This window comes from Lactuca serriola, chromosome 3, assembly GCF_051521515.1.
Source record: "Lactuca serriola cultivar US96UC23 chromosome 3, Lser_US96UC23_V15, whole genome shotgun sequence".
NCBI lineage: Eukaryota > Viridiplantae > Streptophyta > Magnoliopsida > Asterales > Asteraceae > Lactuca > Lactuca serriola.
In genome coordinates, this window is record NC_136410.1 from 255,827,730 (window position 1) to 255,899,818 (window position 72,089).

The window sequence follows — 72,089 nt, forward strand, 5'->3', positions numbered from 1 at the left end:
TGGAAAACCGAACCCGAGCATTCGGTTGGTTTCGGTTTAAGAAAATTTTGAAAAACCGAACCCGAACCTTCGGTAGGTTTCGGTTTTGGAAAATTTTAGAAAACCAAGGAATTTAGGCTTGCAATAAGAAAATACCTTTGACAATAAGAGAAACAACTTTGTACATGAAATATACAACCAAGAAATCTACCTTTGTAGTGATGAGCGAGTCAGATGATTTAACCGAACCTGAACGTTCGGTCAATTTCGCTTCTTACGTTTGAGGTTGAGAGGTAGTTTGAGGTACTGACTCTGATTCCATCATACCTAGACCTTGTAAAATTCTGTTGAATGATGCTTCAGGAAGAGCTTTGGTAAAGACGTCAGCCAGTTGATCAGTGGTTCGAACAAAGTGTACTTCAACGTTTCCATCTTCCACATGATCTTTGATGAAGTGATACCTCATTGCTATGTGTTTGGTTTTAGAGTGTTGCACTGGGTTATGACAGATCCTAATTGCACTTTCAGAGTCACAATATAGTGGGATCTTCTTCATATTGAGTCCATAGTCTCGAAGTTGACTCTGGATCCAAATCACTTGGGAGGTGCAGGATGCAGCGGCTATGTATTCAGCTTCGGCAGTAGACAACGACACGCACGTTTGTTTCTTTGATTGCCAACTAACTAACTTCCCGTCAAGGAATTGACAGCCGCCAGTGGTGCTTTTTCTGTCGAGTCCACATCCTCCAAGGTCTGCATCTGAGTAGGCTTGCACGAAGAAGCCTGAGTTGGAAGGATACCATAGACCTAAGGAGGCAGTTCGCTTGAGATATCGTAGAATGTTCTTCACTGCAAGCATGTGAGGTTCGCGTGGGTTTGCCTGAAATCTAGCACAGTAACACACATAAAACATGATGTCAGGCCTGCTAGCAGTAAGATACATCAGTGAGCCTATCATTTAACGATAGAGCGTAATATCAACAGCCGGTTTGTCTAGGGATGGAGTTAGCTTGGTGCCGAATGCCATTGGGACTTTGACTTTGGAATCTCCCATCATACCAAACTTTGCTAGGAGAGTTTTCGTGTAAGCTTCCTGATTGATAAAGATGCCTTCGGGTCCCTGTCTAATATTTAAACCAAGGAAAAAGTTAATAGGACCCATTGAGCTCATTTCAAATTTAGTCTCCATCAGCTTTCTGAATTCAGCTGTTAGGCTGGGATTCGTTGAGCCAAAGATGATATCATCGACGTAAATTTGAACGATCATAAGGTGGTTACCTTCCTTTTTGCGAAAGAAGGTTGGGTCAACCGAACCTTGTTTGAATTTGGACATCTTTAAGAATTTAGTTAGTGTTTCATACCAGGCTCTCGGAGCTTGTTTGAGTCCATACACAGCTTTATCCAGAATGTAGCAATAATTGGGATACTTTTCGTTCACGAAACCAGGAGGTTGCTCCACGTACACTGTTTCTTCGAGTTCTCCATTAAGAAATGCACACTTGACGTCCATTTGGAAAACTTCAAAGTTTTTGTGGGCAGCATAGGCAAGAAATATTCTTACAGATTCCAGCCTAGCTACAGGAGCGAAAGTCTCTTCATAATCAATCCCTTCCTCCTGACAATATCCTTTTACGACCAGACGAGCTTTGTTTCTTATAACGTTCCCTTCCTTGTCCATTTTATTCCTAAAGACCCATTTGAGACCAACAACCGAGGCATCTGGAGGAGTTGGAATGAGGCGCCAGACTTTGTTCCTTTCAAATTCGTTCAGTTCATCTTGCATCGCTTGAACCCAATCGGAGTGATCGAGAGCAGTGTTAACTGTCTTCGGTTCAACTTTTGATACGAATGAGTTAAACATGCAAAATTCAACTTTGGAAAATAAGGATGTCTGTTTTGCCTTGAGTTGTGATCGGGTTAGAACCTTTTCAGAAACATCGCCAACAACTTGAGAGATAGGATGATCTCTGGTCCATTTGGTAAGAGGAGGGTAGTTTGGATCAAAGGTTGGGTCCAGTTCAGCATTGATCATTTCTTCTGGCTCGGATTGGCTTTCATAGTCGAGTGACATATCAACTTGCTCCCCCTCGATAGATGAGATTTCTGGAATGCTTTGAGAAACTTGAGGATCAGAGGTTTCTTGTGGTGCTGGGCTTTCAGGCGTTGATGCACCTTCAGATGGTGAAGCACTTTCGGTTGAAGAAGTACTTTCGGTAGCAGTTGGAGAGCTTGGCTCCCCCTCAACATGTGAGGTCGGCTGAGTTGATGACGGTTGATCCTCCCCCTCGACTGAAGCATCGTTTGATGGAGGTTCGTCAGAATTCGATCCTCCTTCGTTCATTCTCCTGGCAGCTTCTTCGACAATTTGCTTCATATGGTCTACCTTGTTGTCTGCTGCGCCTGCTTCTGAGAGAGTAGCTTTCTCTAGTTCGTCAAATAGCTCCATAAACTTCTCGAATAGATTAGCGATTGAGACTGTGACTTGGCCAGTTTGAGGAAAGATTTCCCCAGCTGTGTCTTCTTTGGCCTGGATCTTTTTGACATAGCTATCTTCAAAAGTCACGTAATAAGTCTCTTCGATTTTTCTTGAACGCTTGTTTAGAACTCTGTATGCTTTGGAGGTGAGAGAGTAACCCAGAAAGATTCCCTCGTCGGCTTTGACATCAAACTTGTTGCAGTGTTCTTTAGAGTTAAAGATGAAACACTGTGAGCCGAACACGTGGAAAAATTTTACATTGGGCTTCCTATTGTTGAGAATCTCATAAGGTGTGAGCGTGAATCGCTTGTTGAGATATGACCTGTTCTGTGTAAAACAAGCAGCAGAAATAGCATCAGCCCAAAAATAAAGAGGTAAGGAAGTGAAACTTAGCATTGCTCGGGCAGCTTCACACAAAGATCGGTTTCGTCTTTCGACAATTCCGTTCTGTTGAGGTGTGTAGGGAGATGAGAAGTTGTGACTTATTCCCTTTTCTGCCAGAAATTCTTCAAATTCTCTGTTTTTGAATTCCAGACCATTGTCGCTCCTGATGTTGCGAACGACCTTCTTGAGCTGTACTTCAATCTGCTTGATGAACACTTTCAGCTTATGAGTCGCTTCAGATTTGAGCTTTAGAAAGAACACCCATGTAAATCGCGAAAAGTCATCAACAATAACAAGAATATACTTGCTACCACCGATGCTTTCGATAGATGATGGACCACATAAATCAATATGAAGTAATTCGAGTGGTTCAACAACTTTCGTGTTAATTATAGATGGATGACTTTGACGACTCTGCTTCCCCATTTCGCATGCAGCACACAAATGATCTCTGTCGAACTTGAGCAATGGAAGACCTCGAACATGACCTCCAGTGACAAGTTTGTTGATATCTTTAAAGTTGAGATGAGAGAGTCTTCGGTGCCACAACTAGCTTTCATCAGATTGTGCTTTTGATAACAGGCATATAGCTGGGTTTCCTTTGATGGGTTTGAGGTTTAGAGGAAACATTTCACTCTTACGCTCAGATTTGAGAATTACTTTCTTCGTCTTCTTCTCAATAATTTCAGAACCTTCATCGTCGAATAAGACTTTGAGACCTGTACCTCCAACAAGCTGAGATACACTGATGAGGTTGTGTTGTAGTCCTTCCACGTATGCCACCTTCCTTATAGTAAAATCACCATTAGTAATCATTCCGTATCCCTTTATGGTGCCGAAGGAGTTATTTCCAAACTTGACGTTGCCACCATTTGTAAGAGACCTGTATTCCCTGAGCTCTTATTTCCTCCCTGTCATGTGACGCGAGCAGCCACTATCGATGTACCATTCTTCGTCAAACTGTTCGTCACTTATAACCTGCAAAAATTAAGCAGATTTAGGAACCCAAAGTTTCTTGGGTCCTCGTGAGCCTTTCACAGGTACAGGAATAGTAAGAGAGATGTCAACAAGATATGTTCGTTTTATTAATGTTGTTTCATCTTTCTTTTTTATGGTAAAAACTTTGATTTTATTAGGATTAGGTGTGTTCGGTTTAGACTCTGATTTGGATCCAGAAACCTTCTGTTTGCCTTTTTGTTCAGCTGACGAATGAGATTTTTGAGAACGAACAGAGTGAACTTTTGAGTGAGATGGAGATGAATTGGAAGAATTAGAAGAATTAGATGAATTAGATGAGTGAGAAGGAGAGGGCTTAGATGACTTCTTGTCTTGAGACTCTAGGTGACCCTTTTGCTTTTGATCATTGGTGGGACTGACCTTAGAGTTTTGATCTCTTTTGATTTCGGAACCGAACCTTTGCTTTCAGTTGGAATCGATCTCTGAACCGAACCTTTGCTTTCGGTTGGAGTCATCCTGTGAACCGAACCTTTGCTTTCGGTTGGTATTCTTTTCCGAACCGAACCTTGGCTTTCGGTTGTTGTGGCTCTCGTGCTTTTTAACAGGATTATTCTCAAACTTCAGATTCTTGTCTTGATGTGAGAAATATGCATTCTGGGATTGCTAGAATTATTTCCTTTCAGAGAGATTCTTCCTGTATCTCTGGTTCCTTTGACGTTTCTGATTCCTCATCTGCTTCGGTTGATGATGGATATTGGCTTTCATTTTTGGTTTCTCTTTGGCTGGTTCACTTTGAACTGTGGAAGTTTCACTTTGAACTGAGGAACTAGAGGGAACGTCTTCTTTTGCCGAACTTCCTTTTTCTTGAGGAATGTCTTTCGTACCACTGGTACTTGGCACATCGAAATTATCTGGCTTGTTCAAGGGTTCTGGTATGTATCTACCTTTACTTATCCATGAGGTCCTTTCTGATAAGCCTACCGTTTCATCTGCTTTATCGATTGGAGCTGACCAGAAGAACTCATCGCAGCCATCAGCATTGTCTTCGTTTACAATAGCTATGAGTTCAGCAGTCTGATGTTCGGTTACTCCTGTGACCTTGTACACTTGATTTGGAGTGGTCCTGACCTTTTGATATACAACCGCTTTTTCTGCTAAGATCGGGGACTTTTGTTGGGACAATCGAGCGAACTCCACTGAATTTTCTGAAATTAGATTCTTGTGGTTTTCAAGTTCGCTTTTCACAAATTCTAAGCAGTCAACCGTGTCCTCTACATAAATTTGACTCATATTGTCATCCTCATTAAGCTCAGATGCATTTTCAACATCAATTTTGTTTTCTGAGCTCAAGTTGGCGTTTAAAGAGTCAAATTTTTGTATGGTTTCGGTTCTCAGTTTAAGTCTATCATTTTCATCCAAAAGGTTTTTAAGCATGTCCTTATGGTCCTTGGATTTAATGAAAGATTCTATTTTGTCCAGTCCATACATATAGGTCGGATTGACGTCATCAGATGATATCACACTCTCACAATTATAAGCTTCAGCATCAATTTCATCCTCCTTAAACTCAAGGAAGGGCAAAATCATGCGATGAATCTTTTGTCCTATTTCACAATCCAAGTGAAGCTGAGTAATATTAGTGTAAAGACGTTTTGCAATTAAACAAAAAACATTTCGCTGTTTTAACAACTTTAAATTGTCTCTTTGTAAATAAATGTTTTCATCTTTTATTTTAACTAATTCTGACTCCTTCAACTCGATCCACATGCGCCGCTCCTCACTCTTCGAAGACACCCTGCTTAATTGATCAGTTAGGTTAGAATTGGTGACTCGAGTTTGAGTTAAACTACTATCTAGATGAGAAATTCGTGAATTAACACTTTTTAGTTCTTTTTCATATGAGCATTGTGGTACTTTAAATGAAACAAAAACCGATTGTACCTTCTTGATCAGTTCATCGAGTTCGTTGAACTGCACGCTGAGCGGTTTGGCTGTAAAGCACATATCCTGCTGCTCCTTCGGTTCGTTGCTTCCACCATCAGTGTTGTATCCCCTCATCTGAGATACTTCGGACACCATCAAGCACCGTCCTCCACTGCTCTCCTCTTTTGCCACACAAGCCTTTCCATGAGAAGGCTTCCTCACTTCATCGTCTTCAGAGTCGGTTGACCAAACTTCCACGCCACCGAACTCGTCATCAGCAACCGAACCCTGCACAATTAGAGCATTCATGGAAGGGTTAGCGGTCAATTTCTTCTTCCTCATATCATCAAGCTTCTTCTACAGCAAAGCTTCCTCATTCTTTTCCTCATCCTTTTCAGCCATCTTTTTGAGGACACAGTCCTTAGCATAGTGGTTTTTCCCTCCACAGTAGTAACAGCTTACTCCAGAATCACCATCTGCCTTCGGTTCCTTCTTAGACTCATCAACCTTCGGTTCATCTTTAACCTTTTCTAAACTATAACTCCCCTGCCAATTTCGGTTTTTGTTGCTGGGGAATCTCTTCTTAATGAACCTCTTGGGGTTAGACACCATCATAGCATAATCCTCAGCCGTGAGGTCATACTCCTCCAAGTTGAGGTCTTCGTCCTCCATCACAGCTTTACTTTTTGACAAGAGGGCCAACGAACCTAGGCTTGAGATAACATTCTTTTCCTGTAGCACAGTTTTCTCCTGAGACTTGAGAATACCCACCAGTTTCGCCAAAGAATATGATTTAAACTGCTCATGGGCTTTAACTGTAGACACCACTGCTCTCCACTCTGATCTTAGACCATTTAAAAACGTAACCTTCTGCTCGATAAGCTTCCTTTCGATGTCATGTTTGATCATCTTGCTGAGAAGATGATTGAAGCGATCAAACGTTTGGGTCACTGTTTCTTCGACTCCTTGCCTGAATTCTCCAAACTCAGATAAGAGTAAGGTTTGGATAGAGTGTTCAAGATCCTCGTCTGTAGAGTACAGTTCACGAAGTCTATCCCAAACTTCCTTTGCCGTCGTGCATGAACTTACTAACCGGAAAGTGTCGGACTGAAGGGCGAATCTGATCAATCTTAACGCCTTGATATTGCACTGGAATTTATCATTTTCATCTTGCGCAATATCTTTAACATCCTTCAGTAGATCATTATACTCCTTTTGAGTTTTAATAATCCTTGACGTTGCAGAGTGAGAAAACGGTCCATTAATAATCGCTTCCCAGATGAGGTATCCATTATCCTCAGATCCTATAACATAGTCTTCAAAGTGATGCGCCTAGACTTCATAATCATGGGTGTATAGGATGGGAATCTTCGTGGTTGATCCAATGCTGTTGGAAATATTGATGGGATTCGATTGCGTCTCGTCCATAATGATCGAATAACCTGTTCAAAGATCAGACTTGTAATAAATCAGATTAGGGCAAAACAATAAATATCAAGATACGTCAATAATGAGATGACGGCTCAATAAATATCAGTAATTGCGGAAGAGCCCTAATTGAAACCTTTTCACAGAAAAGAAGTGTATCGATTACACAGCCTCCTGCTTTGATACCAATTGATGAGATTAAAACTTAATCTAGAAGATCGATTAGATCTTAAACAGGTAAATAAAGATTAAACAGCAAGAACACAAAAATAAAGAACAACTCAAGAATGAATCAAACGTGTCGAATGATTATAAAACAACCCTCAGAAGAGCTCGATCAAGAACATCAACTGTAGAGGGTTAGAAGGTTTACAGGAACAATGAAGAAAATTAAAGCTGTCGTAATTCTCTATTGTATGCTAGATCGTTATTCTCTAAATATGCATGCAAGCATATACTTATATAGTAAACCTAACAGGCTCACGGTTGGACAGGCCCAAACCGGAGTACAAAATAATTGGACAAATAAACGAGCCCAATGACGCAACACTTAAACGAAACTTCAACCCAACATACTCTACTATAATCTTCAGCCAAAACATCAGCAAGATATTCACTCAAAACACGTTTATTTTCTTGTCGATGATTGGGTTGCAACATTGTTGAAGAGCATGTGTTTACATCAACAAATTTATTCATTTGGAAAAGTCCGCCAGAATTTTTAATTCCTTTTGCTCTTAGTAACCAAGAACATTTTTTCCCAACACACACAACCTTATACCTTGATTTGGTCGATCTACTTGTCTTCGTCTGAAAACCTTCTTGAATACATTTTTTTTCCAATCGCCCGTTTTAGAAGGTCTTTGTTCTTAAATATACCGAAATATTCAATCTTTTGACGATTGATGTCTACCATTTGTGATGGGATATCTTCAACAAACATTAACTGGAATGCTAGTACAGGGGGCATACCGTAAAAAAGGTTATCGAGAAACTTAACTTTACATTTATCACCCAACTCATGTTCATCAGAATTGTTTTCTAAGTCGGTTATATCTGAAGCTACATCAACAAATCCACGTAAACCATGTACATTTTCATCTTTCTGAATCATAATTTTTTTTCTTTTACTATTATCTACTACAACTCTATTCATAACTTTAACTTTTTGTTGGGGAAGACAACAACCACCCACGTCATTAAGATATGTACCAACATCATCATCACCAATGTGGTTGTAATTTTCAGGATCCACATAGTGAATATGTGAACACCTCACATTAACATTTTCAGTAACACTATGAAATTGAGGTACACTAGGAGTCATGAAAGTACCTATTGCTCCCTTTATTGCTGTAAAAGTTAGCAACCGTCTCATTTCTACTCTCACCACCCTCCGTAACCGCATCACCTTCATCAGTCACTACAAAGACTTTCACATCCCTTCCTCTAATCGATTTGATTAGTTGATCAACATTCTAACATCCATAACTTCAATTATGGCTACATAACGATTCAATTCCGTATGAGAGAAACGAAGACTAATTTTATATTTGTCTAACAAACATGTTTTCATTCTCACCAAAGATACAAAATCACTATACCTAATATACTAAGAAAATATTAAAGCGAATTCATAAATATCTTCCTGTGGACATACGTATTCAAGATTTGTTTCCACAATTTTCCACCTCCCATCGGTTACAATGTAAACCAAATATTTATTTATTTTATTAGAAAAGTTTTAAGGAAATTTTCCAAAAAATAACAATTAAAGTGATAATTTTTTGGAAAACTTTATATATAATAAGATTGTTTCGTAGTCAAATCATATCAATTTTGTAGTAAAAAAACGCAAAATCTCAAGTGGAATGGAGAGGAAATTGCAGAGGAACTTAGTTCATCTGTGATTTTAATCAGAGATTGCAGGTATTTATACGGAAAAAATCAAAAAAACTAAAAAAAACATCTGTAAACGTATAAGTCGCAAAAGCATAGATATTCTTTAGCGACTTGTACGTTTGCAAATGGAATGCTAAATTCGCAAATGGGCTTACTCCATCTGCCATGACTATATTTGTAATTTTGTTTTTTTTTTTTACTATTTTTCACAAAATAATTAAGAGATTAACCTATATTTGTAATTTTCTCTAATAACATAATAATAAACGATATACGTCATATACTAAAGAATGGATTAGAGAAACATAAACGTAATCTCGAACTCCATTTTATGAACTCATATCCAAAAATTGCAATATTTTCTTTTTCGGCTTGTAATTGGTTTAACATGAAAACTTCTAGTATTAATGTTTACAATTTTTATTAAGTATAGTTTTAGTAAAGAAAGGTGCTTCAACGATTAACATACTAATTTCATTAGATTAATTAATAGAAAACTAATTTTTGTAATTCTTTTTTAAGATAAATATAATAACTTCATAACTTACCATTTGAATATATGAAAACAAAATCTCGACTACAAATCAGAATAAAACATAAAGATAAACGCAATCTCGAACTCTATTTTATGAACTCATATCATACATGCATTTCATACTTTCGTACTCAAATCAGAATGAAACAAAAAGCGCTTCAGAATTATGATCGGAAATCCGAGCTCACAGCGTTCGATGAAACCAAATCCGGCGTCAAAGGGCTTGTAGACACCGGAATCACCACCGTTCCTCGTATATTCATCGTACCTTCATGTGAAAACCCAAACTCCGGCGAGCCACCGTCTCGGGAGCTAAATCTCCCGAGCATCGATCTGTACGGAATCAACGAAGATCCAATCCGGCGAAAGGAGGTGATCGAGCAAGTGAAGAATGCGTTGGGGAGTTGGGGGTTTTTCCAGATGGTGAATCATGGAATCCCTGACAGCATGTTGGAGGAGATGAAAAAAGGTGTTTTAGGGTTTTTTGAGCAGGATAATGAGGTGAAGAAGAAGTGGTACAGAAGAAGGGATGGCAGTGGGAAGCCTAAATTCCTGTACAACAGCAATTTCGACTTGTACTCTGCACCGGTGGCTAATTGGAGAGACACTATTTATTGCCCCATGGCTCCGAATCCTCCTCAACCACATGAAATACCTTCTGCTTGCAGGTTTGCTTCCATCGTCATCTCTCTAAATGAGTAAAAACTGTTGTTTGTTTTTATTTTCGAATAATAAAGTGTTTTTCAAAGAATTATATATACCTGAAAAGATTACGTAAGGTTATGAAAACATTGCATGAGATGAGTCTTATTTTAATTCTTCAAGAGTAAATTACATGAATGGTCCTATTGTTTAGGACACTTTACATGTCTCGGTCCTAACTCTTCTTTTAACTTCAGTTGTCCTCAACTTATAATTATGTTACGTGTTTGTTCCATGTGTTAGCATTATGTCTGTTTTCAGCGTTTAAACCTCTCGCGCGCGTGCCTTGAACCACAGGGGTAGTTTTGTCCTTTCCAACTAAACTCTCCGACTACGAAACCCTATTATCAAGTATTTCAACATCTTTTTCTTCGATACCTTCAGCTAACCTTTCTGTTAGATGGCTCTCTGACCCACTCAACATTCTTGTTAATGTTCAAGCGGAAGTCTTTCATGTTTGTGACTTTACATCAACTTTATCTAAGAGATTTTCTTCATCGTTATTGCTACTATCATCTCCATGAAGTTCATTGTCAACGTTGTTTTGTATTTCAACTGGGGTTTATTGAAAAAAAAAAAAAAAAAACCAACTCACCTTTATGTCATTTCATCTAATCAAGTTATAATCATTAGTTTTTTTTCTTTATTTTAATAGAAATTAGATTATAATTGTTATTGTTTGTTATTGATTTTATTTCATTTATTAGTTTTTATATATTTGTTATTTATAAATTTTCTTTTATGATAATTTTATGTAAATATATTATATAATATTCTTTTTGTTTATTTTGACATTTTGTTCGAATACATTTTTTTAATGTTTTTTTGACATTTGTTAAGATTTTATCGCCGCTGTAATTATTACACGCAATCTAATTCAAATATTTAACAATATAACACACATAAACAATTGGTAGTTCATCAATCATCTAATATAACTTGATCATGGTTACAATCACTACTAAAATGGCTCATCTACATACTCATTGTCTTTCGTATGGTGTAGTCCATTCAGATGCATGTCATACTTTAAATAATTCAACATAGTGGTAATCGGAGGCATCGGGTACCCTTCCTTTAATGTAAGTTTTACCCGATGACCACCATTGACAAATCCGATTGCATGCAATATGTGTGTGTTGATTCCAGGGTGACCGATATGACCGAAGCGGTAAGGATGAAAAAACTTTTGAAATTGATCAATGTATGGAAGTGATTTATTCTCGAAATAGGTATTATGTTGTGTTGGTTCTTTGTAGCCAAAAACCTGTGGATCGACAAATTTGGTTGTATTTGAACAACTTCGCCTAAGCGGTTGCTGGGGAGGCGGATCAACGATGGTTTTATCGAACCACTTATCCTTCAGAGGGGCGCCCACGATTGGACTTGTAAATAGCAGGTTCAAAAATTGGGATTGTTGATGGTGAAAAAAACTCCTTAAACTTTTTATAAAGAGTGTGTTTTCTAGATTTTGACTGCTTTTGATATGTTTGATTAACCTTTTCGAGTTCGTCTGTAAAATCAATATCTTCGTCTTTGATAGGAAAACATGGCAATATCTCAAGTTTTCTTCAAAATATATCAATCGAACTTAGTGGAATAAGTTGACCGTCACTAGAATATTGTGATTGCTCATGTGCACATGGTAACCCATAAAAATTACGCACGTAGCAACCACAATTTCTAAAGAACATGCAAACAAATTTAGATACAAAAATAAATAAATAAATAAGACTGTGGTCACCCCCAAGATTCTTAAAAGAAAAAACCCTTTCATATCACACTTGACGTCATGTTCATATCATAAAAAAATTGTTTATTTAATAGTTAAACTGTAAATCCGTATCTGATGCAAAAAACTGATAAAAACTTGTTCGGATTTAATCGAACTCTACCTAAAACCGATTTTATACTTACGATAAATAAGGCTAAAATGGTTATCAAATAAACTCTTTTTTTTTGTTAAGTCTAAAAAATATAAAGATTTTATATTTAAATCGAATTAGAATAAATAGTAAATAAGGTTAGAAAAAAAAATACTAAATGAATTATAAAAAAAAAAACCGTCTTACATTTTCCATTAAAAACAAGTTAGAATAAATAGCAATGAAAAATAATATATATATATATATATATATATATATATATATATATATATATATATATATATATATAGAGAGAGAGAGAGAGAGAGAGAGTTAAGAGTTATGTTCAAATGTTTTTACTATCTATTGTGTGTTTGTAGTATTGATTCTGGACCAATCATTTTAGTTATTTTAAGAAAATAATTAATGCATATTAAATGATGTAGTTCTAATTAATGTTCATTATATCTTTAACATCTAATATGCATTAATTACTTTCTTAAAGTAACTAAAATGATTGGTCCATAATCAATCGTATATACACATAATAGATAGTTAGAACAATATAACCTAACCCTATATATATATATATATATATATATATATATATGAGGAGAAAGAAAAACATTTTTTATTTGCGGAAAACTATGTATTAGAAAACCCCATTGGGTTTTTTTTAGCATGACCCTTCAAGCATCGGTGTAGTACTATCTGGCTATCCGGAATGGGCGTCGTTAAAGACGTGCGATGCTGAGGTGGCGTGACCAAATACACATCAACAGCGCCCCAAGGGCAGTTCTGGGTGTGACATAAATCGGAAGATGGAAGAAGACAGAGCTTCCTATTGGCTCGCTTCTTTTTTGACCGTTTGGACTCCATGGAAGCAATTAAAAAAATAGCCCTTTCTTGATGCGAAAATAGCAACCCTTCAAGTGAAGAAGATGAAATACGTCTACAGAACAAGTGAAGAAGACAACACATCTTTCAACAAATGTTATGACTTATTACGTTTGGGTTAAAAGCAGAGCAAACCCACGTTCCTAATTTCTTTCTCAAATAGGTTTTAAAAATTTACAACTTCCACCCTAGACTTTATTATTATTATTATTATTATTATTATTATTATTATTATCATCATCTATGTTTTTTTAAGTAATTTAGGTTTAAATTTTTATGTTTTTTTTATTAATTTAGGTTTAAAAGTTAAGTTATATGATAGGGTTTTAAGTAATATAAAATATTTTATTATTTTTAAATTATGTTTTTAGTTAATTTAATCATAAAAAAATAAAAAATAAAAAAAAAAAGAATATTGTGTAGTGGTAAGCATTTCAATGTCTAGTGGGTTGGTGGTGAAACTAACGTGGTGTAGAGGTGACAACACTTTTTCGGTGGATTGATAGTGACCACTCTCCGATAGCCTCATGCTCAACTACTTGTGGGTCTTTATCCACGTCAATAATATGTATATATTAATGTCTGACTATTTATGGGTCTTCATCCAATAGTGAGTGTAACACGTCATGCCTATTCAAATTTAATTTTTTTGCACATGTTGGAGGCTATTCAATTTCAACTACTGTACATTAGATTGGGTGCGAGACATTAAGGGTGTGTTCAGCACATAGCGTTTGAGAGCTTCTAGCTTTTAGCGTTTGACAAAACGCTCCGTTTTGAACAGAAAGTCTCGTTTGGCACTATAAGCTTCTAGCGTTTAGTTTAAACAAAACGCTCCAAATCCAAATGCTACTTAACGTAGCGTTTAACAAAACGCTACCAGCTAGAAGCTACAAGCCACCCGCTACCAGCTATTTTTACCGAATACGTCCTAAATACGTATGCAAGTCGATTTTCCCATGCTCAGTATATACCGATATTAGTTTATGTTTAGAAATAAATGTACCCAATACCCAAATGTTGAACATCTAGGTAACAACCCGAGCAAACATCACAAAATCCAAATCGTTAAATGGGGGCCGGAATTAAAAGTTCAAAATAAAACCATATAAAAAAAATGTTCAGCATCAAAGTTTGGAAGAAAAAAAAAATCTAATAACGAAAATTATTAAATCGCATTTCAAAGTGGAATTTGTTAATTATGTTTGCATGATTGCGTTATACTACATAACGAATTTAACTAACAATTAATAAATAATAAAATAAATAACAACAAAAAAAAATTCTCATAAACAAGTAACCTCTTATATAAAGTAATATTACACGGTATTATGTCGAACCTAAATGAATAACATATTATAGTTTTAATTATTTCTATTATAAATATTTTTTTAGTGTTTTATTGTTTCTATATATCACTAAGACTAAGTGGAGTAGTAACATTTTAACACCTTGTCACATAAGATTTTTGAGTGCCACTTCATTTTTGACTATTTAGCATCCAATCTTGGCATTTGGTAGGGAGTGGTAACACTCATAGCACTCTATTTTTTTTTTAATTTTCTTTTTCTAATTTAATTAAATTAATTTATTTTAATACACAAACAACCATTTAATCTAATTGATTATCCCTTTAATTATCTATTTATCTCAAGTTTAATTTATCGACATGTTATATATATATATATATATATATATATATATATATATATATATATATATATATATATATATATATATATATATATATATATATATACTAGGTGATAACCCGTGGACACCACAAATTAGAAATATAAAAATAATTTTAATTAAATTATAATGTAATTATTGATCAATAATAAAAAATATTATAATATAGTGTTTTGACAAGGCAAATATTATTGATTTGTCTTGATATATGAATCCTTAATAAACATAATAAAAATATAATAATGCTAATTTTAGTTCAAATTTTTAAATTTTAGTAGTAAGTTATGAAATTTAATTAAAAAATTAATATAATAACATGTGTTGGTAATATAGCAGTAGTAACACAGATGATGTTAAGCCGTATTTTTATTTTTGGACTCCCAACAACTTATTTTATAATTTAAATCAACTGATTTAGTAGCTAAAATTTTTTCTTAGGAATTGATAGATCATCTTCTCCAACTACATCTCCATCCTAATTTGGTAATTGTGGAACCAAGTACAATAGTTGAAAAGAGATGCAACAACAGTTAAAAGAGAAATTAAATTGATTCCTATTTTTTATACCTACAAATATTCCTACCCAATCAAATTATGACAAGTGTCATCTTTCCAAAAAAAATTTAACTAACTCATTAAAACTATATTAGGAATATATCAAATAAAATTAAATTGAATGGTGATTTGTCATAATTTTAATGAGTAGGAATAATTGTATGCATAAAAGGTAGGAGGTAATTTAATTTATCTAGTTAAAAAGGTTCAGTAAAAAAACAAATAATCATTTCATGAAACAGTTAATATACAAACTTAGAAGGGAAAACCTTAGAAAAACTCAACGTATTTTCACCATATGCTTAAAAAAACCACTATATTATTTTTTTAGTACACTAAAACCCTTATATTTTCTAAAATTCTTATTTAAGGTTTTCTGAGCTTAGAAAAACTTACTCTATTTTCATGAAAGGATTAAAAAAACCATTATATATTTTTTTAATGCATTTAAACCCTCATATTTTTTAAAATAGTTTTAATCTAATGAATTGTAACAATAGAAACGTCAAGAATCGAGTACCTAACGTTTTTGGTTATCTAGGATTTACCGAGCTCAATGCCTTAAATGATACATTTTAAAAAATATAAGAGTTTTAACGTACAAAAAAATAATATAGTGGTTTTTTTAAGACTTTAAAGAAAATATATTGGGTTTTTATAAGATTATCCCAACTTTGAAACTAAATATTTGGTAAATAACAAAATGTTACCTCTATAGTCTTTAATACTTAAAGTGGCAAAAAAATCATGGTTTTGAAAATGTAAAAAAACAATTAGAACTTAGGTGGATACTATTTAAACTCATAACCATCATCTACACCTTGAAAGGAAGACCTACACACTCACACAATCATCTACACCTTGAAAGGAAGACCTACACACTCACACAATAAAATAACAAAATCTATTCCTTTTTACAAAACATGTCATGTTTAAAAATAGAAACGAAAATGAAAATAATTAAAAAAGCATTTATATATATTTACAGTAGTGGTTTATTTATTTATTTTATTTTTTGGATTTTGGGTGTAGGGTTAGAATGGTCATTTTGGAATGAAATGATTTTAAGTTGTTCCCAACTCTCATGATTACAGTACACTAAGAAAAGATATTAAATTGTTCCTGATTCCCCTGTTTTTCCTACATTGTATTCCATTAGTTGTCAAAATATAATGTTTACCCAACTTAAAACATAAAAATCATATTTACCTTCTTAATCCTTTAAATTTCACATTTGCCCAAATATATTTTTTTGGTATTTTTTTATAATATTTTATAATTAGTTTTTCTGTTTTGGAATCATTAAAATTAAAAGTATAAGTAAATGGACCATTTTGCCCTTACCTTCTAAAGTGCAGGAACTAAATTAACCTTATGCCCTTACCTACTGCGATGAACTCTTCTTAACCTCAATTTGTTTTATAGCCTTCTCGACATTTTCTTGTTCCAATCAGTTGGTATTTCTTTGTTTATTAAACATTATTTGTGAACTAAAGCTTCTTTTATTAGGGGAAGGATATCTTGTAGATGGTGTTAGACAATTTCACGAGGGATGAATCCTTCACCTGGTAATGTAGGTGTGTCTTGGGTTTGATAAGATTTTGCCATCTATAATCACTACACCAACATGATCTTGTTGACTGATCCTTCAAATCCCATTGTTATCATTCTTTTCATCTCTAAAAAAACATCACTCAATTCACAATTATGTTTGAGCTAAGAACATATAATCAAAACAGAAAAAAAAAAATTCTAATGTAATTTAAATGTATTGATATTTGTGTTGCTCTTTGAGGAAGTGTGTCATACTGTTAGTGATAATAAAACTCAACATCACTTCATATATGATGCCACCCAAGGTTCTTCACAAACCTAGAAGTAAATAAATTATTAACTTAGCATTTGGGCATAACAATTTAGTTCCTGTAGTTGAGAGAATAAGGGCAATATGGTCAATTAAAATTTTCAAATATAATTTTAATGATTTCAAAACATAAAAACTGATTATAAATATTAAAAGATACTAAAAATATATTTAGGCAAATATGACATTTTAAATGTTCCAACATCATTTTAATACTATATATTGAACAAAACACATAATTGCAAGTTTTTTTTTGACATTTTTCAATGAAAACAACACAAAAGGTACCTTTCTTACTTGTAATTTCTATATCTCTTGACAAATTTAAACCCATAAATGTATAGAAAACATTATATTTGAAAGATAACCATCATCACATAGGGGAAAAATGGTCCAAATAAAGGAAAAGATGACATTTGGCAAAAAAAAATCTTAATTTATTAAGATACAATATAGCTCACATGCGATGCCCCGTTCTGACCTTGTATAAGCTACTACTAATAACAAATTCGACATCCCCTTCATTCTATACTCTGCAATCTCCATAGACACCACTACCTTTCATCAGAATTTGAAGTATAAGTACAAAATACTCCTTAAGTCAAAATTAATCATCTTGAACTTCATGTTGCAGTTTCAATGCTACATTTTTCTTGAATATAAACATGAGTACTTTATCTAATTCTAGCAATTTATGGAACAAAAGATTATCTGATTTCTTGAATATTCCATTGGCTTCAATGAATAGTATAATTCCATGTCCGTCGGAAGACTTCCATAGCCAAAGAATATAAAAAAAATGCAGTATAAAGAACAAATCAAAACTATTAGGGCTAAAATACACAAAACCAAAACATAATAAATTAATAAAAATGGTAGAAGCTTAAAACCTGTTCTGCTCTTTGCAATTTTGGTCATAAAAACACTACAATAAACAAAATGGTCTCACTTTATCAGCAAGTAAAAATGCTTAACCATTCAACCAATGTTTCGAGAATAAAGATACCAACATAAAAAGGCACAAAAACTACATACCAATTGCAAGATAATGAAGTCAAAACCAGTGTCCAGGGTTTTCTGGTTTCGGAGTAAAGCAAGAAGATACGGTGTACGAGACAGAGAAGCTTCCATAGATAAGAGACAGAGAAGCTTCCATAGATAAGCGACATATGAAAATCATAGGAAGATTTCATGAAAATAGTGGGTATATTTTTAGGGTTTTCAAACTTTGAATCAACAATCAAGTGAAATAGTTGAGTCATATACGCTTATCTCTAGTAATTTGGCATGATTTTAGTGATTAGGTTCATCTTGATTACTAATTTTATTACTAATTTTATGGGATTGATAGGAAATACAAAATAAGAAGCCGATTCTAAAGATATGTTTGAGCGGGAAAACACAAAAGCGAGGGTGTAGAAAAGTTACACGTGGCAAAGACAATATTTAAAAGAGGACATGTGTCCGTTTAAAATACTCTTTTATTATGAATATATATATATATATATATATATATATATATATATATATATATATATATATATATATATATATATATATATATATATATATATGAAGCCCTTTACATAAATTTGGATTTTATTGTGATAATCTCATTGTGACCCACCATACACATGAGGTCATGATTTTTCCATTACAATATAGTCAAAAAAAGTGGTTTGGTCCAATGAAAACCCTCCATTCATTTCTTTTTCCTCTCGCCATACAATTAACGACTCCATATTAGCGAGCCCCCTGGCGAGAGCTAAGGGGCGGTGTTTTGTGTACATAGCGAGCATAACGAGTGATGTTAACGACCTCCACTTCGCCCAGCCTAATAAGGCTATGGGAAGTGGTAGCATGTCTAACACATGCTAAGCACATTGTCACATCATAATTTTATATTTAATATAAGTTTTTATCTTAAATATATATACACTTGAATTTTAAGGAGGGAAACTAAAAAAGAAGCAATTCAAAGACTTGATTTAAAAAAAACAAAAAAGGACCAATCATTGCTCTTATTCTCTTCTCCTTTTTCTATTTCCTGTCGTCAAGCTACTAGCGAGCATGGAAGAAGTAAGGGGCTTGGCGACTAGAAAAGGAGTGATGGCGAGGTCACGACGAGGGAGCTGGGTGAGCCACTCCCTACAGCCTAACCGTGTAAAAACAAGAAGTAACAAATTAAAGCTAAAATGTTATGAATTAATATGTAAGACTTGTTAGTCTTTTAGAGTCTGTCTGGTATATCATATTGTGATAGAAAGAAAGAAAGAGAAAGTAAGAGAGAGAGAGAGGGAGAGAAAAAAGTTACCAGTAGTAGATATTGCTCTTGTGGAAAGGAGATCAGAGTGGAAGGGGTGGATGTAGTTGACAGAGAAAAGTATCTGGAGACAGAGAAACGAGAGGCGGCGACGGAAAAGCAAGAGTCCGGTGACGGAGAAGCGACGGTCTGTCGAGTAGCGACAGAAACCGATGGAAAAGATGCAGTTGGGTGTCAGTGTTATTTTCGGTGAAATGTGGACGTTTTCACCTTTCTGGCAAAAACAATTTCTTGGTCTTATTGGTTTTTAAACCCAAATCTTTAGTTAAGAATACATTTAATTAGGTCCTTAATATCATGTAGTTTCTTTTGATTTTATCAATACTATAAGTTTTTTTTTTAACAAGAAATTTTTGAATGTCTATTTCATATTATTGATTTAACTCCATTTTTAAGCTATATTACATGTAAAGGCAAGCTCAAAAGAAAAGGGGTGTTGGGGGGTCTAATTAAGAAATTGACTAAACATTATATATATATATATATATATATATATATATATATATATATATATATATATATATATATATAAAGGTGTTAGAAACTTGAAAACCGGGGAGGCCATGATCTCCTTCTAGCCCCTCTTAGGATCCGCCATTATACATATCCAAGTTCATCTATCATGTTGTCAATGTCATGAACGAGAATGTATCAACAATATGGTCTAACTAGAAAGGACAAAAGCACCCTTGCATGCAAGACATGTGAGGGGTTGAAACGTGAAAATGGACGAAATGTTAAAATGAGAACAAACATGTAATATGATTAAAACTTGAGGACCGACAAGTTAAAAAAAGTTAGAGATGGGTCATGTAGACTACGTTAAACCATAGAGGTCATTCGTGTAATTTACTCAATTATTTTATTAATTTTTTTTTTTGCTAAATAAAAATAAACTATATATAAACTTGCCAAATTGTATCATTTCACCAAATGACCTTTGACGTATTGATATTAGGGGTTTGATAGATAAGTGCTCGTCAACCGAAGGTCAAAAGGTAAGGTCTTAGTGTTGACAAAATGTGTAAATTTATAAGTAGAATAGTAGTGTAATCAAGGTTCTAAATGGCGTGAGGCGTGGCGTGGCGGCAAGGCCAAGCCTCAAGCTTAACGAGTCATGGCGTTTTTCAAGGCGTGATGTAAGGCGGCGATTTTGTATTAATTTAAAATTATATTACCACATAAATATAAATTTATATTAAATATAACTACTTTTTAGAAGTGTTAGATCAATAACTAATAACAAAAAGTTAACAAAAACCACACTACTTGTATCTCCGATTTGAAAAGACATAACAAAGAGCAAAAAACTGTGTCTCAAACGAAAAAACATGCGCCATAACACACCATAACGCGCCATGGCGCGCCATATCACGCCTTGCAACGCGCCACGCCTAACAGCAACGTTATGAAGCTTTTCATAACGGCAAAGTCACGCCTCACGCCATGGCGCGCCTTGGCGCGCGCCATAGCGCGCCTTTTAGAACACTGAGTGTAATAGAGCTGGAATTGGTAGGTACCAATTCACTTTTTCACTAAACCGTATACCGTATTAATTATAGTTGATATAAAAAACTACCACTACCATACTAAGTATAGTTGATACGAATTTCTTTGACTACCAATAAGTTTGGTAGATACATGTTGGTAATCGTATATATCAACATGTATGGGGGGTCTTGGGAATGATAATTTTCGTGTTCTTGAACATTGTGAAACTTTAATGGGAGGTTTTGTGAATAAGAGTTTTCTAGTGGTTGAGATTAAAAATTCATTCCAAAATGATTTTATTAATTTCTATCATCGGTTTATAAGTTAAAACAGTGGAGGAATATTGAACACGTAAATATAAGTTTAAAACTTTAAACTTTACTAATTCAGTAAATGTTAATATCAAAGCTCATAAATCATAAGCACCAAACATATTGGTTGCCGATATTCTTTGTTCGGTTGGTAACATATTAGTTAGTTTTCCATTATACATATTTGCCTGTATTAAATGTATATGTGTAAGTTGTTCTTAAAAAAGTTATATCATTTTCCTTTTTAACTCTATTATATTACAAAAAGAGAGTATATTTATACGTAGCTATGGACAAAAGAAGGGTAACAAAAATAGATAAATTGACAGATTGTTATAGCCATGTAGTCATTATTTTCGTTAACTTTACAAAGTGACTAACATAAATTTTACAAAAAAAGGCCTTTTGAAATATATATATATATATATATATATATATATATATATATATATATATATATATATATATATATATATATATATATATATATATATATATAATGGAACAACATTTTAACAAGAATGTTTTCCACTTTGGATTTTGGCCACAATAGTTTTGGTTTGTTGTTACTTTTAGCCCCTAATATCAAACTTTTTCCATTTTGGATTTTGGCCACATTGGTTTTGGTTTGTTGCCACTTTTAGTTCCTAATATCAATGCTTTTCTACTTTGTTCCCTTGATTCATTGAGCTTAACAATAGTAATAACTCTTTAGTCATTTTGACAATTTTGATCCTTACAATCAAAACTTTTATATTTTGACATAAAAAACACAAAAAAACAACCCATGCAAAACATGGGTTCTCTACTAGTTAGAATTAGAATGGTTAGCCGTTTAAAAATGCTTATTTTTGGACTAATTTGGCTGTTTTTAAATGGACAATGGGCTATTTTGGAGTGTTCTACGGACTTGACTTTTTTCCTATGGTACTAGATCACCAGAATGTGTCCATATAAGTGTATTCCATATAAGTGTATGTGTCTACAAATCAAATAATTACTTAAAAAAATTAGAAAAAAAATATATAATGATTTTTCAGGTAAAGTATTGAAAATGTAAAAGTCTTTTGAAAAATTCTTAAAATGACACCGAATATAATTCATGTTAGATGGTGTTTCTAAAAAAAATTAATGATGTTATAATTATAGAGATATTTTGATGGAATACTCAAAACAAGTAATGGATTCATGTTAGATGGTTTTTCTAAAATGATTTTTCAGGTAAAATATTGAAAATATAAGAGCCTTTCAAAAATCTCAAAATGACATCAAATATGATTTATGTTAGATGTTTTTTCTAAAAAAAGTTATTGTTTTTGTAGAGATATTTTGATGGAGTACTCAAAACAAGTAATGGAACTCGGAATTCATTTATTCAAATTAATATCTGAAGCTCTTCAGCTCAACGCAGAGCACCTCATCAAATTGGGTTGCGCTACAGGTCTCGCAATTCTCGGACATTTCTACCCTCCATGCCCGCAGCCTAAGTTAGCAATTGGCACCAGCACACATACCGACAATACCTTCATCACAATTCTTCTACAAGACCAAATTGGAGGACTTCAAGTCCTACATCAAAATCATTGGATCGATATTCCACCTAACCCTAAAGCTCTTATAGTAAACGTTGGAGATATGTTACAGTTAATTTCAAACGATAAGTTTTTTAGTGCACAACATAGAGTTTTGGCAAATAAAATTGGCCCAAGAGTGTCAGTAGCATCGTTCTTTACGACTGGAAACCTTCAAACATCGATGGTGTGTGAGCCGATTAAAGAGTTGATTTCTGAAGAAAATCTTGTGAAATATAGAAGCACAACGGTGAAGGAATATCATGAGCATTTTAACTCGAAGGGACTTGATGGCACTTCGGCTCTTTTGCGTTTCAAAATCTAGATATGTTGACAAGAACCCAATATATTGATCGAGGTAGTATTTTATATTTTATATTTTATATGTTTGGAGAAAAAAACCCACGTAGTTATTTTTATTCAATTATATTTTAATGTCAAGTAATGTTTTATTCTATAAATATGACATATGATTAAAAAATGATAAAATATATGATAGGATTTTATAAAATATTTAAAATATACAAACGATAAATTACTTTTAAGAAAAACTTATAAAATATTATCCATGAGAAGGAGATACTCTAATTTTAATCCATACTATTCATAAAAATAAAGTGGCTATAACTAAAGATAATCACAAAAAAATGTGATCATATGCAACGTTGTCAAGATCGAGATCTTACCTAGAATCGTTTTTGGGTTTGCAAGATCGGGATCGGGATTCTAAGATCCCACAAAATAAAACATAATTTTAATTTATAATTTTAAAACATAAAAAATATTTTAAACATTCCATTTTTTGTTCAAATGATATAAAACTTCAAAATATTAGTCATAAGTCACAACACAAAATGATAAATGGTAAACTGAAAAAGGGTAAAGACATAAAATGGTGAAAAAAGTCTCATTTGCAAAAATCAATGGAAGGTAGGATCAGATCGGATTTAGATCCTACGATCCTACCTTCGATCTTACGATTCTACTCGCGATCCTATCCCAAATACGATCCGTTTATGATCCGACTCGTTTTTTATACCTAAGATCGTAGGGTCGTAAGATCGTACGATCAGGATCGCAATTTTGAAAACCATGATCATATGTATAAACAAATGACCTAACTTTTGAATTTTTTTTAATTCTTAAAGGGTGAACCATATTCTCAAGTATTTGGAGAGAGAGAGAGAGAGAGAGAGAGAGAGAGAGAGAGAGAGAGAGAGAGAGAGAGAGAGAGAGAGAGAGAGAGAGAGAGAGAGAGAGAGAGAGAGAGAGAGAGAGAGAGAGAGAGAGAGAGAGAGAGAGAGAGAGAGAGAGAGAGAAAAGGTCTTTTTCTTATTTGCATTAAACATTTTAAAAAAGTTCTCTTTTCATCTCTTACACACTGCTTCTGAATTCACTAAAAGAAAAATAAAATGAGATTATGTAAGTCTTGTGTTTCTAAACATTGAAACTAAAACGAAATTTCTTATAAAATTAATGTCGAGTTTTTCTAGCCATAAGTCTTGTTTGTTTTTATTTTCGTGCGATAAAGTCAATTATGAATTTTATATATATTTAAAAAGAGATTATGTAAGGTTATGAAAACAATTCGGAGTTGTTATTGTTTATTACACGTAAATTGTTGATTAACATAATTATTATTATTTTTTTGTTAAATTTGTGAAATATAAAAAAAGGTTATATATATAGATAATTTGTTTGTAGGACAAACAAAATAAGTAAATAAAATAAAATATGTTGTAGTAGTAATATTAGAATTAATTTATTTTTCTTTTACTTTTAATTTGTTTATAAAAAATCTATTTGTTAATTATTATTTTGCTCTTAGTTAATTCTGAAGTTTATGTTCCGCCCTTGGAACTAGTGAGTGTGTTATGTTCCACTCATGTTCTTCGTCTTTTATGTCTTAAAGACATGAACCAATGCAATATAGTTTTCTTCATGTTGTAGGACCAAATCGAGTATATGCAACGAAGACGTTCGTGGTCTAGCCGACTATAGATCACAAATATGAACAACATCTCGTGTAGGGGTGAGTACTTTGAACTTGTGGATAGGACAAGACCGGACCTTGACCCTTTTTTGGACACCGGGTCGGTTCGCGATTCTAGGAATTGATCAAAATTGGTCCGTTTTTTATCGGTTCGGTGCAGCCGGTTCTAGGTGAAAATTGGTTTTGGACTGGATTATTAAAAAAAAAAAACTTTTCAAATCTTTTTGAGTTGATGATTAAAGATGGAATCATAGTCTATATTCATAAACGTCACTAATATTAAGTTTACCAGAGTTATTTTAGCGAAATATCGTTTGAGTTGATGAATTTTCATAATAAATATTAAAACTTAGATAAATATATAGCTCACCCCATAAACCATTTTATATATCATTAATTAAATACTTCTATTCACGTAAAAAAAAAATTCAATTTATTTGGGTTTTCAAAAATATTTTGTAACAGATTGAATTTCACGTGTCAAATTGACAAATTCAAAAAAAAAAAAGAATCAGAAACGAATAAAATATTTAAAATACACTTATATCAAAGCGTATCTCAATGAAAACTTTATTTTTTATATACATTTGATTTATTTCTCGAATATAGAAAAATATATATTTTCCAACTAATTACCAAGAAACCAACAAAAGGCAACTCTCAACTCAAATATATGATGCACATTCTTATTATTATAATAAATTTATACTTACAGATGTTTATAATATAGCAAGTAGGGGGATATTTTTGAAAAATAAAAAGATAGAGTATGGTAAATTACATTAATCGTCATTTGCGTATGTGTCTTTAACATTCTGATGATGATGTATCTCTAATTTAAACCCTAATATTAAGATTTATTGTATTTTAGCTATTGTGTATGAGAAATGTTGCAAAATAGCCCATAGTGGCATTTTTGTAATTTTTGGCCCGACGTCCCATACGATAGGCGTACCTAGCGTACGCGGGGCGTACATGCATGATCCTCAAACCCTAATTTTTAGGGTTTGGACCCTATTTAAACACCTTTAAGTCCCCAACCTACCTTATTTCATTAACCTCAAACCTACATTCATCCACAAACAAACTCTAATGCAATTTTGAGCACTCATGAGCTTTGTGTGGGTGTTTTGGTTACTTTGAAGGAGAGAGTGTCATACCCCGACTGATGGCGGAATCATCGGGGTTGTGACGTGAAATGTTGGTTCATAGTTAACAACATACATTGAATATTACAGGATTCAAATAACATAACATTCTTCCAATGTAAGAAAAAAAGAAGAAATACATTGTTTAGTAAATCCCAAATAACGACTAATACATAATTCAACTTCTATAAAGCATAATCAAGAGGACCGGTTACTCGGTCAATAGTTTATTTAAGGAGAAATATCCTCCTTACCTTGCAGGCATTCTTCCAGCTTTTAAGATCCTGAAGATACATACGTTTTAAAAATACGTCAAAAAAAATGTTGGTGAGCTTTATAGGTTTAGAATCCAATAGTTTATAATCGAAAATACATTTGTGACCCTTTTAAGATTACAAATAGATATTTAGTCCGTACTTGTAATCCCATACAAGTAAAATAGTTTGGTTCATTGTTTATAACCAAGAAATCATGATTAGTGAGTGTCATGTTGAAATTATTATAAATACGAATTTTATATAGTAATCTTTTCAACACTTATCCGTTTTGTTCAAAAGTTCTTTTTTAACAATAAAACTTCTAGATTAAAATTTATGGGTTCTAATATGAGCCTATAACGGAACTATGGACGCGCAAGCCTTTGTAAAGCAGTACGGTGAGCAGATGTACTGTGACCATCACGACGCTTCATCGACGTCGTGAAATATATAAGTGACTGAACGATTACGCCTGTTTTGACTCGTCAAACGATGGTTGTAGCTAGCAACCGCAGGAGCGGCTGTCAACCTGTATAGATCTATACCAATGTTCCACGTTCCTTTTGGATTAACGGTTATAGCACATAGAGCTTTGTACTAAATTTTTGAGTTCTTAGCGATGAAGTGTTTCTCATATAGAATATCCTTAAATTGTTAAGTCTAGGATTTTCGTCATCATTTGTATTCCGAGCCTTAACAATATTTGCATTTCTTTGTCGTCACATTCCAATATATGTAGTTGTACATACACTATTATACATATACTTTTAAGAGAACGTAAATATGTATGTATATATCATTGAGGGCATAACAATATTACTTCCATTATGTGTTTTCTTAAAGCGTTAATAGTCTTTTTATAAGTTTTCTTTTTATATAAAATATTTTATTTTATATAAACAATCATATTTTATAAAACTACTCATTTTTATAAAATACTACAAGATCTCCTTATAAACTCCATTTTTATATATAATATTATTTTTATATAAAATTTATCATATTTTATAAAAACTACTTATTTTTATAAAATGTTACAAGGCCTTCTTATAAACTCCATTTTTATATAAATAACAATTTTACATAAAAATAATTATATTTTATAAAAACTATTTATTTTATAAGATGTTACAAGGTCTTTTTATAAACTCGATTTTTATATAAAATAACAATTTTATATTAAAATAATCATATTTAATAAAAACTACTTATTTTATAAGATGTTAAAAGGTGTTTTTATAAACTCCATTTTTATATAAAATAACAATTTTATATAAAAATAATCATATTTTATAAAAACTACTTATTTTATAAGATGCTACGAGATCTTTTTATAAACTCCATTTTTATATAAAATAGCAATTTTATATAAAAATAACCATGTTTTATAAAAACTACTTATTTTTATAAAATGTTACAAGACCTTTTTATAAACTCCCTTTTATATAAAATATAAAATTTATATAAAATTTATCATATACAACTCATTATTTTCATATATACATAACATTAATCTAGTTAAATTCTTATGTATATGTAAATGTAGTTACGTCTTATTATATTTACATTTTTTACCTTGATTGTAATTATATTAATAAATTAGGTCCTAATTCCATATTTTTCTTGTATTATCCTACTAGAGACCATTCTAAGACTAATGTTTAGTTTTAAGTATATCATGTATAGACTTATGGCACAAGGATAATACCCAAATAATATATATTTATATCTATGTATAATAACTTTATACCAATGTTTTATTATGTCATAATATATTATGAAAATTTGTTTATAATGCATGTAACCATTTCATAGATTCATTTGCATGTTAGTTCAATATAACTAAAGTGTCGTGTACTAACCCATTATAAATAATGTTAAATATGTATCATATAATGATAATAAAATTTCAAATTTAGCATGCAAGACATGTATGTATCTCCCCCCAAATGTTTATAAACTTCAAGAAAAAGGGGCCATAAAGACTCACTTTCGTTGTGTGTTTTGGATCGTATTTGAGAAGTGTTTCATAGTAGACCGCAAAGGATGATCCGGGGTTGTTTTGGTGACCTTTTAACGTGAGAATTCTTCCTGTTTTTCAGCTTGGTGGAAGGAGGAAGAAAGGCATAACGTTGCTGCCCCCTTTTTTTGTTAAATATTGAAGGTTCTACACTTTCAAGTAATGTTTTCTTGGGTAAATTGGAGTGGCAATGATTTAGTGAAGGAAGTGTTTACGTGAGTTTGTAGCTGCCACAATTGAGCAAAACCCTTGGCTATTTATTTACTTTTGGAGTGTATTGATTTGTTTCCCTCATGTGGTGTAAGTGAGTGTGCATGGGGGTAATGAGTGTACTATGTAAGGAAGGTGATGTTGGACACTATTCTTCCTTAATGGGTGTCATATTTGAGGACAAAACCCATTTTTATATCTTCTGATTATTAGAATAGTGTTGTCATAATTTAACTATGCTTCCATGTATGATTGTGACTATAGAGAGAAATGGAAACGTGTAGTATGAATAGAGGGCTGTGGACAATTCAATTTTCTCATAATTTCCTTTCCTATCATTTGTATCATTTCCTTCAATTGTGGAAAGTTTTCGTTCAAGTCTTTTTATGGAGAATAGTTATATATGGGGTTAATATTATATGTATGTGTAACAACCCAAAAATCACGACTAAGAATATCGTTTGAATAACATTACTTAAACCATGATTGTCAAACCATAACATAATTCTTAACATAAAATCAAAGTATTAATTCAAAACATAATCTGATTATCAGAGTGAAACATCCCAGGCTGACTAAATATGGTGCGTGTCATGCGATCATCTTGAGCTCTTCCCTCCGCTACCGGAAGTACCTGAAACCAAAACTGAAAACTCTAATCACGAAGCTTAGTGAGCTCCCCCCCAAACTCCCACATACCATACAACAACAAATAAACACATATTGGGCCTTGCCCACTGCATCAAACCGAAGTCCAGAAACTGACTGAACATAGCATAACATAATCATAACTACTAGCATAAACACATATACTGCATACTGCATCGGATCAAATTCCGGAACACATAACACAAAAACATGCTTGAATCACAAAGACCTCAAGCACACTGAACTACTGCATCGGACCGAAGTCCGGAAACTACTGCTAACTAGACGGGTCGACATTGTGGCCGTAGACCTGTTCCTACTGGAAGGAAATGTTGGATTAGTGTCTAAGTCCATAACTATTTTGGTATGTACTTGACCCGATGGTGCATGGTCCTTTTGGGTTGCCTTCACCAAAGCAACTTGATTGGAGAAATAAATAAAGAGAGAGGTTATTATGATTTATTAATATGTTATAAGAATAATATATTAAAGGAGAAATCATATTTGTTTAATTAATATTGGTCAATAATTAATTAAGAATTAATTTTGTGATCAAGTGTAATTAATTAAACTAGAGGGGCTGAATTGTAATTATATGATAGTTACAAAATAAGGTAAGGATTATCTTAAATATAGGGTGAACGAATTTAAGGTGATAATGCCTTAGAATTCGACTAGGATAAGGGTTTCTAAGACTTATCTTATGGTTGCTTGGTGGGCAAGCAACTAGATAAGGATAAGGACTAAAACCCTAATCTTTATACCTATATAAACCCCCTAAGGCTCATGAATTCATCTAAGCCTTCCCAAGAAGTCCTAAGGACGAATTCCTACCTCTCTCCTCTCTCTTTATACCTTCTCCATTTGCTCTTGGTGTTTGTAAGCCATTAGAGGAGTGACACTTGTGACTCTAAGCCTTCCAAAGTCAATTCAAGGAGGAATTGGGATTGTTATTACTACATAACAATCAATGTAATATATTAAACCTAATTATATGTTAATATTGATTTCCATATGCTAGAATTAGGGTTTATAGTCTTGGATTCAAAGCATGTACAATAGAGAAACCTAGATCCAAGCATTAGGGTTTGTATGAGCACATATGATGTCTTATGACCAAAACCCATCAGTGGTATCAGAGCCTAGCTTGGTTTCAATTGTATTGATGCATTGTATATCTGAAAAATTCGATTTTTGGTATTTTGGAGGCTGGACTCGCCGAGTCCATAGCTAAACTCGCCGAGTCCAAGGTGACTCGACGAGTCCAGGCTTGACTCGACGAGTCAACTCGTCAGATGGAGGTTATCTCGGGATTTCTTGCTGTTTTTGCATTGGGATAGTTACCTTATCATGTTAGATTAATATTAATCCGATTATATGATATATTTGACTATAATTTTGATCTAACTAAAGATATTTATCAATTAATAAGATAATTGTTTCCTTATGTGATAATTGATTAATTATTTTGAGTAAATTGATAAATTGTTTTGCAAGAAATCATTAAATAAATCAAATATGGATAATTATGTGATTAATTGTTAATTTACATTATTTGTTATTTGATCCTTGTTGTTATGAAAAGTTTCATATTTTGCCCTTTAGGTTTTATAGTTTAAATTTGAACCCAAAAGTTTTGTTGTTTTGAAATTTAAATAGTTAAAACCCTAATGTTTTGAAAAAGGTTTCAAAACTTGCCCTCAAGTTTTGTAATTTAAAAGTTGATTAAAAGTTTAATTAGGAATGTTAAATTCTAAAACTCTAGTATTGTTTTGAAAAAGTTCAAATCACACCCTTATGGTTTTATTAATTAATTAAGGTGTATAATTAAAAGAAGTTTAATAAATCCATAAAAGTTTAGGTTTACAATTTAATTGAATTAAAAGTATAATTGTTAAATTAGACCACCTAGTATTTTAAAAGTATAAAGTACACCCTATAATATATATATATATATATATATATATATATATATATATATATATATATAACATTAAAAGTCTAACATTATATATATGTATGAGTAAAAGTCAGTCTTACCGTTAGTAGGCCTCATTCACGAAGCTAGTCTATAAGGGGTGTTTAAGGAAATTGCCTATAAAATGACGATTGAATGGGTATCCACTTTTACCCACCGCACTCTTGACTAGTGGAGGGTCGTTAGCCGAACGGGTAGGATAGGACAAAAACCTTCCATTATAAGTATAATGAAGTATAAAAGTAACTAAATGTTTTCATAAAATTCCCAATCTTAGTTACTTAGGCAAAAGTGAATTGATGTAATTCCATGAAATTACACTTTGTGCCCTTGCGAAGACGTTAGTGGAGTGTGTGTGGTTTACCGGCACACTAAATGGTTCTAAGAAAAGGTAGCAAAGGGTGACTCAATGTTTGTCATAGTTCGGTGGAGCGTGTGTGGTTTACCGGCACATCGAATAGGTGACTGTAACATGTGAGGGCACCATGTAAGTTTGCATGGTTATTCACACCCGCTTTGTGATCCTCGGCATCCCAGTCACAAACTAGAGGGGCATATCGAGATTTAAACATGCCATTGAAAGTTCAATGAATCTCAAAGGATCTAGGAGTTTTCATAGATTTAAAACTTAAATTTCTTTTTCGTTTTTCATGGTGGAAATTAGTGAATCGTCATTCACTTACCTTCAAATATTCTGCAATTAGGGTTACGGCATCCCTCTCCCGAGTTGTAGAATATTGTGTTGGGTCCTAACCTTAGTATTTCATTTGGGTGATTTACTAAGGACTCAATCTATCAACTAACTCGAATTTGCTTTTATCCCGTTTTGTAGATGTCAAAGTTCGACAACTATGGTCTTCCCAAATCCCGTGGAACAAGCATTCCACATGAAGGTGGTATTCCACGATTCAATCGAGGAACGAGAAATCATGCTTCACTTCCTCCTCCTCCTCCTATTGTTCTCCCCAACCCACAAGATCGAAGAATTGAAAGGTTCAATATAACTAAAGCCCTATTGGAAATGAAACATGAAGATGGTAAACCCGTGTGTGCCCACGTTCTAGGAATGAAATCACACATTGATAGGTTGATAATGTTAGGTGCGTCATTCCCGAATGAGTTGGCTGTGAATTGGGTTTTGCAGTCACTTCCTGAATCATATAATGAGTTCAAAAGAAAGTATTATATGATGGATCATGACGACAACCTCATTGACCTAACTTATATGCTCATTGCTGCTGAATCAGAAATGATTTGGCGAAGCAATGGAGCGTATTTGTTGGGAAAGTCAACCAAGCATGCTTCCGAGGACGTTCTAGGAAAACCGACCTGCGTTTGCTGCCAAATGAAAGGGCGTTGGATACAAGTATGCCCAAAGAGCCTGAAGAGTCCAGAAGATGGGAGAGTCAAAGAGTATGGCTGCGCTTCAGGTAAAATCCACCATCTAACTCCATTAAGTTCCTATTCATTGATACATAATGTGATAAGATTGCATTTGAATGTTTTACAGGATCGGTGAAAAGAAAGGAAGCTTGGTGAAAGAGCAAGATGAATCTAATCACAAGGAATGGATCTTGATCGCATGGACTTGAAGATTAGATTTTGAGCTTAGATAGTTATGATAGAGTTGTTAGAAATTTTTTTTCTTTTGAAATACATAGTTTTCAATGGATTTTGCATTGTAAGGACAAATGTTTTCCGCTGCTTTTATAAATAAAATAAATTTTCGTTTGACTTATTTATTTATTTATTTATTTCCTTGCAATGAAATCGTTATGAAAATTGGTGTTTGCATATTTCTACAACAAATGGATATGATTCTAATTTATGGTGTTTATGGAAAAGTCGAGAATTTACCAAATAGGGAGAGTTTCTCATCACTCAAGTTTCAATTGGACAGAAACTTGGAATCATGCAACGTGGATGCACGATGAATGAGAAATTTCGTATTTGGAAATTAGACTAATTCATTGACAAAGTGTCAAGTGAAGGACTAGGAGATCGAGTACACAAAGTTGTGTGTTGATCAAAGTCCACCATAAGAGTAACGAGATATTCGTCATGATTTACTAAAGTTTTAGTAAATATGATTATACTTATAAGATTAAGTGTAATTCTGAATTGATTGAAAAAGTTTAAATAAATAGTAGAACGAATAATAAGAATCAAGTAGGCAGAGAGATAAAAGTTTCTCCATTCTAAGAAGAAGGGAGAGTACCTTTTATGCTTTATGATAGGTCTTAATGATTAAGAACCATATCTCAATTGATCCTCTAAGTGAGTCTTGGTACAATTGTATGTCCAAGAAGAGGAATCAAAGATTGAAGAAATGGTCAAATCAAGAAGTCAATCATACTTCGTTCCAAAACAAGTCTTAGAGTTAAGATTGTAAAATTGAGTGATAAGTATTAAGAAGGTTTATAACATTCATTAAATATGGAAAGTTGTGATGTCTTGGATAAGACATAGACCAACTAGGACCAATTTATGAAGTGTTTGATAAAAACTACATTAACTCTTGAATATTTGTTTGTCAAGAAATGTTTTTTTGACAAGAGAATCTTATATGTCAAGGAGTCAGTGGGAGTCTTATTGGTCTTGAAAGGTTTCAAGAACAAATCAAATAAACCTTATCGATCATCACTAGCACACGAATTGAGGTTTACAACCTATCGTGAAGACATTATTTTGTTTCTGTGCCAATCCAATCGAGTTAATTATGCATGTGAGTCCTATGAGTTCTCATTTGAATGCATAAAAGGCAAGGACCTTGATCAATGGAAAGTACATTGATAAGAAAAGGTGAGCTGCTTAACTACTTGGAAGACATGGTGGTCAGCTGTGCTACCATAAGGCAAGAAGTCGAGATTAAGAAAGTTCGATCCATATGAGTTTGAATTCGTCGTAAACTTTGGTTTTGACAAATTCACATGGATAGGAGCAAATACACCGTTTAAATCTAAGTGTCATAAGATTTCCTCCTTCATGAAAATGATTGTGAGGAAATGCTTTCACTAAGAAAGATTTTAAGAAGATAGTGATTGTAAAATTGCATTCGCGAATTCGATTATGGTTACGGTATCCCTTTCCATAATTTGAATTGTGAGGTTTGGCAATTAGTCTTAAGTGTTTAGACACACATATGAACTATCGAAGGCAAAGGTGTATAAGTTCAAAAAGCCTTGATAAAAGATTATCAAAGCATTAAGTATTAGAAACATGAACTTAAAAAATTCAATAAGTATTGATTTTTGAAAGTTAAGATGTTTATGAATACATGTCGAAGCTAGTGGGAGCATAAGTGTTATGTTTTTTATAATAATCATCATGATAGTGGGAGCATAAATGTTATGATTGTATGATTATTAAGGCACGCATTGCAAAGTTGGCAATATTAATTATAGAAAACAAGAGTTATACCTTGCAAAGTAGTAAGGGTTATAAAGTTGTTTTGCTATAATTAAGGGAGAGAATATAATGCTTCATTTAAAATCTAAAGGCTTAGGTTGAGAAATGTTAATAAATTTAGTCAAAGGTACATAGTGTGTTCTTAAAATTTCGATTATGATTACTGCATTCCTCTTCACAATTCGAATTTTGAGAACATAGCAAATAAAACATTATGCGTCGTGTCCCATACGCTTCGGGTATAGGATCGATTGCAAATGATTTAATGTTAGACCATTCTAAAACTTTCCAAATGTCGAGCGCATTTAGAGGGAAAAGGGACTAGAATTGGTTTTGACTAAAATAATTAAACAACTATCAAAGGACAATCCAAAGTTCGATGAGGATTGGTCGCTTGTGAGTAGTTGGAAGTATAGTATTGGAAAATATGGAAATGTTTCCATATTGGATGGACCATATTGACATCATTACGAATAGATAAGATTCTATTAAGAATGAGTTGTCATATGGAAAATATGGAAGTGTGTCCATATTGGGAATTGAATATTGAAAATCTATATCTAGATTAGAAACTTTTATGCAAAAGGATGCTCAAAGGAATGTACTTTGAGTGAGAGACATCATATCTAAGGAATTGTCTTGTAACAATCTCCGATAGAGGACTTTGTAATATCATTGACAATAGTCTTTGTGACTTTGGTGCAGTGACATTACGAAAGGATAGTTGCATAGAATGTTAGAATCTAGCATATTCTATAAGTAACAAGAATTTGATATTCTTTAACTTATGAAAAACGGATTTGGAGTTGTGAAATGAGAAGGATTGGAAATGTGTTCAATGTGATCTATTTCACAAAGTAAGAACCATAGGTAAACATTGTGTGCATGCTAGGAGCATGGGACAAGTGTTGGAATTCAAGTAAGAAGTTGATTACCCAAAACAACAAATAATGAGTAATCGTTATGGTGATAAATAAAAGGTGTTTTATTTATGCTCAAAGGTTTAAGGCCATATGGGATTAGTATTATTCTTGTATTTCACATTTGTATGTTTTGACTTCCAGAATAATTGAGTTTATTAAGAATAATCGAATTATTCGAACGGGCCACAGTTGTTCATATGTTGGAAGTAGATATGAATGAAGACTGTCGTGAATTGGTGTGTGGATTGTCTAAAGAGCATTAGACATAAGCAAATGTTTGCTGCAACGTTCATGAGTGCTTATGAATATGATTTGAGCATTGGATTAAACCCACGCTCACTTGGATCACTCCATGAATTGTATCACGAGTGATTGGTGAGACGATAACATCTTATATTATTGAAACCGAGATGTGTGAGTTGTATCTTGCGAATCGGTTGCACATTGATAATATGTAAACGCACTAGTAACTTGGTGTTATAAAACATATCGTTGTGTGTAATTCGGTGCGTGAGTGCAAGCGAGCATTGTATCAAAGTTTATCCGTTCCTTTTATCCAAAGAAGGATAAAAGCGATATCTTTGGGCCCCTCGATGGTTTAGTGATGACAAACGTAAATGCTTGGCCGGGCTAGGGCTAATTTGATTTGTTCAATTAGTCAGTCGTCATAAATCGAAAATCGAGATATAGTACAAAGAGAATGATTTGAAATCATATCTCATATGATATCTAGAATGGAGGAATATATGATCCCTTATCTATGGACACGCATATCTGATATGATCAGAGTTGACAACGGCTTTTGAAAGCTACGATTGCAGATCAGGATCTGAAGTCATATGCATAATAGTTATTAGACTTATCCAAGTGGGAGACTGTTGGATTAGTGTCTAAGTCCATAACTATTTTGGTATGTACTTGACCCGATGGTGCATGGTCCTTTTGGGTTGCTTCACCAAAGCAACTTGATTGGAGAAATAAATAAAGAGAGAGGTTATTATGATTTATTAATATGTTATAAGAATAATATATTAAAGGAGAAATCATATTTGTTTAATTAATATTGGTCAATAATTAATTAAGAATTAATTTTGTGATCAAGTGTAATTAATTAAACTAGAGGGGCTGAATTGTAATTATGTGATAGTTACAAAATAAGGTAAGGATTATCTTAAATATAGGGTGAACGAATTTAAGGTGATAATGCCTTAGAATTCGACTAGGATAAGGGTTTCTAAGACTTATCTTATGGTTGCTTGGTGGGCAAGCAACTAGATAAGGATAAGGACTAAAACCCCAATCTTTACACCTATATAAACCCCCTAAGGCTCATCAATTCGTCTAAGCCTTCCCAAGAAGTCCTAAGGACGAATTCCTACCTCTCTCCTCTCTCTTTATACCTTCTCCATTTGCTCTTGGTGTTTGTAAGCCATTAGAGGAGTGACACTTGTGACTCTAAGCCTTCCAAAGTCAATTCAAGGAGGAATTGGGATTGTTATTACTACATAACAATCAAGGTAATATCTTAAACCTAATTATATGTTAATATTGATTTCCATATGCTAGAATTAGGGTTTATAGTCTTGGATTCAAAGCATGTACAATAGAGAAACCTAGATCCAAGCATTAGGGTTTGTATGAGCACATATGATGTCTTATGACCAAAACCCATCAGTAAACTCACCTGAACTGCTGAACTCGGCCGATAACCCTCTAGCTGCTAACCGAAAACTCTCCAAAATGTTGCTCCTCTAGCTCCCTGAGCAACCAATACCAATAACAACACTTACACTAAACTGTCCTCCCGAGGTCAACTAAGTCAACTCTGGTCAAAGTCCTGGTCAAAGTTAACCTTCCGATTGGATCTACTCGCATAGTCACCCCATGACTCGTCGAGTTCAACATTCTTTGAGTCCTATCCCGCCCAACTCACTGAATCACTACTCAACTCACTGCTCTAAGTCTTAACCAGAAGAGGTTGGGGTTCTGCGACCTGACTTGCCGAGTCCAAGAACAGACTCGCCGAGTCCAAGGCAATCTTCATCAGACTCGCCGAGTTGTTCTTCCAACTCGTCGAGTCCATGCCCATCTTCATATGACTCGCCGAGTCCACCCAAGGAACTCGCCGAGTCTCTACAGTCCTTCATCCGTACAGAGGCTTTTTGAGCCATGCAGGGGCGCTAAACTGTAGATCCACTCTTCTAGGGCATGACCCCCACGTAAAGATGCAAACTTTACGCAAAACCAAGGAGTTAAAGGTCCAAATCACTCTAGGGCTAGGGATTAAGACAAATGGGCTTTACCAACAACTCTATGGCTAATGCTTTATGACATTCTAGACCAACACAAGCCTAAATCTGGAGTAGCAACCTCAGATGTAACTCCAAACCCAAAATAGATCTCAAACATACCATAATGGCCCCCAAATCTCATTCATGAATAGATCTAGATGCAAAAGAGGGAAGGTGTGACATCCCCTAATTTCTCGGCCAGAAAAGACCGATTTAATTTATGGTTTTTAAAATAAAATCAGAGAAATCTTTTTAAAAGATGTTGCAGAATTGGTCCCCAAACAACATATGATGAAAGTTTATCAAAATCCTTCATTAAGAAGGTATATATTTTCCATATATATCAAAACCTCGGGATGTCATGTTCCGATACAGATCAAAAGCATAAACAAGACATTATAAGCCTTTCAACAATTATTTACAACTACTGGTCTATTATCCAAAAATCTCTCGTCGTCCTCCGACTATGCTCGGGGTCCACTACCTGTAACATAAAAAGCTGAGTGAGTCAGGTTTGGGAGCCCATATAGGGTTTTCAACCCACAGTAATAATAAACTTATTAAGTTCACCAATCAACAATAACCCTGATTACTCGTTCCCGTTATCCTCACTTTAGGTCCCTAAACACTTTTCACAAGGGACCTATCCTAAAGAATATCATCAGGATGGACACTATTGCTAAGGGGTTTCCTCAGCCATACATGTCCTGAAGGCAACCATGAGGGGGATGGAGTACAGTGAATGAACACTCTTAGTTTATTAACACCTACAGGTTGCGGACCTGCTAATGTTTCCCATTGGACTGTCTAGAAAGTCCGTGGTCGTCATCCAAACTCCGCTAGATGACTGGATCTCAAAACACATCGAGGCCTCTCATCACTTTTATTTTATCACGCATCACTATCTACCCATATTTTACCCAACATATTTGTAGATAAAAATGCATATACAATTTAAAACTTGTATAAAACATCAAGTCAAAAGTCACCTTAGTTAAAGAATTAATATAATTACACGTAGCATGTGTTTCATGTAAAATACTTCATATCTAGGTGTAAGATGAAGGTGACTATACACTCACATGATTTGATGATAATCGGGCAACAATTCGTTTCCTAAAACGATCGTTTCTAATAAAACCGAGAGTTTTATTGAGAAACCGAGCTCTACAAAAGTCGGGCTTCGAAACCGAAAAGATAAATTTTTCGGGCTTCTCGAGCACTTCGTGGAGTATTCCGGGGCTTTGGGGGATGTTAATATGAAGAAAATATGGGAAAATGAGTTAAAAGTGGCAAATTTCCAAAGTTACCCAGGAGGTCTCGCACCCTTCTATTTATAGGGCGAGGCTTCTGATCCGACAGCTGGAATGAAGCCACGTGTCACAAATCTGAAGCTCGCAGGGGGATGGCTCGCAAGTGGGCTGCGCGTGCGAAGGGTTGCTTTTATCTCCTGATTGGACCGAAGTCTACTGGTCCGAAGTCGGCTTGGTGGTGGGGTCCGCAGGTGAGGGTGCGCAGGTGGTAGCACGTGCGAAGGCCTCGGTGGCAGTTGTTGATTGGACCGCGGAGAAGTGACCCATGTGCGAGGCTCAGACACGAGGAATGGAACACGCGTCAGATCCTCACTGGACCACTTCGGATAAGGCCACGTTCTTGGATGACTCAGCAGCTCGGATGACTCAGCTGCTCAGATGACTCAGCAGGACACATGGCGCGTTTTGAGCGAGGGTGACGTGGCAGCTCATGACTATGCAAATTTTCTCGATTTTCGCGCCAAAACTTCTAAAATCCATAACTTTCGCATACGAGCTCCGTTTTTGACGTTCTTTATATGCACGCGTAACTGAAATTACGCTCTACAACTTCCGTTTAGACTCGTCGGCTAATTTTGAATTAAAATTTTATATTATTATTTTTAACAAACCGGGACAGGAAATCCGTTAAAAATTCATAACTTCTTCATCCGACGTCCGTTTTCGTCAGACTTTTTACCGTTGTGCTACTAATGACGAGACCTTCAATTCTCGTTTAGGTTGTGTCGGCTAAAAATCGCTCGATCTAAAATTCGTGTTTTTAGCTGTCTACTGCTAAGCTGAAACTTCGAAAAATCATAACTTCCTCATACGAAGTCAGATTTGGGCGTTCTTTTTATCCACTTCTCGGTTTAACGAATACTACGAATTTTGTTTAGATTACTAAGGCTAAAAAGTAGTTTATCAAAATCTCACTTTTTACGACATTCAGTGTCGTGCCGGTTTTGTTGCGAAACTTCGACAGGTCATAACTTCTTCGTTATAAATCGTATTTTGGTATTCTTTATATCCCCAAAATCCTTGTTTCGACCACTACAACTTTATTTAAAGATATAGAGATTATCTCACACTTTAATTTTGACGCTTATTTTTATTCTTAATTAATTAAACCCTAATAATTAAGCATAAAACACATAATTCACATAATATTCACATAATTCCTTTTCATTTCTTCAAAATGAGTTACAAAGGTTATCCTAGACTATCACCTCAATATAAATTCCTAGGCTAGAAACACGAGTGTTACAATTCTCTCCCCCTTAGGATGGTTCCGTCCCCGGAATCATATATCACCAAACAAATGCGGGTAGCGACTCATCATGTTACTCTCCGTTTCCCAAGTGAGATTTGGTCCGTTCGTATGTTTCCAGTGCACAAGCACTAAATCAACCATCTTGCGTCGCAACTTCTTAGTCTTATGGTCAATGATTGCCTCAGGTTCTTCGATCAACCTCTTGTTTTCATTAAACCTTAACTCAGAAATTGGAATTATGTCTGGCACATCTCCCATGAACTTTCTCAAATAACACACATGAAAGGTGTTATGAATACCCTCCAGTTCTTCCGGTAACTCTAGCTTGTAAGCTTGATTCCCGATCTTCTGAAGAACTTTGAACGATCCAATAAACCTTGGACTCAACTTTCCTCGTTTCCCAAATCATATAAGTCCCTTCCACGGCAAGACTTTAAGTAAAACCGAATCTCCAACTTCAAAGGTTATCGGTTGTCTTTTCTTGTCAGCATAACTCATTTGTCGATCTTGAGCAGCTAACATCCTTTCCCTTATCACTTTCAATTTTTCAGCAGTTTGATGGACTATTTCAGGTCCCATAAACTGTTTTTCCCCATACAAAGCGTGATAAGGTTCCATCTTAATGCTTGAGTGGAAACTATTATTATAGGAGAATTCTACTAGAGGTAAGTGTTCATCCCAGTTACCTTGGAATTCTAGGGTACAAGCTCTCAGCATATCCTCCAATGTTTGAATCGTTTGTTCGCTCTGACCATCGGTTTGCAGATGGTAAGCTGTACTAAAATACAACTTGGTACCCAATTCCTCTTGTAGACTCCTCCAAAACCTTGAGGTAAAACGGCTGTCACACTCGGATACAATCGTTAGCGGAACACCGTGGAGCCTCACAATTTCCTTCACGTAAGAATTCGCAAGTTTATCCATAGACCATTTCTCGTTGGCAGCTATGAAATGCGCACTCTTAGTGAAGCGATCAATGACCACCCAAATCATGTCGTGACCGTTCCTTGTTTTGGGCAGTTTAGTCACAAAATCCATGGTGATGTCTTCCCATTTACCCATGGGTATGGGTAAAGGTTCTAAACTTCCATACGGTTTCTGATGTTGTGCCTTAATCCTAGCACAAGTTACACACTCGGCCACATACTTAGCAACATCGACCTTCATCGTCGGCCACCAATAATAGGGCTTTAGATCCCTATACATTTTTGTACTGCCAGGATGAATCGAGTACATGGTCTTGTGAGCTTCTTCCATCAGAAGATCTCTTACTCCGCCTGTCTTCGGTACCCAAATCCTATCTTGGAATACCTTCAACCCTTGGTTGTTTGTACCGAATACTAACGTTTTGCCCAAACGTTCTTCCTTTCGGTCATTTTTCTCTAAAGCTTCCTCTTGAGCTTTCTTTATACTTTCCACAATTGTCGAGACAACTTTAATTCCCAACGCTCTTGGCCTATTCTTTTCAAGGTTTACCTTCCGACTCAGAGCATCAGCAACAACATTTGCTTTACCAAGGTGGTAAAGTATCTCACAGTCGTAGTCCTTGAGTAACTCTAGCCAGCGTCGTTGCCTAATGTTCAATTCCTTCTGATTAAAGAGATATTGGAGACTCTTATGATCAGTGAAAACTTTACACTTTGTGCCATAAAGATAATGCCTCCATATCTTTAGGGCGAATACTACCATTGCCAACTCCAAATCGTGAGTGGGGTAGTTCTTTTCATGTTCCTTCAATTGCCTCGATGCATACGCTATCACTTTATCCCTTTGGGTCAGAACACAACCTAACCCAACTCCAGATGCATCGCTATAAACTGCGAAGTCATCAGCTCCTTCAAGCAACGAAAGAATCAGTGCTTTACACAATCTATTCTTCAACTTCTCAAAGGCTTCCATATGCTTCTCATTCCAAGCATAAGTAGCTCCTTTATGGGTCAAAACTGTTAGTGGAGTAGCAATCGAAGAAAAGCCTTAGATAAACCTTTCGTAATATCCAGCTAATCCTAAAAAGCTTCGAATCTCCGTAGGGCTTTTTGGTTGTTCCCACTTCATCACAGCTTCAATATTTGCTGGGTCAACCATTATTCCTTCTTGGTTAACCACATGACCTAAAAATTAGACTTCTTGAATCCAAAATTCACATTTGGAGAACTTTGCATACAACTTCTCCTTTTTCAGGACTTCTAGCACTTCACGCAGATGCTTTTCATGCTCCTGCTTGCTTTTCGAATAAATCAAGATGTCGTCTATGAATACTATCACGGATTTATCTAGGAATGGTTTACAAACCCTATTCATCAAATCCATGAAAGCTGCTGGGGCATTGGTTAATCCGAACGACATAACCAAAAATTCATAGTGTCCATATCTTGTTCTACACGCAGTCTTTTTGATATCCTACTCTCTCACCTTTATTTGATGGTATCCTGACCTAAGATCGATCTTCGAGAAATAGCTCGAACCTTGCAACTGGTCGAACAGGTCATTGATCCTTGGCAACGGGTACTTGTTCTTTATCGTCACTTTGTTCAGCTTTCTGTAATCGATGCACATTCTCATGCTCCCGTCTTTCTTCTTTACAAATAACAAAGGGGCTCCCCAGGGAGATGAACTAGGTCGAATGAAACCTTTGTCCAGTAACTCCTGAAGTTGTGTCATAAGTTCTTTCATCTCTGTTGGTGCTAATCGATATGGTGCTTTTGCTATCCGCGTCGTTCCTGGTAACAAGTCGATACAAAATTCTACTTGTCGACCAGGGGGCAGTCCGGGAAGATCTTCGGGAAAGACTTCCGGATAATCACACACCACTGGAATATTCTGCACCTCCTTCTTTTCCATCTTAGCATCGATCACGAACGCTAGATATGATGTACATCCCTTGGCCAAACACTTTCTGGCTTTCATTAGGGAAACGATTCCAGAATTTACTCTGCGTTTGTCTCCATACACCATAAACGACTCTTTCCCTGGCGGGTTTACTTTTACTATCTTCTTTCTACATAATATTTCTGCATCGTTGGCGCTAAGCCAATCCATTCCTAAAACTATGTCGAATCCATTTAACTCGATAGGCAATAATTCCTCGTGGAACTTATTCCCATCCATGTCAATGAGGATGTTTTTCATACGATGGCTGACAGGTACAAACTTGCCACTAGCAATCTCGACTAATAAAGCATTAACTAGCTTATCTACAGGCAAAGCTAGCTTTTTACCAAATTCATGCGATATAGTAATTGGCTCCAGAATCAAACAAAATTTGGGCAGGCAATTTGTTTACAAGAAAGGTACCTGAAGCGACATCAACTTCTTCTTTTGCAGCTTCAAGTGTCATCTGAAAGGCTCTCGCCTTCGGATTTGGTGGTAGATTGGGCTTTGCTGCATCATTCCTCTTTGGACAGTCTTTAAGAACATGCCCTACTTCATGGCACTCAAAACATACCCTCTTGTCGGATGGACACACGTTGGCATAATGCCCACTCTTTCCACATTTGAAGCAACTCACCTCCTCACTACATTTCCCATAGTGATTTTTCTTGCACTTCTCACACCATTTCGCTTCACCTCCTCCTCCTCCAAACTTCTTGGACTTAGAAAATTTGCTTTTCTTGTTGCAACCTGAAGTTCCTTCAAATTTTATCTTTTCACCAACTTCTGCCCTCTCCAGACCCTTCTCTCTGATCTGAACCTCAACATTCTTAGCAGCCCATATGGCAGCTTTCAAAGTGGTTGCTTGCTTAACCATCGGACCAAAGTCCGCTGGTAATCCGAGGGCAAACTTGTTGCCCTTAGAGAATTCAGTTGGAACTAGATGAGGAACAAGCTTCATCTTTTACATAAAACTAGCAGCGTATTCAGTAACGCTCATCTTTCCTTTCTTTAAATTCTGGAACTCATTGTTGATTTCCAGAAGATCCTGCTCAGAGCAGTACTATAATTTCAGTTGTACCACAAAATCTTCCCAAGACGTCTTACTAGCTTCACCCTTGGGCATCAAATCAGCTAGTAACTTCCACCAGCTCAACACACTAGACTTTAACAGAGGAATTGCAAGTGCGGTCTTTTGTTTGTTGTTGCACTCATAACTTTCAAACATTGTCTCCATTTCGGAGATCCAATTCATGACTTCCACCGGTGTCGGACTTCTAGATAGACACGGTGATTTAGATGCCATGAAATCTTTGTATTTGCATCCGTGTCCATCAACTCCTTCATCCTGGTTGTTTTGTCTAACTATCGGTGGGTTGGCTTGACCAAGAGTCCCACTGTAGTTCCCTCCTACTGATTGCCCTTCATTCAATACGGGCTGTTCAATAGGCATCGTAGTCTCTTCCCTATGTTGTTGTAGTAATCGCCTTGTCTCCTCCATCTGGCGATCTAACATCATTTACATCATTGCTTGTACCCCAGCCATCGTCATAGGCTTAGGTACAGCTCTTACAACATGTACTTTCTCAACTACTTGAGGTTGAGGCTGTTGATCCCTGTTTCCGTTTGCATTTGCAGCTCCACTACGAGTTCTTTCCATTACAATCTATATAACGAATAAGGAAAATTTAGGTCTTTATCCTTGTTAGACATGTCAATTCTCTTATCACTCTGAAACGTTTACATGTTAGTTCTAATCTCGTAATCATACGCTTAGAATCCTACACACATAAGGTTTCCAGATCTGGTCGGCAACAGAACATAGATCCGAACAAATAATGGCACACATGGCAAACACATAGCATTTAGCACATAAGGGCATTTTAGGCATCTTCCCTAAAATAAACTAGTGCTCGTGTCTAAAATATGGTAGACACTCATCTCACAATCATCACTTAGCATTCTAAGTTTAAGTTTAGAAATCCTACAATTTCTTAGTTCGCTTAAACTAATGCTTTGATACCAACTGTGACATCCCCTAATTTCTCGGCCAGAAAAGACCGATTTAATTCATGTTTTTTAAAATAAAATCAGAGAAATCTTTTTAAAAGATGTTGCGGAATTGGTCCCCAAACAACATATAATAAAAGTTTATCAAAACCCTTCATTAAGAAGGCATATATTTTCCATATATATATATATATATATATATATATATATATATATATATATATATATATATATATATATATATATCAAAACCTCGGGATGTCATGTTCCGATACAGATCAAAAGCATAAACAAGACATTATAAGCCTTTCAACAGTTATTTACAACTACTGGCCTATAATCCAACAATCTCTCGTCGTCCTCCGACTATGCTCGGGGTCCACTACCTGTAACATAAAAAGTTGAGTGGGTCAGGCTTGGGAGCCTGGTGAGCATATAAGGTTTTCAACCCACAGTAATAATAAACTTATTAAGTTCATCAATCAACAATAACCCTGATTACTCGTTCCCGTTATCCTCACTTTACGTCCCTAAACACTTTTCACAAGGGACCTATCCTAAAGAATATCATCGGGATGGACACTACTGCTAAGGGGTTTCCTCAGCCATACATGTACTGAAGGCAACCATGAGGGGGATGGAGTACAACGAATGAACACTCTTAGTTCATTAACACCTATAGGTTGTGGACCTGCTAATGTTTCCCATTGGACTGTCTAGAAAGTTTTTGGTCGTCATCCAAACTCCGGTAGATGACTGGATCTCAAAACACATCGAGGCCTCTCATCACTTTTATTTTATCACACATCACTATCTACCCATGTTTTACCCAACATATTTGTAGATAAAAATACATATACGATTTAAAACTTGTATAAAACATCAATTCAACAGTCACCTCGGTTAAACAATTAATATAATTACACGTAGCACGTATTTCATGTAAAATACTTTATATCTAGGTGTAAGATGAAGGTGACTATACACTCACTTGATTGTATGATAATCGGGCAACAATTCGTTTCCTAAAACGATCATTTCTAATAAAACCGGGAGTTTTATTAAGAAACCGGGCTCTGCAAAAGTCGGGCTTCGAAACCGAAAAGATAAATTTTCCGGGCTTCTCGGGCACTTCGTGGAGTATTCCGGGGCTTATAATCGATACCGGGGATTTGGGGGATGTTAATATGAGGAAAATATGGGAAAAGGTGTTAAAAGTGGCAAATTTCCAAAGTTACCCGGGAGGTCTCGCACCCTTCTATTTATAGGGCGAGGCTTCTAATCCGACGGCTAAAAAGAAGCCACGCGTCGCAGATCTGAAGCTCGCAGGGGGATGGCTCGCAAGTGGGCTGTGTGTGCGAAGGCTTGCTGTCCTCTCTTGATTGGACCGAAGTCTAGTGGTCTGAAGTCAGCTTGGTGGTGGGGTCCGCAGGCGAGGGTGCGCAGGTGGCAGCACGTGCGAAGGCCTCGGTGGCAGTTGCTGATTGGACCGCGGAGAAGTGACCCATGTGCGAGGCTCGGACACGAGAAATGTAACACGCGTCAGATCCTCACTAGACCACTTCGGATAAGGCCACGTGCTCGAATGACTCAACAGCTCGGATGACTCAGCTGCTCGGATGACTCAGGAAGACACGTGGTGCGTTTTGAATGAGGGTGACGTGGCAGCTCGTGACTATGCAAATTTTCTCGATTTTCGCGCCAAAACTTCTAAAATCCATAACTTTCGCATATGAGCTCCGTTTTTGACGTTCTTTATATGCACGCGTAGCTAAAATTACGCTCTACAACTTCCGTTTAGACTTCGTTGGATAATTTTGAATTTAATTTTTATATTATTATTTTTAACAAACCTGGACAGGAAATCCGTTAAAAATTCATAACTTCTTCATCCGACGTCCGGTTTCATCAGACTTTTTACTGTTGTGCTACTAATAAGCGTACCAGGTGAATCGATCGAGTATTTTGGTACGTCCGTTTTCATCAGACTTTTTACTGTTGTGCTACTAATGATGATACCTTCAATTCTCGTTTAGGTTGTGTTGGCTAAAAAGCGCTCGATCTAAAATTCGAGTTTTTAGCTGTCTACTGCTAAGCTGAAACTTCGAAAAATCATAACTTCCTCATACGAATTCAGATTTGGGCGTTCTTTTTATCGAACTTCTCGGTTTAACAAATACTACGACTTTCGTTTAGATTACTATGGCTAAAAAGTAGTTTATCAAAAACTCACGTTTTACGACATTCAGCGCCGTGCCAGTTTTTTCGCGAAACTTCGACAGGTCTTAACTTCTTCGTTATAACTCGGATTTTGGTATTCTTTATATCCCTGAAATCCTTGTTTCGACCACTACAACTTTATGTAAAGATATCTGTATTATCTCACACTTTAATTTTTACGCTTATTTTTATTCTTAATTAATTAAGCCCTAATAATTAAGCATAAAACACATAATTCACATAATATTCACATAATTCCTTTTCATTTATTCAAAATGAGTTACAAAGGTTAGCCTAAACTATCCCCGTATTTTGGTCAACGATCGAGTATACCCAACGTTTAGATGGGAACGCCCCTCGTACGAGGATGGGTTGAATCGATTGGTTTATTGAGTTTGACCAATTTTAACGAAAGTGTATTTTGGGTAATTTGATATTAATTTAAGTTGGGAAATATTTTGAATAATAGGTGTTGGGTAGAGCTGGTTTTCGGAGCAGAGATTTATTTAGATTTTGTTCGGACTAAGAGGTGAGTTTTCCTCACTATACTCGTGGGTCAAAGGAAGCAATGCCGACCCACTAGATTATGTATCCTGGTTATAGGATAGTGTTATGCTAGTATATGAATGATTGGTAGATTTGTATGATTATCTGTATTTGCTGGTTCTATGTTTATGTTTTACCTGTTCATATCTCAACATATTGTGGTTGGGTTGAGGTAGTCCTGCTTTGTGCTGAAGGACAAGATACCCGGGGCACTTCGGATAGGTTGTACGCCCTGTGAGGCGGTATAGTCATGCCGAAGGACTACAGAGCGATCCATATTGGATGTAGGCCCTATGAGGCGGTACAGTCATACCAAAGGCTCATAGAGCGGTCCAGATAGGTTGTAGGCCCTGCGAGGCGGTCCAGTCAGGATGAAGGCTCATATTTGCATCCTTTGTTTGTTATGTTATGTGATGTTACTTTGGGGAAACTTACTAAGATTTGGCTTACAATTTAGTTTATTGTTTCATGTACTTTTGAGGATCATGGGAAAGTGAAGGCCTAATCGTGCACATCTTCCCATTTTCGTGATAATAATTTTTGGGACACTCTGATATGACTTTACTTTTGAAACAATGGTTCTTTTTGTAAACAATGATGGATTATGGTTGTTTTTAAAAGTTTAAAATATTTTATGATTTTTAGGATGTTACAAGTTGGTATCAGAGCCTTGGTTTGAGAGAATTGGATAAACATTCATGTGAATCCAGACTCAAACTAGGTAACTATAAAAGTGTTTAAAATGGTTTTCAAAAGTAACCAAGGAAGGATGCGATGTGTACGATCAATCGGAGCAAGAAAGTATACTCTAAGTTACCCACATTGTTATTTGATATGTTATTTATCATAGAACAACATGCTAGTGATAGGCTGGGGATCTTCAGGAATTGCATAATAGGATTGGCTAATAGCCTAGGTTACTTCTTGTATGGAATCGACATCATTACTGTAGTTTCTTAGTGTATGCATCATAGTTATACACAACTAAGATTTTATAGCCTGAGAATGTTTGGTTTAGCCTTGTTTCTTGTTCTTGTGTAACGTCCGAAAAATCCGTACCAAAAATTTTTCTTTAAATCATTACCAAAGCCATATTCATAAAAACATATCAGAGGTCATAACATAAATTCAGAGTATCATTTCCAAAATATATTTTCATTATCAGAGTAAAACATCCCAGGCTGACTAATCAATGGTGTGTGCCATGCGATCACCCCAAGCTCTTCCCTCTGTTACCGGAAGTACCTGAGACCAAAAATGAAAACCGTAAGCACGAAGCTTAGTGATTTCCCCCAACCTACCACATATGCTGCATAAACACATACTGGGCCACACCCGCTATTCCGGGCCTCGCCCGCTACAACGGCCCCGCCTGGCTTCGAGCCCCGCTCAAATACAAATTTGTTTCTTTTAGGCCCCGCCTGTCTATGGGCCTCGCCCGCTAACCACATAATTCAATATAGCATATAACACATAACTGAACATACCCTACAGTAATCCAGTCCTAATGCCTCGCTTGTCTTGGGCCTCGCCCCTATCCTGTTACTAGCGAGTCATGGAACCCAGTCCAAGCTCCTACTGCAAGTGAGATACGGGCCCCCGCCCACAATCACTCCATACCTATCTCGGGCTTTGCCCATGCTCTGCTACTAATGAGATATGGAACACCTTCCATACTCTGCTATTGGTGAGATACGGGACCTCGCCCACACTCACCTCCCTACCAGGCACATACATACACTCTGTCATGCAAACCATTCCTTGGGCACCCGCCCGACATTGGACCTTTGCCCTGAATATCATACAAGCAAACAGTGCCTAGGGCTAACCCCCAGGTCTTCATACTCATAACTACATGGGCTGGCATTTTGGCCGTAGACCCATTCACATAAAGGGAAACTCATCGGCACTACTGAACTTTTACTGATAACCCTCTGACGACTGACCGACAATTCTTTGAACCGTTGCTCCACTAGCTCCCCGAGCTACCAATATCAATATACATAACACTTATATCCAAACAGAACTCTGTAAGTCCACTCTTGACAAAGTCAAAGTCCTGGTCCAATTCAAACTTCTTGACTGAATCCACTCGCTGAGTCAACCCATTGACTCACCGAGTCCTTATGCTCTGAAATTCTCATAATACACCTCAACTCGTCGAGTTCAACGATCTCTGAGTCCCATCCTGTCCAACTCACTGAGTCACCACTCAACTCACCGATCAAAGTCTTAACCAGAAAAGGTTGAGGTTCTGCGATCCAACTTGTCGACTCCAAGAACAGACTTGTTGAGTCCATGGAAATATTCAAAAAACTCCCCGAGTTGGTCTTCCAACTCGTCAAGTTCCTGCCTATCTTCATCCAACTCGCAGAGTCTACCCATGTGACTCGCCGAGTAGCTTCAGTTCTTAATCCATACAGTGGCTTTTCAAGCCATGCAGGGGCTCCATCTTGTGTTGGGATTTGAGCATTATAAGACTTCCTAAGTGTACATGCAACCCTAATAAACCTTGGATCTATGTTTGTCTATAATACATGCAAAATTTGTTTTCCTAGGTTTATAACTTATCTAGCATGGCATGGGGAGCTTTTAAACATAAAAGAACTAGATGAATTACATACCTTTTGATGAGTGGAGTTTGAGAGCCAAGCACCAATAATGTGAATGCCTCAAATGGAAATCACAAATCACCACAAACTTGGAAAAACTTATGAAAGTGTATACTTTGCACTAGAAACCAGCCACCACTTCTCACACACACTAGGGTGTCAATTCATGCACCATAGGCTTGTTTATATAGTGTAGATGATTAGGGTAAACCCTAATAACCCAAGTCTTTTCCTCTTCCAAGGATACATGGGTTAAAAGCTCCATGGATCATCCATGGACTTCCATATAAGCTAAGCCCATTCCCAAATGAGTGTTATCCCACACCATATAAATATAATAGTCCATGATTTAATTAGTCTTCCTTTTAATCACTAAATCAATTCATAATTAATTTAAAGGTTAAAACTTAATTAAATAACATGACTTTATATTAATATATTATAACTTATAATATATTAATAAAACATAAGTATACAATTCTCGTAATATTATCCATAAATCGTTTGGGTGAAGTGCAACCCAAATGGACCATGTCGGGTCGGGTCAAGTATTCACTTCGGGGTTCAAGCTTATCATGAGTCTCATGCCTCATGAAAGCTTTGCAACCCCAAATCTTGATGTGGTCCAAATTGGGAACCATCCCAGTCCACATCTCATGAGGTGTTTTGGCAACCTTCTTTGTAGGGACTAGATTAAGGATATGGGCGGCTGTCTCTAAGGTATACCCCCAAAAAGAGATTGGTAGCGAAGCTCGAATCATCATAGAGCGAACCATGTCTAACAAGGTTCGATCATGCCTCTCAGCTACGCCATTTAGCTGTGGTGTCCTGGGAGGAGTCAATTGTGAGACAATCCTACACTCCTTAAGATAGTCAAGGAACTCGGTACTAAGATACTCACCACCTCGATCGGATCGAAGCATCTTAATGTTCCTGCCCAATTGATTTTCTACTTCCTGTTTAAATTCCTTAAACCTTTCAAAGGTTTTTGACTTATGTTTGATTAAGTAGACATAACCATATCTACTAAAATCATCAATAAAAGTCACATAATACAGATTAGCATCCCTTGTGGCGGTTTTGAATGGTCCACGTACATCAGTATGTATTAGGTCCATCAAACCCTCACCCCGTTCACAAGTACCAGTGAAGGGTGATTTTGTCATCTTTCCATGTAGACAAGATTCACAACTATCATCCGATTTAAGGTCAAATGATTCCAAGACTCCATCCTTTTGGAGTTGGCCTATGCGTTTCTTGTTTACATGTCCAAGACGACAATGCCACAATGATGCTTTATCTAGGCTAGTAGAAGAATCAATATACAATACATTATTTCCTAAGTTGTCTACAACCGACTCAGTTTTATACACACCATCACAAGGTAATGCTTTAAAATCAAACACATTATTAAAGAAAGCATTAATGCCACCACATTCATTATCAAATGAAAAGGTAAAACCTTGTTTGTACAAACCATGAAAAGAAATAATATTTATCTCCATTTCAGACGAGTACGCACATTTATTCAAATCTAATTTTAACTCATTATTTAGCAACAAAGTATAAACTCCAATCTTGGAAACAGGTGAAGCCTTCCTATTCCCCATGATCAAGTTTATCTTCCCGTGCTCTACATCCTCACTTCTTCTTAGTCCCTGCAAATTTGAACATATGTGAATACCACATCCTGTATCAAGCACCCAAGAGTTAGAATATTGTGAGTTATTAGACAATATTGTGTAAATACCTGCGTGGGTGGGTTTCACTTTCCCATCCTTTGGATCCTGCAAGTACTTAGGGCAGTTTTGCTTCCAGTGCCTCTTGTTCTGGCAATAGTAGCAATCAACATCCTTGGGAATGGCAGAAGGAGTGACAGAAGCGCTCTTGGTCCTTGATGAGGAGCCTTCAAGAGACTTTCCCTTGGTACCCTTCGAAGGGGACTTCCTCTTTTTCCCTTTGCCTTTCCTGATAGCCAAAACAGGGGTAGATGTTGGAGTAGGAGTAGTAGAGATAACAACCGACTTACCCTTAAGACTGGTTTCAGCGGTCTTCAAGAGTCCTTGAAGTTTGCTAAGAGTAACTTCTCCTTGTTCATATGATATGTCATACAAAATTGGTCATAACTAGAAGGTAAGGAGTGCAAAATGATGTCAATTACCAACTCCACAGGGAAGTTCACGTTTAGCTTAAGCAAACGATCCACATACCTTTGCATCTTTTGCATGTGGCCCGTGATGGATTCACCATCCTTCATGCGGGTTGTTATCATGAAGGAGATTATTCATACCACTCCTGATGAGAACTCTAATGGTACCTTTCCATCAGGTCTTGGTGCATCTCAAAAGGGTAAAAGTCCTCATAGGACTTTTGGAGCTCGGCTGTCATCGTGGCCATCATGATGCATGCTACCTTAGTAGCATCTCTCTCATGCGTCCTGAATTCAGCGACCTCCTCAGGAGTAGCAATGGACTCATCAAGCTCCTTTAACTCCTTATCAAGGACGTATTCATTGTCCTCATAACGAGTAACCATCCTGATGTTCCTAATCCAGTCCATAAAGTTGGAACCATCAAAGATGACTCTCCCACAAAGATTTATGCGAGAGAAAGAGCCAATTGGGTTAGAGCCCGAAGCATTGTTGTTGGAAGACATCTGAAAGAAGAAAGCAAGTTTAGATTAGATATATAGAGTCCTTAATAAGACACCCAAATGTAATATTAAGGCTAGGATCTAATCACAATATATTATACTTAGAAGAGGGATGTCGTAATCTAAGTAATAACATATTTGAAAGGTAGGTGAATGACGATTCACTAATTTCCACCATGAAAAACGAAATGAATTATTTATTAGGTTTTAATTGGATTTGAAATTCCTAGATTCTTTTGAGATTCATTGAACTTTTCAATAGCATATTTCAATCTCGATTGTGCCCTTCAAGTTTTGTGACTGGGATGCCGAGGATCACAAAACAAGGTGTGAATAACCATGCTAATTCACTTGGTACCCTTAATATTATCACCTAATCAATGTGTCGGTTAACCACAGACACTCCATTGATCTATGACAAACATTAAGTCACCCTTCGTGATCCTTACTAGTCCAAGTTAGTGTGCCGGTTAACCACACACGCTCCACCAACGACTTGGTAAGGTACAATTTGTGAATTCCATGGACTAGCACCATGTTCACATTTTTCCTAAAGTAACTAAGATTGGGAATTAAAATATTTAGTTACTTTATAATAATCATTATACTTTTAATGAGAATTTAAAGTCATTGTCCTACCCGTTCGGCTAACGACCCTCCACCGATCAAGGAAGCGGTGGGTGAGAGTGGACACCCATTAGGCTGCCATTTTATAGGCAACAACCTTATACCCCCTTATAGACCGACTTCGTGAATGAGGCCTACTAACGGTAAAACGACTTATTCTTATACATATATATATATATATATATATATATATATATATATATATATATATATATATATATATAATAATTAACCATTAATGTTATAAATAGTATAAGTGTTGCATTTTAACTATTAAAACTCTAAGGTTTCGAATTAAAGTTTATTAAAGTGTGTTTAACTTCACAAATTCCAAAACTTGAGGGCAATTTTTGTAACTATTCAAAACTTTTCATTTCATAACTTATGAATTAAAGGTTCATAAAAATAAAGACTTTTCATTTTTATGTAACTTATGTGTTTTAAATGTGTGTTTAAAAGAAGTGACATTAGGATATCCATAACTTGACGACAAATTATGGAATCCATTAAAACACATAAATGATCAAGAATTAATCCTAAACAATTCAGCAAATAATTCCTATCATCTTCTAAATTCATAAGAACATGAACATGATCATCAAAGTTTCAAGGATTATATGAACACATACAAAGCATGAAATTTTGATATAAGCTATTGTAAATGGATTAGAACAACCATTACACTAACTAAAACAAGTTTTAAAATACCAAAACAGTTTAGGGTAACATTTCTAGTCCATTTCCAGCAGCAAAAGTTGAAAATCTGCATTCTGAGGTTTCTACTCGTCGAGTGCACGAACCTACTCGATGAGTAGGATGAATTTAGTCATGGACTCGATGAGTCCCCCCACGGAACCGGTGAGTTCATCATGCAGACAGCAAGAAAATCAACTTTGTTCACTATTTTGCATCAAGTATCAAACAAACAAGCCTAGGCTCTGATACCACTGTTGGGTTTTGAGCATTCTAACACTTCCTAAGTGTACATGCAACCCTAATAAACCTTGGATCTATGTTTGTCTATAATACATGCAAAATTTGTTTTCCAAGGTTAATAACTTATCTAGCATGGCATGGGGAACTTTTAAACATAAAAGAACTAGATGAATTACATACCTTTTGATGAGTGTTGATTCCTTGGAGTTTAAGAGCCAAGCACCAATAATGTGAATGCCTCAAATGGAAATCACAAATCACCACAAACTTGGAAAAACTTATGAAAGTGTATACTTTGCACTAGAAATCGGCCACTACTTCTCACACACACTAGGGTGTCAATTCATGCACCATAGGCTTCTTTATATAGTAGGGTAAACCCTAATAACCCATGTATTTTCCTCTTCCAAGGATCCATGGGTTAAAAGCTCCATGGATCATCCATGGACTTCCATATAAGCTAAGCCCATTCCCAAGTGAGTGTTAGCCCACACCATATATATATATATATATATATATATATATATATATATATATATATAATAGCCCATGATTTAATTAGTCTTCCTTTTAATCAATTCATAATTAATTTACAGATTAAAACTTAATTAAATAACATGACTTTATATTAATATACTATATCTTATAATATATTAATAAAACATAAGTATACAATTCTCATAATATTATCCATAAATCGTTTGGGTGAAGTGCAACCCAAATGGACCATGCCGGGTCGGGTCAAGTATATACCAAATAAGTTATGGACTTAGACACCTTATCCAACAAAGATCCACTCTTCCAAAGTCTATTCCTCACGTAAAGTTGCAAACTTTACGTGAAACCAAGGAGCTATACGCTTAAAACACTCTAGGCTAGGGTTTAGGGCAAACATGCTTTACCAACACACAAAATGTAACACCCCAAATTCTGGTATGTTATTTAAATAATTATTTTTCAAGTTTTCATGTCACACCCCCGAACCAGACTGCAGAAATGTCCGAGGGCTATTGTGACTCAATTGAATACCATCATAATGATTATACATGAATCATAACATCATTCATCACCATGCATTGAAATATTACAACTGATATTGTTTACATTCAGTACATTGTTTTAAACAATACATTTCCAAAACTTAAACCGTTCGATACTAATTTAAACAAAACACCATGACATCACTAGATACATATTCTTCGATTTACCTGTTACCTGAGAATACAAGTATTTTGGAAAAACGTCAACATATGAAATGTTGGTGAGTTCATAAGTCATGTTTGAAAAATAATGATTTTTGTGTGGTTTGAAAACCCAGAAAATCCGATATTTTCTGAAACGAGTATTGTATATAAGAAAAAGTGTGGAGATCCGTAGTATGCTTGTCGATTTTTGTAAACGTGTATAATTGTTAAACCTTGTATACATCACATAGGTAAAAGTGTTGAACTTCCCGGGTAAACCCGATGTTTTCCTCATACATAAAATTTCATGTCTTATTTATTGTTATACCAATACGACGATTGTTTCCGATAATTCCAGGTGACATTGAATTAATTATGGGTTGTGAGTCGTTATAATCACGCATTAATGAAAATGACTAGTTTATAACTACCAAATACAAACGATCCCTTAGGCTTCGTCCGTACTACTCACTTAATCCAACCACCCTAACTTCTCATAGCCCCACAACCGAGGAGAAAGGAGGGTACGGAGCCCCCATTATTTCCATAAGTCGTTCAAGGCTATCGGGAATGCGAAAGGCACTTGGCCCGACTCGCAATTGACTTCTTGACTTTGCTAGCAGTACCAATGGGCCCTTGGGGCCCAACAGCACAATAAAGCTATTGAAAGTCCTTTTACATGGAATTAGGTCATTGAAGGCCCAATAACATGTAAGCGCGTTCCCTTCGGGCCTAAAGATCATGTTATTGGGCTAGCTAGGCCCAACAAGCACGATCTAAAACATTCAAGCCCAAATATTGAATATTGACTTCTCGTAAATTTCGCGTGTTTATTGAAGTACTATTGTTTATTGATTTTTGATTTGTTATTGATTCGAGACCGAATCAATTCGTTTGGTAACGATATTGGTGTTGAAAGTGTATTTGCTATTACGTTTCGCCGGTAGTTGTGGTGCTCGTATTTTATCTTAAGGGATTTATTTGTTTAAAAATAAGAGTTTACCTTTTTATGACCCTTCTTGGATAAAATTTACACTTTTAATCCTTTATATAAAAGAATTTCCATTTTAGTCCTTAAACCATTTTTCTTGACACTTTAGTATCAAAACTTATTGAAAAGACATTTTCAGCCCAGATTTACTTGATAAACAGCTTAAGTCCTTCAAAAATGAAGTTTTCTCAGTTGGAACCCCCATTTTCGCAAACTTTACAGTTTTGGCCCAAAATGGAAAATTTATGCATTTTTGATCCCTTTTGACTTTGAAAAACATTTTTGACCCTTGAAAAAGTTTTAATACACTTGTAATCCTTTGTTTTATAGAAACTTGCATTTTCAGCCCCTCAATTTCAAAAATCTCGCAATTTGGGGCTTATTGGGCCGAAAAGCCCAATTTAGCCCATTATGTTCAAAATTTACATTTTAAGCCCCTCAAAAGTGTTGATATTCAGAAAATTTATATTAGAAACTGTTTGGACTCTTTTCAACCTCCAGAAATTATCATTTGTCGTTTTGGGCCCTTAGTTTTGTATTTTTGACAATTTGAGCCAAAAAGTGGGTTTTAAGTCCAAAAATGTTCATTCTAACCAAATAAACTATTTTTCTAGACTTGGTTAGTGTAAAATGGTATAAGTTATGTTTATTTCATTCCTCATGTTGTAGATCTCGGTTTTTAGGTTCTTTTTTGGCTAACATATTCATCATAAAACACATAAAATCATACATACAAGCATAAAAATCACACAAGGCATACATTTACTCATAGATCTACACATTTGCTTGTATTCTCCCCGACAAAAACTCATAAAAACCGAAAAAGAGGGGGTATGAAGCTCACCTTGGGTGTGGTTTCGGTTTTGGAAGGAAAAGATGAGAAGAATTCGATCCTAGCAACCTTCCTTGAAAGATCTCGAACTTGGATGCTTTTAAGGTGCTAGATCATATGTTTGAATGAATTTAGAGATGATTTTTGAATGAAATGAATAGCTAGCTTATGTATCCAAGCAATATCTTACCTTAGATGATGATTTTTATGGAAGAAGTCCCTTGAAAGGCTCTTGATTCTCGAGAATTGGATGAAGAAAGGTGAGGGTGTTCTTTGAGAGAGTTTGCTTAATAAAAATTGGATGAAGTGTGTGTGTTTGGGAGCTCTCGGCCGAGAATCAAGAAGAAAGGAGAGAAGAGAGAGGATTGATAAGATGGTTGCATGGAAGTATGAGAATTGCATGGAAGACCTTGATGTAAAAGTGAGGTGGTACTCTCTTTTCCTTTGGGCTTGGGCCGAGAATGGAAGACCTTGATGTAAATGTGAGTCTTATGACCTATTAGGGCTAAATTAGGTTAATTATGGCCCAAAATGGTTCATATCATTAATTTATTTCATTCTAGGCCCAATATGGCCCAAATTATTGAAATAAATGGAAGTAGGTCCAATTAGAGCCCATTTAAGAGTTCTAAGCCCAAGGTAGTCAAATTGGAGGCTTATTGATCCATTGGGCCCAATAAGGAAGTCCTAGTCCAAAATGGATTTAAACAAGAACTTCTAGGGTTTCCAATTGCTTATTGACTACTTGAAATGCTTGCAGGGGGTGTTTAATTAAAATTTTGTTGTCATAGAGTATGCATCATACATGCTCTTATGTCTTTGATTCATAATTTGGCTTAAGTGTTGTAGTTACAAGGCACAAAAATTTCTAGTTGTGACATTTCAAGAGGAACTCAACGAGTCAGTAGCTAGACTCGTCGAGTAGAGTCGAGATATTGAGCACGTTTAAGTTGGCGACTCGACGAGTCCATATTCTGAACTTGGTGAGTCCGTCAGTCTGGATGAAACCCTAATTTCAAGGGTTTGCACCCTATTTAATCATCTTTTTGGGACCTCAAATCAGCCCCCCATCACCCCTAGAGCATCCTTCTCGAAACCCTAGAACTCTCTTAGCATTTTGTGTGTTTTGGTGTGATTCTTTGAAGATCTCGAGAGAAGAAGGAAGGTAGATCAAGAGGAGAAGAAGGAGATCCAGGATCTTTGTGGCATTTCAGAGTATAGTACGGTATAACTCGACCCTTTCCTGTTTCTATGCTTTAATCCCCATTGGAACACCATTAAAGCTATTCTTGAACCATTTCTTGGCTTGGTAGTAGCATAGAGGACACATTGAGATGAATAGCCTTCGGATCTGGCTATGTTTGAGTTCCAGAAGCCTAGATCAAATACCTTTATGGAGCCATATTGCATGAAAGCCCTAAATCTACTCTTATAGTGTGCTTTGAGCTTTAAAACCTTCATTTGGTGTTTATTCACACGTAAAGTTGGAAACTTTACGTGTTAAACAAGCCCTAAGAACCCAGATCTACGAATGGAATGAACTGGATTCAAGCAGAATCGAGTATATAGTGATTGCATGTATACGACTCGGCAAGTCGTTCTTCAGACTCGACGAGTCGAGTCGCGAGTCCCCTATTTTCCCCTTTTCGAGTTATGCCGAGTGGAACTAGTGAGTGAGAGATGGACTTAGTGAGCTGGAGGTTAGACTCATTCATGGAAGGACTCAACGAGTCAATGCCCTGACTCGACGAGTCCAAGGCAATCTTCATGCTTCAAGAACAGACTCAACGAGTTGTTCATACAACTCGGCAAGTCACAGTCAGAGTGTTCATGTGTTGAAGGAGGACTCGACGAGTTGTTCATACAACTCGGTGAGTCGGATGTAGATTGACTGAGTGTTAGTATCGAAGAGGAACTCGTCGAGTCTATGCCAAACTCCACAAGTAATAGCGAGTACAAGCAAGAAAGTGAGAGTAAGGACTCGACGAGTTGGTAACCCAACTCAACGAGTCAGGTCAACTGAATGTTGACTTTGACCAATAGGTTGACTTTGACCAGGGGTAAGATAGTCATTTTACCCTCAGTATTATTATTAGTATTTGATTGAGGGTACTTATGGAAATTGTAGTCGGGGTGAAACCGGAGCCGCAGCAGACAGATTCCGGAGCAGTTCTTTCAGCAGCTAGGCTACGAGGTGAGTTTCCTTCTAGTAGGAACGGGTCTACGGCCACTATGCCGGCCCATTTAGTTAGTAGTAGTTCCAGACTTCGGTCTGATGTAGTAGTTCAGTGTGCTTGATGTCTTTGTGATTCAAGCATAGATTTGTGATTTTGTGTTCCGGACCTCGGTCTGATGCAGTATGCAGTATATGTGTTTATGCCAGTTTTGTGATTATGTTATGCTATGTTCAGTCGGTTCCGGACTTCGGTCCGATGTAGAGGGCAAGGCCCTGGTTAGTTCCGGACTCTGGTCTGATGCAGTTTCCGGACTTCGGTCCGATGCAGAGGGCAAGGCCCGGGATAGTTCCGGACTTCGGTCTGATGTAGTCTCTGGACTTCGGTCCGATGCAGTTTTCGGGCTTCGGTCCTATGCAATGGGCAAGGCCCAGTAGTTGCTTATATGTTATTGTATGGTATGTGGTAGTTTGGGGGAGCTCACTAAGCTTCGTGCTTACAGATTCAGTTTTGGTTTCAGGTACTTCCGCAAGTAAAGGGTAGAGCTCGGGATGATGGCATCGCTCACACCACAGCTTCAGTCATATTCCTGGGAGTTTGTTTTGATTCATAGTTTGCTTTGGCACAATCGTTTCACGACATTTTATTATGAGTTGAGATATTTGAAGTATGGTTTCATGATATGACGATCAGTATATGATTTTTGTTACTATTAAAACAAAAATTTTTGGGTCATATTTCTGGATGTTACACAAAAAACTGATACTTTATGGGTCTCTGGGCCAAGACACACCTAGATCTAAAGTAGCAACCTCAGATCTGAACTTCTAACTCGAAAAGGGTCCTTATCATACAAAAATGGCCCCAAAAAATCATCCATGAGAAGATCTAGAAGCAACAAAGGCAAGGTGACAGATTGTTACCTTCAAACTGATGCTCACAACAAAAGGGTTGGATCCTCCAGCTCCTTAGTGGTAAATTCCTCCAAATCTTGCTCCTGTAAAAGCCCCAAAGTCACTTTCTTCCTTCTCTCACTCAACTTAGGGTTTGGAATCGTGTATAACAACTTATGTCCGACAAAGGGGACTAAGGAGAGGACATAAGGTCCTTTAAATAGGGTGCAAACCCTCAGATTTGGGCTTTCCTCGATCAGACCAGACTCGCCGAGTCCACTTGCCGACTCGTCGAGTCGGTCACTTATTCCATAACCCGAATCCCGCTCCGACTCATCGAGTTCTCCTATGGACTCGACGAGTTGACCCCGTGACTTAGGGTTTTCCTTTCCTTTCTTAGTCTTTTTGATTCTGGGTGTTACAACTCTCCCCCACTTAAACTAAACTTTGTCCTCGAAGTTTCTCTACGGCCAATCGCCCTACAATCTGCTTTCAACACTCTGCTTTATAGACCTAACACCCACTGACTACCTTCGCTGGCCTTCTGCCCGGTCATTCTGAATAACATTAATCCTTACGGATAATATTCTCGGGTTAACCCTAACCCTGACCACTCTGGAAACACAACTTACTCAACTGACAATCCTTCTGGTACTCCCTGAGTACTCATGATGGACATCCTAGGGGTTCACCCGCTTTTCCTAGTGCGTTTTCCGGCCTCCCCAAGGCAACGTTCCATAACCAACTACCTCCCTTCTCGCTGTTAAGGACTTATCCTTCACAGAATCCATTACTCCTACTACTTCCAGAGCGGTCATTACTGCCAGTACCCACTAGATACCTCTTACTACTATAGCTTAGTGATGAGCACCCATCACAACGAATGGTTCAGGTAATCCTTTGAGTAAAAGATTCATCGCTGCAACGGTTAGACTTAAACAATAGCTGCGCAACAGGGTCAAACCTTTCCCTCTGAGATTATCCAACCCTGCTGTGAGATGCATAACACTCCCTAATCAAATAGATGTCTTGCACCGTAGCCTTCTTACCATCACTGCCACTGACTAAAAATTTATGCTGCCCCTTATCCGCCTTCTGGACGAACCGACACCACCCTGGTCCCTACTAATCTATCAATATCTGGATTACGAGACTCCTACCGGTTGCTAGTCCCATCGTAATCTGTCAGTCGCTCCCAGCGACTTCTGAAGAAACTTCGGCCACCTAATACTGCTCCATCTACCCTGCCACTCTGGCGCTACAAGTCTTGGGATCCTCGATCCCCTAACTTGACCTTAAGGTCCTTACCAGGTCCCACCTATGCTAATAAAACTCACGGGCCTCGCACACGGGTCTCAACCAACTATACGACCAAGAAGCCCTACTCTCAGGTCTCACCTATACTGCTACTCACCTACGGGCCTCGCCCACGGGTCTCACCCAACTACATCCTAGATCGGCCTCTCCCAAGGTCTCACCTTTCTAGGGCTATGCAGGCTAGTTCCATACTATTCTCATCAACTATCCATTCCTGATCCTTACCTTGATCACTAGCAGGTAAGGGCCTAGCCCAAGCTTCGCTAACTACGAGATACGGGCCCCTGCCCACTCTCTGCTCACTAAGCTGCTAGGGAATGCTACAACTTACCCGTAGTCTTACAACACCTTCCACCACTGGCTCGCTGACGAAAAAAAATGTTGCGGCTCTTCCGCCACTCTACCATGCTCTACATGCTGTCTCTGCCACTGACTATTAAGACATAAGCATCCCATGCTAAATGTTCTCAAAATCGTCATTCCGACTCACTCGAGTCCTGCAGGCGATCATCCATCCGGAAATTCCAACCAGTCAATAATTATCTCGATTACATGAACTCTCTGTACGGAAGTTTCTCAAACTCCCAACCCTAAACTCGTCAATCCATCCATCGCCGTGCTACTTCTTTTCCTTCTCAGAGGTCGTGTACTCATCCTGGATCTGTGTGCTCTTACCCCTGTACTCTCGGAGGGTTCTCCCCCACTTTGATCTTGCCTACCTCACTGCTCAATGCTTGAGAAGAATTCCCAATCTTTATTTCTATACCGCAATCAACCTGCTGAAGAACGGAGCTTGCCATAGCTAGGGATCTAACCGATCCATCACTCAATAACACCTTTCTGAATCCAGCGGGTCACTACTGAGTTCCACACAAGCATGTTATAGTTATTGCATCCTAAGTAACCTGCTACCATAGGGCACAACCCCTAACTACCATTTTAATATCCAAGGCATGCAGATGGCATGTAACTAAATCACAAGCAAGCCACACAATTCTAAAATACTCATACCAATAACGTTACATAACCATAACCATATAATCATGAATAAAGGGAACATAAACGAAAGTCACATACCTACAACATCCGGCGCTGCTCGCGTCTCCATGGTAGTCATCTGAAAAGCCCTGCCTCCTACCGTAGGTGCCTCTGCTCGGACCTAACGGCCGTCTGAGATCCTCAGAGTTGCAGGGCCAGGTGCCATCACCCGTCCTGCTAAAAACAAACTGGGGCACCTGGCCTTCTTGTGGCCCCACTGACTGCAGTGAAAACATATCAGGTCTGATCCCTGTGTGGTGGTAGTAGTACAATCCCTGCTAAGATGACCAGTCCGGCCGCACTTGAAGCATCCCGATTCTCCACCACTACCACTCTTACACGCACCCTCGTGCATCCTGCCGCACCCCCCGTATCGGCCGCGACTTTCGTAATCCCTCGATCTCGAATTTGACCCCTTGGGTCTTTTACCCGAACCTGTGGCTACCTGAACCTCATCCGGTTTCCTCTTTTGGATCTGTTCCAAATCGATCTCCCTCTCTCTAGCTTGTGTGATCATATCCTCCAACATTTTGCAGATGGACCTGCTCACAAACTGCCTGATGTCATCCCTCAACATCTCATGCTATCGGGCCTTCTTCATCTCCACATCTGTGACATACTGCAGAACAAGAAGGGCCCTCTCCCTGAACTTGGCGGTGATCTCTGCCACAGTCTCAATAGTCTGCGTCAAATCCTGAAACTCCCATGCCAACTGATGCACCTCAATAATCGGTGAAAACTCAGCCCTGAACCTGGCCAAGAAATCGATCCATGTCATCGCGTCCAACGCGGCATCATCACCAATGGCATGTCCAACCTCCTACCACCAATCCCTCGCTCTGTCCTTCAGGAGACAGGAGGCAAGTCTGACCTTGTCCCCCTTGGGACACCGGCTCGTACGGAATGCGTTGGCGATATCGGCCAACCACCTGCTGCTAGCGATGGGGTCCCTAGCCCCATGATAATCTGGTGCTCCGCATGCTGTAAACTCTCAGAATGTCAAACTATGTGCTCCCATCAAAGCCATCATCTCGGTACAGAAGGCTCCTAGCCTCTCATCCAAGATCTGCAGTATACCCTCCTTGACCGTGCCAAAGATCACAGGAGTCTGATCTAGGATACTGCGCATAACCTCAGCTGATATCAACTCCCTCATCCGCTCCATAAGCTACTCGGCTAATGAACCTGAGGCTGATCCCTCGCCAGCGCCTGATCCACCCACTGGTCTCTCACGCAATGACACCATGCTGAAAACACATCACCATAACTATCAGGATACTCGTCACTGCTGAGGGATCATACACACATACTACAAGTTTCCCGGTCTCATCTCAGCCTTTCCCGAATCGAGTAGGCATCCTCTGCTTTCAGTATTACGGGCCCATACTACCTTCCACATCTATCCGTACTTTCCTCAAGAACTGCTTCGACTCCACCAGGTCCCTTTTTCTACTACTACAGCTCCCAGCACTATCTCATCCTAGGCTTACCCCAGGGAAACCTCTGACTCCACCCAAACCAGTCCTCAACTGTTGAAGGCCTCTTTGCGATGCCAATTAACCATCACCTGAATACCATCACATGTGACGTGGCTCAAATAATCCTTCAAGTAAAAGACTCGTCCCTACAACGGTTAGACTCAAATGAGAGCTACGCAATAGGGCCAAATTAAATCCAGCGCTCTGAGATTAGTCAACCCTGATCACATGTAACGTGACGTATTCACCTAATGGCTAACTCCCATCACTCAAAATCTCACAATGCACAAAGCAAGCAGCATTTAGACAAGGGAAAATCTAACCGTAACATACTCAAGCAATCATAATATCATATCAAGAATCTGTACTAGCATGCAACATAATCTCATATACTCAGGCATAACCTAAACAGGCTACCCTACTACTGTCTAACCAGCAATATCATGCAGCTCAAAGCACATATAACAGGCGCATAACGCATCCTCCCTAGATCCTTAGTCCTAATCTAGCATGTTGTTCTACTAATTGATAATCATAACATAATCTTGTATGGGTATTTTGGGGTACTTACTTGAGCTCAGCTGATTGCATGCACACAAACCTTTTCTCTTAACAAAGTTCTTTTCTTTCTGAACTCTTTTTGCTTTTCTAAAATTGTTTTCTTTCTCAAAATTCTTTTACAAAACTTGTCTTTTCATTTTGAAGACTTTTATACCAATCCATTAGTTTGAGTTCAGACACACCCGAGAGTATGTCCGAATCCCTCAAATCAAGGCTCTGATACAAACTTGTAACGTCCGAAAAATCCGTACCAAAATTTTTTCTTTAAATCATTACTAAATCCGTATTCATAAAAGCATATCAAAGGTCATATCATAAATTCAGAGTATCATTACCAAAATATATTTTCATTATCAGAGTAAAACATCCCAGGCTGACTAATCAATGGTGTGTGCCATGCGATCACCCCGAGCTCTTCCCTCCGCTACCGGAAGTACCTAAAACCAAAACTGAAAACCGTAAGCACGACACTTAGTGAGTTCCCCCAACCTACCACATACCCTGCATAAACACATACTACACATACTAGGCCATGCCCGCTATTCCGGGCCTCGCCCGCTACAACGGCCCTGCCGCTCCAGGCCCCACCTGGCTTCGAGCCCCGCTCGAATACATATCTGTTTCTTTTAGGCCCCGCCTATCTATGGGCCCCACCCGCTAACCACATAATACAAAATAGCATATAACACATAACTGAACATACCCTACTGTATTCCAGTCCTAAGGCCTCGCTTGTCTTGGGCCTCACCCCTATCCTGTTACTAGCGAGTCATGGAACCCCATCCAAGCTCCTACTGTAAGTGAGATACGGGCCCCCGCCCACACTCACTCCATACCTATCTCGGGCTTTGCCCCTTATCTGCTACTAATGAGATATGGAACACCGTCCATACTCTACTATTGGTGAGATATGGGACCTCACCCACACTCACCTCCCTACCAGGCACATACATGCATCACACAGACAACAAGTATACACTATCATGCAAACCATTCCTTGGGCACACGCCTGACATTGGACCTTGGTCCTGAATATCATACAAGCAAACAGTGCCTAGGGCTAACCCCCAGGTCTCCCTACTCATAACTACATGGGTCGGCATTGTGGCCGTAGACCCATTCACACAAAGGGAAACTCACATGCACTGCTGAACTTTTGCTGATAACCCTCTGACTGCTGACCAACAATTCTCTGAACCGCTGCTCCACTAGCTCCCTGAGCTACCAATATCAATATACATAACAATTAGATCCAAACAGAACTCTAGAATCCATCTAAGTCCACTATTGACAAAGTCAAAGTCCTTGTCAAAGTCAAACTTCTTCACCGACTCCACTCGCCGAGTCAACCCGTTGACTCGCCGAGTCCTTATGCTCTGAAAATCTCACAATACACCTCAACTCACCAAGTCACCATGCCGACTCGTCGAGTTGAACGATCTATGAGTCCCATCCTGTCCAAATCACTGAGTCACCACTCAACTCACCGATCTAAGTCTTAACCAAAAAAGGTTGAGGTTCTATGATCCAACTCGTCGAGTCCAAGAACAAACTCGCCGAGTCCATGGCAATATTCAACAGTCTCGCCGAGTTGTTCTTCCAACTCGTCGAGTTCCTGCCTATCTTCATCCAACTTGCTGAGTCCACCCATGTGACTCACCGAGTAGCTTCAGTTCTTAATCCATACAGTGGCTTTTCGAGCCATATAGGGGCTCCATCTTGTAGATCCACTCTTCCAAAGTCTATTCCTCATGTAAAGTTGCAAACTTTACGTGAAACCAAGGAGCTATACGCTTAAAACACTCTAGGCTAGGGTTTGGGGCAAACATGCTTTACCAACACACCAAAAACTGATACTTTATGGGTCTCTGGGCCAAGACACACCTAGATCTGAAGTAGCAACCTCAGAACTGGACTTCTAACTCGAAAAGGCTCCTTATCATACCAAAATGGCCCCAAAACATCATCCATGAGAAGATCTAGAAGCAACAAAGGCAAGGTGACAGATTTTTACCTTCAAATCTTCCTCTAGCAAAAGCCCCAAACTTCTTCCTTCTCTCACTCAACTTAGGGTTTGGAATCGTGTATAACAGCTTATGGCCGACAAAGGGGACTAAGGAGAGGACATAAGGTCCTTTAAATAGGGTGCAAACCCTCAAATTAGAGCTTTCCTCGATCAGACCAGACTCGTCGAGTCCACTTGCCGACTCGTCGAGTCGGTCACTTATTCCATAACCCGGATCCTGCTCCGTCTCGTCGAGTTCACTTATGGACTCGACGAGTTGACCCCTTGACTTAGGGTTTTCCTTTCCTTTCTTAGTCTTTCTAATTCTGGGTGTTACATCTTGTCTAATGAAGGGCTTAGGGTTGAATCAAGTATTCGACTGTCTATAGGATCCAGTGTTATGTATGATTAGCATACACGAGTGCTGCAGGGTTGGTGGAAGTTTCATAAATAAGTTATGTATGAACAACTATCCAGTTGAGGAATGTCTATCCATTCTGTAGGAAGAGAGGGAAGGATGTATGCGTATCCTAGTGGTTGTAACTGTGTTTGGCGGGTGTGATGATCCTTGAGAAAAATACGGGTAGGTGTGGAAGGTAGTATGGGCCTATACTACTGAAATCATAGGACCCCTACACGTAGCAAGGAAGTAAAAACTCCCAAGTGTTGTTCTTGTCTTGTAACTGTAGTAATGTGTATTGTGTCTCTAAAGAGTTTTGATTTAATTTCAGAATGGTGGAGACGAGAGGATCAGGATCTGGGGAGGGTGCACAAGATAGGTCGGGTTTGACTAATAATCAGATTTAGGAGATCATCACCACTGAGGTGGCTGCTGCTGTCTGGAGGTCTATGACGGAGACGTTTGGGTCTATCAACACCGCTATGATTGGTTGTTTGTCGATCGTTACGCTGCTCATACTGAGGCTGCTGCTGTTGCAGCCACCACAATCGTTGTTGTTGCAAGGATCCGAGGGGAGAGAGTTTTCCAGTATCGGGACTTTGATAATACGAAGCCCTTAGTGTCCAATGAAGTTCAAGACTCGATCGTTGTGATGAGGTGGTTGTCCGATGTTGAGTGGTGTTTCTTTACATGTTCCTGCCCTACTGACCAGAATGTCAAGTGTGCCCTGAACCTTCTACGGTAAGGGGCGAAGGATCGGTGTGGATTGGTGACTGGCTCATACATTGCTGAGCAGATGGCTGCTGTGACTTAGGAGCGGTTCTTTAAGATGTTTTGCATGAGGTACGTTCTGTTAGTTGAGAGGGAGAGACCGGCTCAGGAGTATCTATAGCTGAGGCAGGGGACTGAGACGGTGACTGAGATCACCAAGATGTTACAGTGAGGGATCTTTTCTGTTTTGGGTTTGTTGCTTCTGAGCAAGCTCACATGACCCGGTACTTGAGCATGCTCAAGATGGACATCCGCTAGCTCGTGTCACTCAGGTCTATGGTACACTTGTGGAGATTTAGGAGGTCGAGAGGAGGCAGGAGATTGAGATGGAGCTCCTGTTGGGTTTTGAGCAATCTAACACTTCCTAAGTGTGCATGCAACCCTAATAAACCTTGGATCTATGTTTTCTTCTAAAATACATGTAAATAATAATTTCCAAGGTTTCTTTCTAACTAGCATAGCATAAGGATTATGAATCATAAAACTACTAGTAGAAATACATACCTTTTGATGGTGGTTGATTGCTTGGAGTTTGAGAGCCTAGCACCAATAATGTGAATGCCTCAAATGGAATCACAAATCACCACAAACACTTGAAAAACTTTGAGAGAGTAGTATACTTTCTTATGAAATCGGCCACCACTAAATCTCACACAACTAGTGTCACATTTCTTGCATCATATGCTTCTTTATATAGTGTGCATGGTTAGGGTGAAACCCTAATAACCCATGTCTTTTCCTTTCCAAGGATCCATGAGTTAAATGCTCCATGGACCATCCATGGACTTCCATATTAGCTTAGCACATTAACAAATGAGTATTAGCCGACACTATATAAAATATAATAGCCGATAATTTAATCGGTCTTCTTTTTAATCTCTAAATTAATTCATAATTAATTTAAGACTAAAACTAATTAAATAACATGACTTCATATTAATATATTATAACTTATAATATATTAATAAATCGTAAGTATACAATTCTCATAAAATTATCCATAAATCGTTTGGGTGAAGTGCAACCCAAATGGACCATGCCGGTCAGGTCAAGTATGTACCAAATAAGTTATGGACTTATACACCTTATCCAACAGACTCCCACTTGGATAAGTCTAATAACTATATTTGCGTGTGTTACTTCAGGAACCAACCAGCAATCGTAGCTCTCGAAAACTCTGTTGAACTATGAAGCGCCATTTTAGATAAGTGATCATATAATCCTCTGTTCTTATGATATCAGCCGGACAAATACATGGAACAATGTCGTACTTATTGTCCAGCAGTTTGTTTCCCGATTTCCGATTTGTTTGACAAAGAACTTAATCGAACACATCAATTTAGTTCTGACCGGCCGGTACACAGGTCACAACAAAATCATCGAGGGGCCCAAATATCGCTTCTATTTCTAGAAGGAACAGATAAACTTCGACTCATATGCTTGTTCTACTACTTGTTGAATTGTACACAAAGGCACGTTTTATAACATCAAGTTACTGATGCGTTTACGTGCAATCAATGCACAACCAACTCATAGGTAACAACTCATATCTCTAGGTTTGAAGATTTATATGATATTACCGTCTCACGATCACTCGAGATAAATTCCATGAAGTGATACAAGTGAGCGTGGGTTTATTCCAATACGCATAACTTATGAGCACTCATGAATGTTGTAGCAACCATTGCTATGAATAAACCCATTTAGCCATCTACAAACTCGATGCATGACAGTCTTGATTCATACCTACTTCCAACATATGAACGACTGTGGAGTGTTTAAATAACTTAGTCATTCGGAAAGAATAACCTAGCTATTTTGGAAGTCAAAATATGCAAAGTGAAACACAATAATAATCGAATCCAATATGGTCTCAGAACCCTTTTGAATATAAATAGAACCACCTTTTATTTATCACCATATTGATTACACATTATTCATTGTATAATGTTTCAAACAATCAACTTAATACTTGAATAAAAACAACAGTCGTCCCATGCTCCTAGCATGTACACTTTGTTTTTCTAAACAATAGTTATGCCATACTCCAAGTATGCACACTATGTTTGTCTATGATCCTTACATTGTGATGTAGATCAATTGAACATGATTCCATTGATACTCATTTCACAATCCCAAATCCATATTGTAAATGTGAGAATCCCCGATTCCTATCATTTACCAAAAAATCTGTTAGATTTTCAACTTTTATGCAATGTTCCTCTTGTAATGATTATGCACAAAGTCACCAAAACCTTGTCAGCAGTCATTACAGAGTATTCCAAAGAAGGTCAACTTCTATGAAACGGAAGTCTCATATTCAAAGTACATTGCTTTGAACATTCTTCTTGCATTAAGGTTTTCTAATCTTACATAGATTGAATAACTTCCACCTATGGAGACATTTCCATAGTCCCATTTTGACTATCACTTCCGAACAAGAGTTACTTCTTTTCAGAATATGTCAATATGATTTTTTCCGACAACTTACATCATACTTCCAACTTTCCCTGAGCAACCAATCTTTGGCGAACCCCAGATTGTCCTCGACAATTGCTTAATCACTTTAGTCATATCCAGTTCTAGAATTTTCCCTTCTCAATGCCTTAAGCATTTGGAAAATTTAGAAAAGATGAATATTATAGCACATGCAATCGATCCTATATCCGAAGCATATGGGACACGATTCATGATGTTTGACATAAAGACATGATACTAGACAAGTCTTTTGCTACAATATTTTTTATTTGCCATGTTTTCAAAATTTAACTATGAAGAGGGATGCCGTAATCATAATCAAATTTTGAAAACGCAATATATATAGAATTTCTTCAAGTTGAACCATTCCAACATAAAATTCATATATATATTCTTGACTAAAGATGATTAAAATCTCAATCTAAGCTTTAGAATTGAAATGAAGTATAATTTCCTCTCCCTTAATTATAGCAAAACAACTTTTCAACCCCTACAACTTCATGAATTGAAACTTTGTTTTCTACAATTAACATTGCTAACTTGCAACACTAAACGTAATAATCATGCTCCCACTAACATGATGATTATCAGCATAAAACTTATGCTCCCACTAGCTCTGACATATTTCCAGAAATCTGCTGGACTTCTGAAATTTAGATTCATACACCCTTTCTTAGATAGCTCACATGTGTGTCTAAACAATTTTTAGAACTATGAAAAGGGATACCGTAATCATAGTCTTAATTGTTTAGACCGTTGCCATTTCTCACAAGTCCATGTGTAGTGTGCCGGTGAACCACACGCGCTCCACTAACGACTTTTGAAAATGCAAATAACACAATTGATATCTACGTAAAATCTACTTAGTGAAAGCGTTTCCTCGCCATCATTTTCATGAATCAGAGAGAAACCTTATGACATTTAGATTTTATAGTGTATGAGTTCCTATCCATGTGAATTTGTCAAAACCATAATCACAAGATAAGCTTAGTGACAAATTCAGCCTTACATGGATTAAACTTGTTCAGTCTTAGTTTCTTGTCACCTTGGTAGCATAAGGCCCACCAATGCTTCCAAGTTGAACTCTGATAACTCACATGCAAATTCAACTTACTTGAAGTAGGTACAGAAATAAGAATTATGTCAACACTATAGGTTGCAAACCTTAAGTCGTGTGCTAGTGATAAATTACAGGTT

The 72,089-nt window shown here is 36.9% G+C and overlaps 1 pseudogene; it reads left to right on the forward strand.

Annotated features, from left to right (window-relative positions):
- Positions 1-9,725: 9,725 nt before the first annotated feature.
- On the forward strand, positions 9,726-23,180 carry LOC145096195 (1-aminocyclopropane-1-carboxylate oxidase homolog 1 pseudogene; annotated as a pseudogene).
- The last annotated feature ends 48,909 nt before the right edge of the window (positions 23,181-72,089 follow it).